Here is a 72,089-nt window from a genome sequence, read left to right as displayed (position 1 = left end):
TGCAGAAACCAAAAACTCCTAACCCAAAATGTCCAGGAGATCCAGGACACAATGAGAAGACCAAACCTAAGGATAATAGGAATAGAAGAGGGCGATGAATATCAACTAAGAGGCACAGTAAATATCTTCAACCAAATTGTAGAAGAAAACTTCCCTAACCTTAAGAATGAGATGACCATGAGCATAAAAGAAGCATAAAGAACTCTGAATAGAGTAAACCAGAAAAGAAATTCCACCTGACACATAATAGTCAAAACACCAAGTGCCCAAAGCAAAGAAAGAATAGTAAAAGCAATAAGGGAAAAAGGCCATGTAACATAAAAAGGCAGACCAATCAGAATCACACCTGACTTCTCAACAGAGACTATGAAAGCTAGAAGAGCCTGGATAGACATCATGCAGACCATAAGGGAACACAAGGGTCAGCCCAGGCTGCTATATCCAGCAAAATACTCAATCACCATAGATTGAAAGACCAAGATATTCCAAAACAAACTAAATTTACACAATATCTGACCACAAACTCAGCACTACAGTGAATTATAGGTGGAAAACCCAATACAATGAGGGAAACTACATCCTAGTAAAAACAAGAAAATGCCTAAGCAAGAAAACCAAAAGAAGAAAGACACACAGGCACAATTTTACCTCTAAAAGCAAAAAAGCAGGAAACAGCAATCTCTATTCCTTGATATATGTTAACATAAATGGACTCAATCCCCCAAGAAGAGGATATAGGCTATCAGACTGGATACATAAACAGAATCCAACATTTTGCTGCATATAGGAAACTCATCTCAGAGACAAAGACAGACACTATCTCAGAGTAAAAGGTTGGGAAAACCTTCCAAACAAACGGCCCCAAGAAGCAAGCTGGAGTGGCCATTCTAATATTGAATAAAGGAGATTTCCAACCAAAAGTTATCAAAAAAGATAAGGAAGGAAACTTTTTACTCATTACAGGGAAAATTTGTAAGGAGGAACTTGAGATCATTAACAAATATGTTCCAAATACAAAAGCACCCATATTCATAAAAGAAAACCTACTATAGAACAAAAAATACACAATAATAATAGGAGAGCTCAACACCCCACTCTCACCATGACAGAACATGGAAACAGAAACAGACAAGGACACAGTGAAACTAGCAGAGATTATGAACCAATTGGAATTAATAGACATCTACAGAATATACCATCCTAAAACAAAAGAATACACCTTCTTCTCTGCACCTAATGGCACCTTCTCCAAAACCGAACATATACTCGGTCAAAAAACAAGCTTCAACAGATATAACAAGATTGAAATACTTTTATGCATCTGATCAGATTACCATGGTCTCAGGCTGGACTTCAATACAAACAAAGACAACAAAAACCCCATATACACATGGAAACTAAACAATGCTGTATTAAACGATAGCATGGTCAAAGTAGAAATAAAGAAAGAAATTAAGGATTTTCTAGAATTTAATGAAAATGAAAACACAACATACCCAAACCTATGGGATGTAATGAAAGCAGTACAGAGAGTAAAACTCATAGCTCTGAGTGCTTCCAAAAACAAACTGGAGAGAGCATACACTAGCAACTTGACAGCACAGTTGAAAGCTCTAGAACAAAAGTAAGCAGATAAACCCAAGAGGAGGAGATGTCAAGAAATAATCAAGCTCAGAGCACAAATTGACCAAATAGAAACAAAAGGAACTATTCAAAGAATCAACAAAACCAGGAGCTGGTTCTTTGAGAAAATTAACAAAATTGATAAACCGGTAGCTAGACTAACTAGAAGGCAAAGAGAGAGTATCCAGAATAACAAAATCAGAATGGAAATTGGAGACATAACAACTGAAACTGAACAAATTCAAGAAATCACCAGATCCTAATATAAAAGCTTATACTCAACAAAGCTGGAAAATCTGCAGGAAATGAGTTACCAGATACTAAATTTAAACCAGGACAAGGTAAACCATCTAAATAATCCCATAACACCTAAAGAAATAAAAGCAGTCATCAAAAGCACCCCCCCCCCAAAAAAAAAACCCAGGTCCAGATGGGTTCAGTGCAGAATTCTATCAGATATTTATTGACAACTTAATACCAATACTCTCCAAACTAGTAGACAAAATAGGGACAGATGTAACACTACATAATTCATTTTTTGAGGCTACAATACCCCTCGTCCCTAAACCACACAAAGACCCTATGAGGAAAGCAAACTTCAGACCAATATCACTTACAAACATTGATTAAAAAACCAGGTATACTGAAATTAAACCAGGTATACTGAAATTATTAGAAGAGAAAGTAGGGAAAACCTTAGAACACATAGGTACAGGTGAAAATTTCCTGAATAGAACACCAATGGCTCGTGCTCTAAGGTCAAATATTGACAAATGGGACTTAATGAGATTGCAAAGTTTATGTAAGGCTAAGGATACTGTCAAGAAAACAAAATGGCAGTCAACAGATTGGGAAAAGATCTTTACCAACCCCACATCTGATAGAGGCCTAATATCCAAGGTGTACAAGGAACTCAAAAAGCTAGACACCAGAGAATCAAATAACCCTATTAAAAATGGTGTATAGAGGTAAAGAAAAGTTCTCAATTGAGGAATATCGAGTGGCTGAGAAGTATCTAAGGAAGTGCTGAACATCATTAGCCATCAGGGAAATGCAAATCAAAACAACCCTGAGATTCCACCTCACACCAGTAAGTATGACTAAGTTCAAAAACTCAGATGACAGCAGATGCTGGTGAGGATGCGGAGAAAGAGGAACACTTCTCCACTGTTGGTGGGGTTGTAAACTGGTACAACCACTCTGGAAATCAGTCTTGTGATTCCTCAGAAAGTTGGACATAGTACTACCTGAAGACCCAGCTATTCCACTTCTGGTCATATACCCCAGAGAAGCTCCAACATACAACAAAGACACATGAACCACAATGTTCATAGCAGCTCTATTTATAATAGACAGAAGCTGGAAAGAACCCAGATGTCCTTCAGTAGAAGAATGGATAAAAAATCATAGTATATTTACACAAAGGTGTACTACTCAGCTATCAGAAACAATGACTTTATGAAATTCTTAAAAAATGGACGCATCTAGAGAATATCATCCTGAGTGAGATAACCCAGTCATAAAAGGACAGACATAATATGCAGTCACTGATAATTGGATACTAACCCCAGAAAGCACTGAACACCTCAGAAACAACTCACGGACTACATGATGCTCTAGTAAAAAAAGAAAATGAAAAACCATTATGCTTAATCTTTACACACCAAGGAAACTTTGACTATTTACAGGTTACATCTTGTTTTACATGTACTTTATTCTCATTGTAACTAGTAAGATGTTGATGCACACTATTGAACCTTTAAAAATTCAAGTACTGACAAAATGTATTCATATACTTTTATTCAAGAATGCTTAAAATCTGTACATTTATCTTTGTGTTTTTAAAATAAAGTTTTTCAATTTATAAAAAATGCCTACACTAAACAAAATTGTAAAATCTGGACCAAATGGACAATTTTCTAGACAGAGACAAGGTACCAAAATAAAATTAGGATCAGCTAAAGTATTTAAACAGTCCCATAACCCCTAATGTAATAGAAGCAGTCAATAATAGTCTCTCAAACAAAAGAAGTCCAGTACTAGATGGGTTTAATGCAGAATTCTATTAGGCCTTCATGGAAGACCTAATACCTCTACTCTACAAACTATTCAACAAATTAGTAACCAAAGGGACCCTATGCAATTCATTATCTGAAACCCCAATTACTCTTATACCTAAACCTTGGAAAAACCCAAGAAAGAATGAAAACTTCAGACAAATCTCTTTTATCCAATATTTGCAAAAATATTCAATAAAACTCTTGATTACCAAATTCTACAACACATCAAAATGCTCATCCATTATGATCACATAGGCTTCATCCCAGGGAGGCAGGAGTGGGGTTCAGTATACAGAAATCAATCAATGGAATCCATTATATAAACAAACTCAAATAAAAAATACATTAGATGCTGAGAAAAAATTTTCCAAAATTCAACATTCCTTTCTGCTAAAAGTCTTGGAAAGAACAGGAATTCAAGGCCCATGCCTAAACATAGTAAAAGCAATATAAAGCAAACCACTAGCCAACATCCAGCTAAATGGAGACAAACCTGAAGCAATCTCACTAATATCTTGGACTAGACAAAGATGCCCACTCTCTTCCTACCTATTCAATATAGTACTGGAAGTAATAGCCTAAGCAATTAGACAACAGAAAGAGGTCAAAGATATACAAATTGGAGAGAAGAAGTAAAAAATATCACTATTTGCAGGTGATATGATAGTATACTTAAGTGATCCTAAAAACTCTACCAGAGAACTCCTAGAGTTAATAAACAACTTCAACAAAGTGCCTGGATATAAAATTAAGTCAAATTAATCAGTATCCTTCTACTCAAAGCATAAAGAGGATGAAAACAAATTTAGGGAAATGACACTCTTTACAATAGTCACAAACAATATAAAATACCTAGCTCTGGCTTTAACCAAGCAACTGAAATGTTTGTATGAAAAAAACTTCAAGTCTCTTAAGAAAGAAATTGAAGAAGATCACAGAATATAAAAAGATCTCCCATGCTCATGAATTATAGTAAAAATGGCCATCTTGCCAAAATGCAATCTACAGATTCAGTGTAATCCTCAACAAATTCTTACTCAATTCTTTATAGAGTTGGAAAGAGACATTTGCATATTCATTTGGAAAAAAAAGCAGGATAGTGAAAACTATTCACAACAATAAAAGATCTTCTGGGGGAATTACAACCCCCAACCTGATTCTGTATTACAGATGAATCATGATAAAAACTGCACAGTATTGATATAGAGACAGGCAAGTAGATCGATAAAATAGAATTGAAGATCCAGAAATGAACCCAAAAATGAACCCAAAAAGATTGCTATTGGTAAGATGGCCATTTTTATTATGTTAATTCTACTGATCCATGAGATAGGTAAAAGTTGCACCAACATATTTTATACTACTTGGGGCTATTGGATAGGGTGTAGTTTCCCTAATTTCTTTCTCAGCAGGTTTATCATTTACATAAAAAGGCTACTGATTTGTTTGTGCTAATTTTCTATTCTGCAACTTTGCTTAAGTTGTTTATCAGCTAAAGTATTTCTCTGGTGGAATAGTGATGTTGCTTAAGTAAAATATCACATCATCTCCAAATAATGATACTTTAGTTTCTTCAATTCTAGTTTTTATCTCCTTGATATCCTCTTATTGTCTAATAGTTCTAGCTAGAACTTTGAGTACTGCATTGGATAGGGAGAGAGTAGGCAACCTTAAATTGTTCTTTGTTTTTGTTGAATTACTTCTAATTTCTTCATATTTAATTTGAAGTTGAAAGATCGCTATATAATGCTTGTATTATGTCTAGGTGTGTGTCATGAATTTTTAATCTCTTCACGACCTTTTATTTTTATTTATATTATCTTTAATCTTATTTTGTAGTCCAGTCATTATTCCCCTCCCAGTGAGCCCCCGTGTTCCTCATTCAATTCACCTCTTCCATCTCCAACTGTGTGTCCCCATCTCCACCACACCTTACCCACCTCACACCACCAGACCTCTCAAATCCCTGGAACCTCAAGTCTCTCAATGAGTAGGTGTGTCTCTTTTCCTGAGACCAGACCAGGAAGTCCTTTGGTGTATTAGTGTTGGGGGCCTCCTACCAGCTGCCTGGTTCATGGTTCAGTGTGTGAAGATATTGGGTGTCCATGTTACTTAAGACTGCTTGTCTTCCTATGGGGTCACCCTTATCTGTATCCTTGGTCATTGAGGACTTCCTGGGAAGCATGAAGGCTTCAGCATTTGGGTAAATATTGGCTGGGCTACTGATCTGGCCTCTTTTAATCTCTCATCTAATTGCCTAGATTACTTCTTAAGACAAGTTTTTTCTAGCTAAAGGTTCACTGCAGGCTACAGAAAAAGAAACATGGACACCACACAATTCAGAAAACCATCAATCTACAATCTTTCTTGCCTGCAAGACATTCTGAAGTAATGGTGGCAGGGAACTTGTAGAAGTAGCCAAAAATGTCTGGTTTATCTTGAGATTCTTGCCATGGGAAGGGACCCATGACTTATACTTCATGGATAATCAGAAACTGGAGACCAAGTAGCTGAGATACTTTGAGTAAAACCATAGATGACTGACATAAAAATTTATGAACTTCCACCAAATGATATTCTGCTCTACTTATAGATCAGAAATGTGCCTATTCATTATTAGAAGGGTTTCTTCCTGGAAGAGATGTGAAGAGATGCAATGTCACACCCAAACTTTAGCCTGAAAGAAAGTCAAAATTAAAGATGTCCATCATGCACCTACACTAGCAGCTTGGGGACGATTTTGGACTTAAAGTGGACAGAGGACACCAGACAGACGTGATTCACAGAATAATAATCAGGGTGCATATGGTCTCCCCAAAACTGAAGGAGCCTCAAGAGTCTGCATGAGCTCATCTGCACATATGTAATGATGGTTAGATTGGTGTTTTGTGGAGCTACTAACAGTGGAGTAAACATGTCTCTGGATCTTTTGCCTGCTCTTGAGATTCTTCCTTCTATTTGATCGTATGTGAAGCTTTAATACAAGGACTATTGCCTTGATTTATTTCATCTTGTGTTGTCATGATTGGTCGTTGTCCTTTGGAAGCCTGCTCTTTTGGGAAGGGAAACAGAGGGTGAGAGAAAATTTTATGTTAGATTTTCACAAAGCTGTGAAAAGAATCTTCCGCAGTAGTTATTAGACTCATTATAGAAAATCCAATATGCCCAGTCGATGCTTGATATGCCCATTGCCTCGTAGGCTTCATATACATGTAAAGGCCAAGTTCTGTACTTGCTTTGCTGGCTGTATGTTTCTTATCCTCAGTTTTATGAGAATTTTACATGAATGTGGTTTTGCTACTGATACCTTGGTATTTATTCTTCTTTGGTTGTTTCTTGATACATACATTCTATGTTGATAGCATATAGTTTATTTATCATAAGTTTATTTCTGATAATGAGAAACAAAACTTGTGAATGGATGAATGGTAGTTTCTCTCCCTCTTCCAAGCATGTTGTGGGTGTGTATTGAAGAATACAGTGTATTTAGTTGGGGCGGTATCATAGAGCTTTGATTGCAGAATATCTGCAGTTCACAAGAATATCATAATGCTATGGTCCTTTAGCTGTAGTTGTCCTAAAAGTTTCAGATCGTCAATAGGAGAATGGAGATCTTAACTGCAAGTACACAAAAAGAGAATTATTAAAACCTATACAGTTTTGTTTCTTGTTTTGACATTTGCATGATTTATTAGGGACTTAAATTTTTGAAAACTAGCAATACATCTGTATTGCTTTTTTAGCTTTTAGTCAGAAAGAGTCACTCATAGACTAAAACAGACAAATATATGAGATATAAATCATATCATAGGTGAAATTTTAATGCACATTGAAAGCATTCATAGTATGCATGCACAAAAAGGTACCACACGATGTATATTATTTTGCATTTTTCCTAGTGCATGAACTCTTGTTTTGAAGATAAAGAGCATTTGAATCACTTCACCAATTCTTTAAGACAATTTTTATATTCTCTGTGAATTATAAATACATTTTATGTATATTAACCCAGATATATGTGAACTTAAGTGTATATTAAAGCATATATCTCTATTTATATTCTTGCATGCACAGACATACAGACACAGAGACCACTTAAACATATCATATAAACTATATTTGTTTTAACATGTTCTGCCTACTTATCCTCAATGAAGTCTACCCCTGGTCTCTTGTACTTTCTAATAAATATCGACAATATTTCATCTCACCTGTTTACAATTTTCACTTACAATTATATTAATTGGTGGTGGCACAAAAATAAGCTCATCTTGTGGTATTTCAATCTGTTGAAAATTTGATAGACATTGTTAGACTTAAACAGTTCTTGGATTTGTTTAGAAAATAAAAAAATGTGAGGAAGATTTTCATCAAACATTTCCTTTACTGTTCTTTCTATTGAGAAGTTGAAACACCTGAGCAGACGGCCTTTACTGTTTGTGCCACAATAACTCTGTGTATCTCTTTCCTAGTCTACTTGGATTGAAAACTGAGCTAATCAAATTGCCACTGTGCAAATATTTGATGAATAATATGGTAATTGCAGTATTTATCGAAAGGTTGTGTACTCCTTGTTTATCCTGACCTCTTCATTATTATAGTAGAGCATGTTCTTTTGCTTGATTCTTTTGAAATAAATACTTAACATTTGTAATGGTATACTATTGAGATTTCTGTTTAAATTCTATTATTGGATACTCTCTATATTAAATTTCAAATGTTATCCCCTTCCCATCCCCATTTCCCCTAAACTTGTCTACTCAGAGGTTCACCCTCTTCAAATCCCCATCTCTACCTCAGTGCCTTGAAATTTCCCTACATTGGGAAAACGCACCCTCACTGGGCCATTGATGCCAGATACTGATATCTCCTGCTACATATACAACTTGAGTCATGGCTCTTTCCATATGTGTTCAATGGTTGGTGTTTTACTCCATGGGAGTTGAGGAGAGTTTGGTTGGTTGTTAATGTTGTTCTTACCAGGAAGTTGCAAACCCTTTATGCTCCTCCAGTCCATTCTCTAGAACCTTCATTGGGGTTCCCATGTTCAGTCTGATGGTTAGGTGCAAGTATACTCAGCTATCTATGTATGACTCTGGCAGAGCCTCTGAGGAGGCATCCATATATGGTTCCTGCCAGTAAGTACTTCTTGGCATCAGCAATAGTGCTTGGGATTATTGGGTGCATATGGGCTGATTTCTGGGTTAGGCAGTCTCTGGATTATCTTTTCCCCAATACGTTCCTCTACTTGTCTCTTTATTTCCTCTGAGAGCTTTGGGCGCTAGTATTCACTTATAAGTGAGTACATACTATAAGTGTTCTTTTGTGACTGGGTTAACTCACTCAGGATGATAGCTTTAAGTTTCATCCATTTGCCTAGGAACTTCATAAACTTGTTGTTTTTAATAGCCGAGTGGTACTCCATTGTGTATATGTACCACAATTTTTATATCCATTTCTCTGCTGAAGGACACACCTAGGTTCTTTCCATCTTTTGGCTATTATAAATAAGGCTGCTATGAACATAGTCATGCCTATGTCCATGTTAGATGGTGAAGCTTCTTTGGGTATATGCTCAGGAGTGTTATAGCTGGGTCCTCAGGTAGTATTATGTCCAATTTTCTGAGGAACCACCAGACTGATTTCCAGAGTGGTTGTATGAGTTTAACCCCACCAACAGTGGAGAACTTTCCTCTTTCTCTACATCCTCACCAGTATCTGCTGTCACCTGAGTTTTCTATCTTACCCATTCTGACTGGTGTGAGGTGGAATCTCAGTGTTCTTTTGATTTGCATTTCCCTCATGACTAAGGATGTTGAGCATTTCTTTAGATGCTTCTCATCCATTTGACACCCCTTAATTGAGAATTCTTCATTTAGCTTTGTACCCCATTTTTAAGTAGATTATTTGATTCTCTAATGTCTAACTTCTTGAGTTATTTGTATATATTGGATACTAGCCCTCTATTAGATGTAGAATTGGTAAAGATCCTTTCCCAATCTGTATGCTGCCGTTTTGTCTTCTTAAAAGTGTCCTTAGCCTTACAGAAGTTTTGCAATTTCATGAGGTCTTATTTTTCGATTTTTAATCTTAGAGCATAAGCCAGTGGTGTTCTGCTCAGGAAAATTTCCCCTGTGCCTATGTGTTCTAAGAACACTTTCTGTTCTATTAATTTTATTGTACCTGGTTTTATTTAGAGAGATTTGTTCCACTTCTACTTGAGCTTTATACAAGGAGATAAGAAAGAATCTATTTGCATTCTTCTGCATGCTGACTGCTAGGTGAAAGAGCACCTTTTGTTGATGAGACTGTCCTTTTTCCATTAAAATTTTTGCTCTTTTGTCAAAGATCCAATGTGTGTGGGTTCATCTCTGGGACTTCCATTCTATTCAATTGATCTACCTACCTGTCTCTGTACAAATACCATGCAGTTTTTATCACAATTGATCTTTAATACACCTGGAGGTCAGGGATGGTGATTCTCCCACAGGTATTTTTTTTTTATTGTTCAAAATGATGTTTGCTATCCTGGGTTTTTTATTATTCCAAATAAATTTTCAAGTTGCTCTTTCAAATTCTATGAAGAATTGAGTTGGAATTTTGATGGGGATTGCTTGATCTGTACATTGTTTTTGGCAAGATGGCCATTTTTACTATGTTGATACTTCCAATCCATGAGCCTGGGAGATCTTTCCATCTTCTGAAATCTTCAATTTCTTTCTTTAGAGACTTGAAGTGCTTGTCATAGTGGTCCTTCACTTTCTTGGTTATGGTCACCCCAAGGTATTTTGTAGTTTTTGTGACTATTGTTAAAGGTGTTGATGGCTAATTTCTTTCTCAGTCTGTTAGTTTTATTTTAGTGGAGAAAGGTTACTGATTTGTGTAAGTGAATTTTATATCTGGCCACTTTGCTGAAGGTACTCATAATCTGTAAAAGTTTTCTGGTGGAATTTTTAAAGTCACTTAAGTATACTATTATATTATCTGCAAAAAGTGATATTTTAACTTTTGCCTTTTTAATTTGTATTCCTTTGACCTCTTTTTTGCTGTTTAATTGCTTTGGCTACTATTTCCAGTACTATATTGAATAGGTAGGGAGAGAGTGGGCAGCCTTGTCTAGTTCCTGATTATAATAGAATTACTTCAAGTTTCTCACCATTTAGTTTGATATTTACTACTGATTTGCTGTATAATATTTTTTACTATGTTTATGTATGATCCCTGAATTTCTGACCTTTCCAAGACCTTTAACATGAAGGGGTGTGTTGAATTTAGTCAAATGGTTTCTCAGTATCTATAGAGATGATCATGTGGTTTTTTCTTAATATTTTATATAGTGAATGACATTGATGGATTTATGTATATTGAACCATCCTTACATCCCTAGGATGCAGCCTATTTGATCATGGTGGATGATCGTTTTGACGTGTTCTTGGATTTGGTTTGCAAGAATTTTATTGAGTATTTTTGAATTAATGTTCATGAGGGCAATTGGTCTAAAGTTCTATTTCTTTGTAGGGTCTACATGTGGTTTAGAAATAAGCGTAATTGTAGCTTCAAAGAATAAATTGGATAGCATTTTCCTATGTTTCTATTTTATGCAATAGATTGGGGAGTATTGGTATTAGGTGCTCTATGCAGGTCCAATAGAATTCAGCACTAAACCCATTAAGTTCTGTGCATGTTTTGGTTGTAAGACTTTTGATGAGTTCTTCTATTACTTTAGGGTTATGGGGTTGTTTAGATGATTTATCTGATCATGATTTAACATTGGCACCTAGTATCTGTCTAGAAAATTGCCTATTTCCTCAATATTTTTTAATTTTGTTGAATATAGGCTTTTGTAGTAGGATCTGATGATTTCTTGAATTTCCTCCATTTCTGTTGTTATTTCTTCCCTTTCATTTCTTATTTTGTCAATTTGGATACTCTCTCTGCGCCCTCTAGTTAGTCTGGCTAAAGGTTTATCAATCTTAATGATTTTCTCAAAGAACTAGATCTTAGTTTTGTTGATTTTTTTGTATAGTTTTTTTTTGTTGTTGTTTCTACTTGGTTGATTTCAGCTCTGAGTTTGCTTATTTCCTGAGGTCTACTCCTCTTGGGTGTATCTGATTATTATTGTTCTAGTGATTTCAGGTGTGCTGTCAAGCTGTTATTGTATGCTCTCTCCAGTTTATTTTTAGAGGTGCTCATAGCTATGAGATCTCTTTCAGCACTGCATTCATTGTATCATGTAAATTCTAAGAAGTTTTTGATTTCTTTCTTTATTTCTTCTTTGACCAAGCAATCATTGAGTAGAGTATTGTTTAGCTTTCATGTGTATGTGGGCTTTTGGTTCTTTTTGTTTTTATTGAAGATCAGCCTTAGTCCATGGTGATCCGAATGGATGCATGGGATTATGCTGATATTCTTGTATTTGTTGAGGCCTGATTGTCACTGAGTCTATGATCACTTTTGGAGAAGGTGCTATGAGGTTCTGAGAAGGTATATTCTTTTGTTTTAGAATAAAATATTTTATAGATGTCTGTTAAATCCATTTTGTTCATAACTTCTGTTACTTTAACTGTGTCTCTGTTCAATTTCTGCTCCATGATTTGTCCATTAATGAAAGTAGGGTGTTGAAATCTCCCACTATTATTGTGAGTGGTGCAGTATATGCTTTGAGCTTTAGTAGAGTTTCTTTTATGAATGTGAGTACTCTTGTATTTGGAGCACAGACTTTTAGGATTGAGAGTTCATCTTGATTGATTTTTTTACTTTAATAAGTAAAAAGTGTCCTTCCTTGTCTTTTTTATGACTTTTGGTTGAAAATCTATTTTATTCAATATTAGGATGGCTACTCCAGCTTGTTTCTTGGGACCATTTGCTTGAAAAGTTTTTTTTCCAACCTTTTACTCTGAGGTTGTGCCTGCCTTTGTTAGTTAGATGAGTTTCTTAAGTGCAGCAAAATGCTGGATCCTGTTTACGAATCCAGTCTGATAGTCTATGTCTTTTTATTGGGGAATTGAGTCCATTGATGTTAAGAGATACGAAGGAATAATGATTGTTGTTTCCTGCTATTTTTTTGTTAGAGGTAGAGTTATGTTTGCGTGCTTTTCTCCTGTCATGTTTGTTGCAAGAGGATTAATTTCTTAAATTTTCTAGGGTGAAGTTTTCCTCTTTATCATGGAGTTTTCCATTTATTATCTGTTGTAGGGATGGATTTGTAGACAGATATTGTGTAAATTTTTTTTCCTGGAATATCTTGGTTTCTCCATCTATAGTGATTGAGAATTTTGCTGGATATTGTAACCTTGGCTGGAACTTGTGTTCCCTTAGTGTCTGTATAATGTCTGTCCAGGATTTTCTAGCATTCATAGTCTCTGTTGAAAAGTCTGGTGTAATTCTGATTGGTCTGCCTTTATATGTCTTTTCCTTTTCTCTTACAGGTTTTAGGATTCTTTTTTTGTTTCGAATATTTGGTGTTTTGACTATTATGTGTTGGGAGAAGTTTCTTTTCTGGTCCAATTTATTTGGAGTTCTGTAGGCTTCTTGTATGTTCACCATTATCTTTTTCTTTAGGTTAGAAAAGTTTTTTCTATAATTTTGTTGAAGATATTTACTGAGCCTTTTAGTTGGGAGTCATTGTTGTCTTCTACACCTATTCTTAGGTTTGGTCTTAGGATTTTCTGGATGTTTTGAGTTAGAATCTTTTTGATTTTTGCATTTCCTCTGACTGTTATGTCAATGATTTCTTTGGTATCTTTTGTTCCTGAATTTTTTTCTTCCATCTTTTGTATTCTGTTGGTGATGCTTGCATCTATGTCTCCCAATGTATTTCCTAGGTATTCCACCTTCAGGGATTTTTTCTTTTGTGATTTCTTCATTGTTTTTATTTCTGTTTTCAGTTTCTTCACTTGTTTGTTTGTGCTTTTCTTTAGCTCTTTAAGTGATTTTTGGGCTTGTGTGTGTGTGTGTGTGTGTGTGTGTGTGTGTGTGTGTGTGTGTGTGTTTGTGTGTTCTTTTCAAGAACTTCAACTTCTTTGCTTGTGTTTTTCTGGCTTTCCTGTACTTCCTTAAGTGTGTTATTTATGTACTTCTTGAGGATCTCCATCATCATCATGAAGTATGATTTTAAGTCTAAATATTGCTTTTCTGGTGAATTTGGATATTCAGCATTTGCAGTGTTGGAAGAATTGGGTTCTGATGAGGCCAGATTGTCTTGTTTTTTCTTTCTTAGATACTTGTGCTTGCCTCTTGTCAACTTCTTATCGGTGATGCTAGGTGATCTTGTTGTCTCTTACTGGAGCTTGTCTCTCCTGTAGATCTGTGGTCTCAAAGTCTCCAGAGGTAGATTGTCCCTGGGTGTTCAGTTCTCTGGGTAGGCTGTGAGTTGCCATTTCAGTGTGCAGTTCGATTACAACTGGGCTGGCGCCAAACTTGTGATGGAAGTGTCTGTTTCCAGCAATCACTGCCACCTACACCCTGAGGGTTCTGGGCAGCTTCTCCTGGAATAGACAGTAGATAGTGTATGTGGACTTGCCTCTGTGCTCAGGAGTAAGAGCCCTCCTGCAGCTCCTCCAAGTGCCAGGCAATCTGTGGGCAGGCTGCCAGTTCTGATGTAACTGACAGGGTCAGGCCTTGGTCTGGAAGTGTGAGCTCTCAGGCAGCACTGCCACCTGTGCTGTTATAGTTAAGGGTGACCCGAAACACATTTATGAAGCTAGGAGTCACACATTTAATTGAACGAATTGAAAATAATTCCTTAATTATTCTAAAAATGACCTCAATTTTTATTTAGCAGTAGGATAATAATGAGACACTTCAAGTATAACATGGTCAGTAGGGAGTACTTCATTAAATCTAAAATTATTTTATTCATATTTCTGATTAGCAGTACTATATGCATTAAATATGTAGGAATGTAAAAATAGACAACTTTGTTCTGTGATGCTTTAAAGAACTTTAAAGTATTCAGACTCACCAAGCCAAATTTATTCTTGAGAATTAAGAAAGAATTGGTTTCTAAAAAAGAAGAAAAATTAGTTTTGTAGCATAGCACATTCTAAAATCATTAGGAGAAAGAATTTAGGAACTATTTTCTATAACTTACCCCCAACTTTCTCACTCATTCACAGCAGGAATAAAAGGTAGTCACAGAAAATAAAACTTAGTTGTTTAATGTTTATAATCATGGTAAATTCTCTTATATTGTGAAATTAAGTGCATTTTCTGTTCATAAGTTATTAGGTTGAAGAAAAGTTATTTATTCTGACACTTTGTATTTACTTCTGTGAATAATTTTTGCCCTCTTCTAAGAAGAACTGAAGCATCCACACTTTTGTTTCCCAACTTCTTGTGCTTCAATTGGTCTGTGAATTATATCTTGGGTATTTTAGCCTTTTTGGATTAATAACCACTTATCAGTGAGTACATACTGTGTGTGTTCTTTTGTTATTGGATTACTTCACTCAGAATGATATTTTCTAGTTCCATCTATTTGCCTAAGACATTCATGAAGTCATTGTTTTTAATAGCTGAGTATTACTCCATTGTTTAAATGTACCAAGGTCTTCACTCTTACATTTCTTTCATCTATAAAGAAGGTCTATATTCAGTAAATCATTTCTCCTTCTCCTCCATATATGATTTGAATTTCTCAGCATAAAATTCTCAGAATTGTACAAAAGTTAGGTTTTTGAAGTTGATACTATTTATTCAGGGATTAAGGAAATTTCTTGATTTTATCTTCTGGTAGATAGAATAATAGCGAAAGCTAGCTTCATCATTAATTTCTTTTACAATACCATTAATATAGTTGATTTGAATGTAAAAGATTTTATTTTTTTAGGAAAATCAGCACTCACATAGAACATCCTGAAGCCCAGGGTACAAAGTCTTCTAACACTGTTATATGAGTTTTGATATTATGCTCCACTCCAACAACAGGAATGTTCACATATATCCCATCAGAACCATTTTTAAGTGTTAGGTGAAAATTACCATTCCATTACATGTCAATAAAAAAGCAATAATGTATTTTGATTGTGTCTATTTTATATTTTCAAGTTGTGGCTTACAAGGAACAGCCATCTCAATGTCTTCTTTGCCTTTCCTCTGCCATTGTCATATATTAAAGGAAACACACACCCAGGAGGAGATACTAGATAGGTAGACTATAGATGATAGATAGGCATACAGAAAGATAGATAAATGACAGATTGATAGATAGTTAAATATATAGGGGTAAGACAGTAGATTAGATAATTGACTGAGCCTTGGAAAATTCTAAACAGAGGAAAAAGACACTGTGCATTTTGCATTAAATTCTTTTTCCTAGTTTTTTTGTGATTAAGTCTTGTAAAGGAAGCTTAGACTATCCAGAAACTTGGTATATATCCTAGGTTACCCTCAAACTGCTTTTTCATGACTCCATATTGAAGTATTTGTCATAAAAATAAATACCTTTGTCCTGTGTTCCTCAGGGATTTTTCAACTGAAGCTTCATTTTACATAATAGAAAGATTTTAGTCTGTTACATGAGTAAACATTATTTGATGTGAGCAGTTTGGATTTCTTTGAGATTCACTTTCTGACATCTGTACAATAGAATTGTTGGGTACCAAGTAGAGGTAACCATCTAGGAAAGGCTAAAGCCTAATAGGTAATCATCCTGTGATGCCTTCTCCACAGACTGTGGACCACAACAAATGAGCCCTTGAGGAAAGGCCAAAGGGATGACATTCATAGACTAATTCCTGCTATTGATATACCTTTCCTGTCCTTATCAAATTAACATAATTTCAGTGTTTAGCCCACCATACCATGTCAATTTTCTGAAAATTAATGAAGGTGTTTTGTTCTACAATTGTGCTATCCCCCAAAATAGATGATTTCTCAATTTATAATGATAATTCTATAAAAATTCCTAAAATTATACTAATAATTATAAAGCCATTTATAGTAGGACTGCAATTAAAAACCTCTGTGATATGAATGCTTTAATTAGAATTTGGACAGTCTTCATGTCATGATTTAATTGCTTCTGAGTTAGAAAGCAGGCATTCATAACTAAGAATTCATTCCTTAGGCTTGTAAAACACCCAAAGGTCGCAAAAGGGAAATAAATCACTTATTGTAGGAGCAAGAACAAAAGAGAAGCCATTGTCTGGGCTTATCTATACAAAACTCTAATGATTACTTAGATGCAAAAATTATAGTTTTAAGCCCTCAATAAAATTGTGGAGCTACCAGTTTACAACCCCACCAGCAGTGGAGGATTGTTCCTCTTTCTCTGCATCCTCGCCAGTATCTGTGGCATCTGAATTTTTGATCTTAGCCATTCTGACTGGTGTGAGGTGGAATCTCAGGATTGTTTTGATTTGCATTTCCCTGATGACTAAGGATGTCGATCACTTCCTTAGATGCTTCTTAGACATTCGATATTCCTCAATTTCGAACTTCATAATCTAAGACCTAAGATAAGAGCCTTGTGGCAATTTTTGGTATTCACAAATCATTATGCTTAATCTATACTCAACAAGAAATCTGTTTCCATGTTATGTTCTGTCCTCCATGTACTTCATGCTGATGGTAACTAGTGGGATTTCTATGCATGCTATCAAACCTCTAAAAGAACTAGTACTGACAAAAATATTCATATAATATTATGCCAAAGTGGCTTTAAAAATCTGTAAATGTATCCTTCTTATTTTTTAAATAAAGCGGTAAAAAATTGTGGAGCTAGTGACAGGTAATGAATGTCTAACTAGATAATTAGTCACAATGAATACACATGCAAATATCTCTGTTGTAAACCTCTTATTTAATTTATGATTTAAATCATCCTGTTTTACATGTACTTTATGCTCATTGTAACTAGGAAGATCTTAATGCACACTACCAAACCTTAAAAAAAGCCAAGCACTCACAAAAATATATTCATATACTTTTATGCAAAAATGCTTATAATTTGTAATTTATCTTTGCTTTTTAAAATAAAGTTGTTCAATATAAAATTATGTTTTATCTTTTAGAGAACTTTTTAATTAGAAATGCTTGGAGAACCATTTGTCTATTCTCATAAAAAAGGGGTACAAAAACTTCGAACTATGACATTCGAAGTCAGTAGAAGAAGAGAGCAAAATCAGGAGAATGAAGGAGAAGAGCAGCAGCTGGAGTAACTTAGAAACTATAGAGTAACATAAATTAAGAGAGCATATAGTCAGGACCACAGTCTGATAGATTTCCCCCTTTTACTTTAATATTAAAAACGAGGATTAGAATCTTTATAAATGTGTCTGTTTGATTCCTGAGAGCTTCTTTTTTCTATTTGATAAGGACTGAAATGAACTCTCAGTCTTTGGATCTGGAAGGAAGGACCTGTGGAGCAAAGAACAAACCTCTTTACTTAATCCACCCTCAGCCACCTCCCACACACTCCCGTTTCCACTGTAAAGCATTAGGTGATAATTTTCCCAGAGGCCTGCAACTTCTGAATTTTGTGTAACTCAAAATTAAGATAAGTAAAGCAGTTTCTGTCCTCAGAGAAATTTAGAGTCAAGACTGAATAGCTATTCAGTCATTGTATAAAGTAACCTCATTCTCTCAGAAGACCAAATTTTACCCGCCCCCCAGCCCTGAGACACTCCTAATCCTCAGCTACCTTCAAGAGAACCAGAGCTCTGAAGCTGATTTATAGCAGGTCAATATATGGACTCATCTACATTTGAATGGATTATTTAAAAGCACAGTAGTAGTTTTGTATCCCATAACTTATAATTTGCTGAACACAGATTTTAGTCAAGTGGCTTTTCTTTGGGACCATTTTACCATATGCTAGTGTAGCATGTTTTTGTGGATCCCTATGTCAGCGTTTCTCACTTCAGATGAAGCTTTTGAATTCACACATATAAAACACTAATGCTGGTTTCATCCCAGGATTCTCTTTATAATCAGATTTCTAGAATAAAATGCAAAATGTACACCTTATAGGCCAGAGCCAAAATTTCATTAATTTTTCAGTGCTAAAATTAGCCCATCCATATGGTGAAAGAAGCAATTTTTGTCATGATCCTGGTTGCCAGTATTCCAGTATTCTACCACTAAATTAATGCCATTGTGAGCTAATGAATGGTCATTTAAAAATATTAATACAATCTTTTCTATGTCATCAAATACTCAATTCTCTGATTTCTCATAGATCTCAAGACAACAGTGACAATATGTAAATAATTTTACTATTATGAAACATGATATGAACAAAAGGCCAACAAACACAAACTCAGACATACCAACTGTGTATGTGTTCCCAGAAGTGAAGGTTGTATCCTTCAGAGTGAATGAAGGCATTAAAGTAAGTTCTCTGTATAAGAACTCATCTACCATATACCTCCCATATTGAAAAGTCATCCAATTCTCTTTAAAAGTAGAAAGACAATATTTTAGCCAGGTAGTGCTAAACATAATTTTGTTTTAATAATGCAATAGTCAAAGAACTAACTTTATAGTTAGATAACAAACACAGGATAATGAAACAAGTTAGCATTGATAATGACAAATGATATTTATGAAAAGTCAATGTTATTTTAGACAATGTTTTAATTCTAGTAAAATAAGTAGTAAACTTAACTTTTGTGCTAGCTTTGCCAATATGTACAGTAGAGAATTTTAAGAACAGTGAGGCTTTTCAGCATAAAATCATGATTTTTTTCCAGCCTTTATAATTACTGAGTAATAATTACCCGAGTCTAGACCCAGGGTAAGGGTGATTTTACCATCCTCTAATTAAAAGTTATTGCTAATGCCTTGTTTTGTAGATAAATGACTTACTGCTAGACTTGATGAGGCTGGATAGAACAGCTGGGATGAACACAACCGAGGTCATTGCGTCCAATGGCAAAACTATTGCATGGAAAAAGCTGGGTCAGTCAGACTCTGGACCCATTGTTTGGAAATCTACATGTGACCTATTACATCAGACTGTGTTCTAATCGAACATTTTTTACAAGTACAATTTGCGGGATTAGAAAACATAATGTAGGTAACAGATCATCAAAATGAAGAAAGGCACAGAATCTGGGGCCACATTGTGAAGGTGTTTATTTCAAAGCACATAGAATTTTTTTTAAAAAAGGCAGAGATATCAAAAGAATAAACTACCTACAAGAGACTTTCCATTCCAGTTATCATACTGACAATTTTTTGATATGTCTGAAAAGTTACTTGTTTCCAAATTGAGAATTATTTTCTAGCATCAATTCATATAATTTACATTTTCATGTTTTGAAATATTAAATTATATTTCATCATTAAAGTGATTGAACACTGGAAACATTCTGGTGCAATCCTGGTGAGACAAGATATCATATATCTTGAACTGAAGGAAAGGTTAAAAGAGAGATGCACTTCACTGAAGTGTAATAAAATGCATTGTATTCACATTTGGTAAGGCTAAAGCCAAAGAAACTGCACCATAGACCCAAAAGAGTAGAGAAGATTATTACCCGAGAAACCACTTTAAAAGAATAATGTATCCATATTAATGATTTAGAAGATGTATTAGTAAATGCAAGAATTGTAATGAGTTCCTATGTGTTTATCTTTAAGGATTCATTGTTCACAGAAAACAATGCCCCAGACTCAAATAGCATGCAGAAGGAAAGAGCATTTTATTCTGGAGAAGTCCAGCATCCCAGGTTCTCTCATTCCAAGATGGAGAAAACAATGTGATCTCACAGGACTGATTTAAAGCACATTAGAGAAATTCTGGAGCAGGTGACCTTTATCTTGCTCCCTCTCTATGGACATTCCAGAACCATTATGTGGGGGCAGGAAATGATGGAGCTGGAAACTGTTGTTGGGGAGATATGGGAACTGTTGCTGACCCATTGCTCTTGCTTCATGCCAGGTGGCTTGGCAGCTTCTGCTGGCATGGCAATTTCTCACTAGCTGCATGAAGCCTGTTTTTTTCTCCTATAACTGACTTGTCTGTACTTGTCCAATTCTTAGGCCTAGTCTCCTGGACTGCCGACTTGAAGCCTGTCTTGGAGTCAGCCTTTTTCAGATCTTCTTAAGAAATGGTTAAGAATTTATCATTGAAGTTTAGATATACTAATATGGGAAAAGAAATCTGGGCTTGGGCAGTTCCTGCACATGTTCAGTTTAAAAACTCATTTCTCAGACTTCCCAATTATGGTAATAGTTCCAGAAGAGAAATGTGGCAGAAACAATGTTTGATCTTACACTTACAGGTATTTTATATCTGACACAAAGATGTAAAATGACAGCTAATAGGGGGCTAGCTAGTTCAAGAGCAGCCGCATGTTCAATGTATAGAAGAATTCACCAGCTCTCGGAATTCTGTATTTGTCAGTAAGGAAACTAGAGGATGTTGATAGATCCCAGAGCAATTAATTTAAGTTAACGGGTTCTTTGCAGCATGAAATCCCATTGCATTTGTTGTTGCCTAAGTAATGTCCTATAATATTGATATCATTTCATATCATATCACAATTATCTAAACCATTGATTTTTGTCACAATTCTTTACATGACTATGATAAGGAAAGGTTTGCGTTCTTAGTATCTAAATTTAATACAAGTTTTACAATAATGAGACATCGTTGGAAAGTCTTACAAGGGATTTTAAAGAGTCCTACATTTTGCCAATATTTTGTACAACAGCCTTCAGAGATATTTTGTAAACATTTTTCTCAATTTATAATTTAAAATAACATGGATGGTATCTGATTGACTGATTCTGATACAAATAGCTTGGAAAGAATATTTGATGAAATGAAGAAAGCTTTTTCTTGTTTGTGACTACAAATTGCCTCTGAACAATACAAAGAAAAGATTTAATTGATAATATAGGTATAAAATAAGTCTGCCAAAGTTTAGACCACAAAAGTTATTTAAATATTTGTGAAAGTGAACCATCAAAATTATCCAGTATTTTTATTTATTTATTTAAAAAATTTTTATTAAAAACTTTTTATTAAAAATTTTTTAAAATTTAATTTAAAAACAAGCCTTATATTTTCTCTTGAAGAAGTTAAAAAATCTCCCAACTATGTGCTTCTGCAATATTAAAAGTAAAGTACCTTTTTTAATGTCAAGAGGAAAGGGATAAAGTGAAATCATAATCTGAACAAGACTAAACCATGATCCTGCAGTGCAAACAATGGAATGGTCCACATCTGGGGTTCATTCTTAACTTTTGGGGCTCAGGTTACTTCTATGGTTCCACCCTTGGCAGCATACATAGCATGCCTTCTAGATCCCAGCCTGCTCCATGTCTTTAAAACCAATGTTCACTGGTGATTCTTATGTCACCACACTTGATTTCTTGCAATTTTTATGTTCCTATATATGAATGTATGGCAGTGTGCTTCAGTATTTTATTAAAAAAGATATAAAGCCGTTTAAAAAAAAAGAGAAGGATCTCTGTGCTGTAAACTAAAACAAATTGTGCATCCCGCCCCCCAGGGCCATTGACTTTGTTCTTTTTTTTTGTTTCTGTTTTGTTTTGTCTTGGTTAAAATTTAAAAGGAAATACTACAATAAAAATGTTAACCAGAAAAAAAAAAGATTTTAATTCTTATTGTCATGGGGTCTACTAAGTTCTAACAAAATTCAAACACTGGGTCAATGCAGATGACAAAAACTTACTGTAATCCAGCCACTACTGATTAATAAGGACATACTAACATTTCAAATCTTATAGACACATTATTTTGTTGATTTTTAATGGCTTAGTCTTGGTATCTTTCTGAATAGATAGTCTTCAAGAGGAAATATTCACCCCAGAAAGACAAGCCTTTATTAAGTTTCTCCAGCCAGAGGGAATAAAACATCTGCTGAAATAGAATCAACTTGAGACAAGGGAAAAGGAACAGTTGGCCTGTATTGAACACAAATCTGTTTGAGATCAGTAGAACTCTTTTTCTTCTTTTAAAAATTCACTGTACATCCGGATTATAGTCCTCCAACCCTCTCTCCTCCTAGATCTACCCCCTACAAACCCCTCTTTCATTGTCCCCGCCCTTCTCCTCAGAAAAGGGAAGCCCCACTGGTACCATGCTACTGTGGCATGTATAGTCCCAGAAGGATTAGGTATATTGTCTTTCACTGAGACCTAACTGGGCAGTCCAGGTAGCATATAAAGGATTCATTTATTTCTAGACAAATATTCAAAGCATATCCAAGGCATTCAAATATTTGTGGGTTCCTGAAATTGGTTTCCATGTAATCTGAGCATTGGCTATATGTTTGATCCACAACTCAAGCTGTTGATACCTTTGTGTTTGTGTTTACTATATTGATGACTTTATTTTTCTTTGGAGAAAGAGTCTCACCTTAAAACCTGCCTTATTCTTATACACATTTATTTTGAGCTTCATATAGTCTTTGAGTTGTTTTCTTGGGTATTCAGAGCTTTCTGAGGCTAGTATTAAATTATCAATTTTTGCGTATTATGTCTGTTCTATTGTGACTGGGTTACTTAACTCAGGATGATATTCTCTAGGTACATTAATTTTCCTAAAAAATTAATATAGTCATTGTTTCTAATAGCTGAGTAGTACTCCATTGTGTAAATATACCACAATTTCTGTATCCATTCATCTACTGAAGTACATCTGTTTTTTTCCCCCAGCTTTTGGCTATTATAAATAAGGCTGCTATGAACATGGTGGAGCATGTGTCCTTATTGTATGTTGGAGCATCTCATTAAGTCCCATTTATTGATTCTTGATCTCAGAGCATAAGCTATTGGTGTTTTGTTCAGGAAAATTTCCCCTGTGCCTATGTATTCTAAGGTTTTCCCCACTTTCTCTTCTAATAGTGTCAGTGTAACTGGTTTAATGTGGAGATCTTTGATCCACTTGTACTTGAGCTTTGTACAAGAAGATAAGAAAGGGTCTATTTTTATTCTTCTGCATGCTGACTGCCAGTTGAACCAACACCATTTGCTGAAGAGGCTGTCCTTTATCCATTGAATGTTTTCAGCTCCTTTGTCAAAAATCAAGTGACCATATGTGTAAAGGTTCATTTCTGGATCTTCTATTCTGTTCCATTGATCTACCTGCCTATCTCTGTACCAGTACCATGGGGATTTTAACACAAATGCTTTGTAATATAGCTTGAGGTCAGAGATGGTGAGTTCCACTGAAGATTTCTTGTTGTTGAGAATAGATTTCACTATTCTAGGTTTTTTTGTTATTCCAGATGAATCTGAAAATTGCTCTTTCCAACTCTACGATGAATTGAGTTGGAATTTTGATGGTGATTGCATTGAATCTGTATATTGCTTTTGGTAAGATGACCATTTTTACAGTGTTGATCCTTTTGATCCATGAACATGGGAGCTCTTTCAATCTTCTGAGATCTTCAATTTCCTTCTTCAGAGATTCGAAGTTCTTGTCATGTAGGTCCTTCACTTGCTTAGTTAGAGTCACACCAAGATATTTCCTGCTGTTTGTGGCTATTGTGAAGGGTATCTTTTCCTTACTTTCTTTCTCAGCATGTTTGTCCTTTGAGAAGAGAAAGGCTACTGATTTGTTTGATTTAATTTTATATCCAGCCACTTTGCTGAAGTTGTTTATCAGTTATAAGTGTTCCCTTGTGGAATTTTTGGGTTCACCTAACGATACTATCATGTCATCTGCAAATATTGATATTTTTACTTCTTCCTTTCCAATTTGTATCCCTTTGATTTCCTTTTGCTGTCTAATTGTGCCAGCCAGGACTTCCAATACTATGTTGAATAATTAGGGGGAGAGTGGGCAGCCTTGTTCAGTCCCTGATTTTAGTGGGATTGCTTCAAGTTTTTCACTGTTTAGTTTGATGTTGGCTGTTGGTTTGACGTATATTGCTTTTATTATGTTTAGGTTTGAGCCTTGGAATCATCTTCTTTTCAAGACTTTTAACATGAAGGGGTGTTGAATTTTGTCAAATGCTTTCTCAGCATCTAGTAAGATGACCATGTGGTTTTTCTCTTGAGTTTGTTTATATGGTGGATTAAGTTGATGGATTTATGTATATTAAACCATTCCTGCATCCCAGGGAGGTGGGAGGCCTACTTAATCATGGTGAATGATCATTTTATTATGTTCTTGAATTTGGTTTGCAAGAATTTTATTGAGTATTTTTGCATCAGTGTTCATATGTGAGATTGGTTGGAAGTTCTTTTTCCTTGTAGGGTCTATCTGTGGTTTAGGAATGAGAGTTATTGTGGCTTTGAAGAATGAGTTGGGTAGTGTTCCATCTGACTCTATTTTGTGGAATAGTTTGTAAAGTATTGGTATAAGGTCATCAATAAATGACAGATTTCTGCACTGAATTCATTTTGTCCTGGGCTTTTTTTGTTTGAGAGGCCTTTGATGGCTGCTTCTATTTCTTTAAGTGTTATGGATTGTTTAGAATGTTTATATGGTCCTGATTTAAGTTTAATATCTGGTATCTTTCTAGAGATTTATCCATTTCCCCCAGATTTTACAGTTTTGTTGAGTATAGCCTTTAGCAGTAAGGTCTGATGATTTCTTGAATTTCCTCATTTTCTGATGTTATGTCTCCCCTTTCATTTCAGATTTTGTTAATTTGAAAAATTTCTCCTTGCCATCTAGTTAGTCTGGCTAAGGGTTTATCAATCTTGTTAATTTTCTCAAAGACCCAGCTCCTGGTTTTGTTGATTAGTTGTATGTTTTTTTTTTTTTTTTTTTTTTTGTTTCTTCTTGGTTGCCTTCTGCTCTGAGTTTGTTCATTTCCTGCCATCTACTCCTCTTGGGTGTATCTACTTCTTTTTCTCTAGAGCTTTCAACTGTGCAGTCAGGTTGCTAGTGTAGGTTCTCTCCAGTTTCTTTTTGGAAGTACTCAGAGCTATCTGTTTTCCTTTCGGTACTGCTTTCATTGCATCCCATAGGTGTGGGTATGTTGTGCTTTCCTTTTCATTAAATTCTACAAAAATTTTAATTTCTTTCTTTATTTCTTCTTTGACCAGGCTATCATTGAGTAGAGCATTGTTCAGTTTCCATGTGTATGTGGCCCTTTTTGTTTTCTTTGTTGTTATTAAAGACCAGCCTGAGACCATGGTGATCTGATAGTATGCATGGGAGTATTTCAATCTTCTTATATCTATTGAGCCTTGCTTTGTGACCAACTATATGATCAATTTTGAAAAAGGTGCCATGAGGTGCTGACAAAATGTGTATTTTGTTGTTTTAGGATAAAATATTCTGTAGATGTCTGTTAATTCCAGTTTGTTCATAACCTCTGCTCATTTCACTGTGTCCTTGTTCAGATTCTGCTTCCATGTTCTGTCCATTGATGAGAGTGGGGTGTTGAAGTCTCCCACAATTATTGCGTGTGGTGCAGCGTATGTTTTGAGCTTTAGTAGGATTTCTTTTATGAATATTGGTGCTCTTGAATTTGAAGCATATATGTTTAGGATTGAGAATTCATCCTGATAGATTTTCTCTGTATCGAGTAAAAAGTGTCCTTGCTTATCTTTTTTGATAACTTTTGGTTGAAAGTCTACTTTATTCGATATTAGAATGGCTACTCCAGCTTGTTTCTTGGGGCCATTTGCTTGAAAGTTTTTTTCCCAGCCGTTAACTCTGAGGTAGTGTCTGTCTTCATCTATGAGATTAGCTTCCTGTAAGCAGTAAAATGCTCAATTCTCTTTATGTATCCAGTATAATAGTCTATGTCTCTTTATTGTCGAATTGAGTCCATATATGTTAACAAATACTAAGGAGTAGTGATTGTTGTTTTCTGCTATTTTTGCTGTTAGAGTTAGAATTATGTCTGTGTGTCTTTCTTTTTTTTGTTTTCTTGCTTAGTTTTTTTTTTTTTGCATTTTTAGGGTGTAGTTTCTTTCCTTTTTTGGGTTTTCCATCCATTATTCTTGGTAAGGCTGAATTTGTGTTCAGATATTGTGTAAATTTATTTTTGTCCTGGAATATCTTGGTCTCTCCATCTATGGTGATTGAGAGTTTTGTGGGATATAGTAACCTGGGCTGACATTTGTGTTCCTTTAGAGTCTGTATTATGTCTCTTCAGGATCTTTAACTTTCATAGTCTCTGTTGAGAGGTTGGGTGTTATTCTGATTGGTCTGCCTTTATATGTTACATGTCCTTTTTCCCTTACTACTTTGAGTATCCTTTTTTATTTTTTTTTGTTTTGAAAACTTGGCATTTTGACTATTATGTGTCAGGGAAAATTACTTTTCTGGTCCACTCTATTTGGAGTTCTGTAGGCTTCTTTTAGGCTCATTTTTTTTCTCATTCTTAAGGATAGGGATGTTTTATTCTAGGATTTCATTGAAGATATTTACTGTGCCTTTTAGTTGACATTCTTCTCCCTATTCTATTCCTATTATCCTTAGGTTTGATCTTCTCATTGTGTCCTGGATCTCCTGGAAATTTTGGAGTAGGAGCTTTTTGGGTTTTGTATCTTCTCTGAATGTTTTTATCTATGTTTTCAATGTTGTCTTCAGCCCCCGAGATTCTTTCTTTCATCTTTGTAGTCTGTTGGAGATGCTTGCATCTGTGACTCCTGAGTTCTTTTTTAGGTTTTCCATCTTCAGGGTTGTATCTTTTTGTGTTTTCTTTATTGTTTCTATTTCCATTTTTAATTCTTTCATCTCTTTGGTTGTATTTTCCTGTAGTTCTTGGAGTGATTTTTGTGTTTTATCTTTAAAAGCTTCTATTTGTTTGTGTGTGTTCTGTAATTGTTTAAGGGAGTTATTCATACTCTTCTCCAAGATTTCCTTCATCATAGTGTAGTATGATTTCAAGTCTGAGTCTTGTTTTTCTGGTGTGTTTTACAATCCACTACTTGCTGTGGTGGGATGGCTTGGTTCTGATGTTGCCAGAATTTCATGGTTTCCATTGCTAAAGTTTTTTGGCTTTTCTCTTGCCATTTTGTTATCTGTGGTTATATGTGGTCTTGCTGTCAGTGACTGGCACCTGTTTCTCCCATGGATCTGAGGGCCTATGGGTTCTTCAAGAAAATTGCTTCTCAGTGTTTGGCTTTTTGTGGGTGAGCAGTGGCTTTTGGTGGCAGGCACTCAGTTGTCTTTGTGGGCTCAGGTGTAGCTCTTGTGACATTGCTCTGGGAGCTTGGCCCTTTGCCCACTGGTTCTGAATATTAGTGTTGGGGATCTGGCTCTTTCTCCTGGTCATAATGGACTCTTTTCCAGTGACTACAGCACTCTCTGCTCACTGAGAACTCATGGTGTGCCCTCCCTGGGTCTTTGTGTCAGGTTCACCTCTGGTTCATGGGTAAAAGCTCCCCTGGAGTTGATATTTCAGAACCACCTCTCCCAGGCAGATCAGGATTGTTTCTGAACCAGTCCAGAGCACTGCCTCCCAGCACACTGTGCTCTGGTTACTCAATGCACAACCTCATTAGGTCAGTGCCCCACTTTACATGCTGGTCAAGTGGAAGAGATCCTGATTGTCAGGTCCACCACACAGCCTTTCTAGGCAGGTGGATCTGGATTCCTCTTATACACATTCTTATATACATCCTGTGCGTCTCAGCACAATAGGCATGTCTCACATGCTGGCCTTACCTGAGTAGTGCTGATCATTTTCACCACGTTACTTTCTTCTTCCCATTAAGAAATGCTGCCACTCTACTGTAGGGTGAAAGCAGGGGGTTCTCATTCATCATAGTCACCTGACTGGCTTACTGCCCGTTCCTTTACCAGCTCAGATGATAACCACATACTTGTACTCTCCAGCATCCTCACTTCTGACATTATCTATTCTGAGTCCACACTTTGATGGAGACAGCTTTATCCTATCTGTGAGTTGTAAACTGCAGTTATTTAAGAACCAACAAATGGATATTCCAATGTCATGTGAAACATAAGAGAAGGTCACAGGTCTGTGTGTTTGACTGTGGTGTCAGTGATTTGAATATAGGACTGTGTCACAGGCTCTGTGTTAAAACAATAGAGAACCAAATGACAATAGTTCTACTGAGAGCTCCAGTATCCCCTTTTTACTGAATACATTAAAAAGCCTCCAAGGGGAGAAGTTAAAGCTGTGACTGTAGAAATATTCTTGTGCTTTTGATCAAACACCCAAGGCTTGTGTGTCCCTGATTCACTCACTGTGTTTCTTATGCTCAGTTTCTGTAACAAAATGTGATAAATGGTCACTGCCATGCCGGGGAGTTATGATTAGGTGTGAGCAATGGCCTGACCCTGGGATTGAGGAGCTGATCAAACCAAAAGTATATATTACTGTTTAACAGAAGAATATAATTGTTTATGCTGGACCCATGAGGACAAGGAGATGCCTGTAGAATGGTCACCTACCTCCCTCCCTAGGGAAACCTGACTTCTGTAAGTCACCTAAGCCCATCAAACAGTCGAGTTATGTCCTGGCACCTGTCCACTGAGACTCAGGAGAAGGAGAGGCACAGGTGACCTACAAAACTGCAACTATTGTGAACATTTGCAACTATTCCCATACCCTATGAGACTTGGACATTCAGCAAAACATTGTTTCCTGTCAGCTCTAAAAGGACATCAAAATCACAAATTGACAAAGAACTCCCCAGTGTTACCTAGAGTCCAACCAGCGGTAAAATTTTGGAGCAGTAGCTTCCTGGTGCTCTCTGTGATGATTCTAGAGCTCTAACCCAGTGCCTGGCTGACTCCACCAAGGTCTCTCTCGGTGCCTGTGTGCATGGTGAGAACCCCAAGAGTCTGCACTGAGGCTGAATTCCTCATGCTGAGTTATTCCACACATGTTCTTCTCTGTGGAGGTAAAGACTGGTGAGACATTCTGATTGACTGCAGTTTTTCTACCAATGTGTGTCCTACAGTTAGTGCCCAAACTCCAGTATGGAGACAGAATTCGGCAGGAGAGAGAACAAGCATAATCCTCTGTTTTCTTTAAAATTCAAAAACATTTTTTGATACTCTCTGTCTTTACATTTTAGGTGTTATCCCTTTCCCTTTGCTCCCATTCCCCTTTCACTTCCTCTTGTCTCCAAGAAGTTTCATCTTCTCCCAATCACCTTCTCCACCTCAGTGCTTTGTCATTCCCATATATTGGGAAAACATACCCTTTATGGACCAAAGGCCTCTTCTCACGTTAATGCCAGTCACTGCTGTATTCTGCTACATATGCATTTGGAGCCATCGTTCTCTCTATGTGTGGTCAATGGTTTGTGTTTCAGTCCCTGGGAGCTCTGGAGCATTTGGTTGGTTGATAATGTTGTTCTTCTTGTGTGGTTGCATACTCTTTCAGCTCCTTCATTAGAACAGGAATAATTCAACCCTGATAATCCAGTGTATGAAGTAGGAAAAGTCATATCCAGCAGCCAGAGGTCATTGAGAGTCACTTACTGTTTACATAAAACCGCACATGTGCTCTTTCAACTGGGTGGTTTAGACTTAAAGTTTCTAGTGTGTACATTCTTGCATCTTCCTCAGTAATGTCTTGGAGCATCAGGGATTCACCTGCATACACCACCCCTCTTCCTCCATATGCATTCCCCAATGGTGATATACCAGATTACATGGTAGTGTACAATTTTAAAATTTGGGACCATATACAGTGAGTAGTAACATGAGAATCTCTGCTCTTCTGTTGGATTATGAATGAGGCTGGAGCAGCATACCAGGGCATAGGTTCGACACTGAATTTGGCAGAAGTCAGAGAGTTACAGCACTGAAAAACAAGACTTGGAAGGGAAAAGGCCATCACATGTAGCTCACTGATCTTGGTATAATGATGATGACCTCACTCTTAAGCAGATGGATTATTAACTTAGACTGGCCATCATAAGAACAATGATTTTTTTATATTGAAAATGCTATTTAGAAAAAAACTCAGACATAAGTGGAGAATGAATAAATGAAAGGTGTTACAGGACTTTTCCTTAAAATCCTAAGTTCAGGGACACAGTAATGAATCATTACACTGACTTTGATTTTTTTACACTCACAAATTAAATTTGTGTGTGACTTTGAACATATATAAGGACCAGGTCTGTCTGAGCGTGGATGGGTGCAGGATACACTACTTATGTGGAGGTCAGAAGACTTCTGTTTATTGCTCTCAGCTTATCAGAATATGAAGCAAATGCACATCTTAATTCAATCATGTCACTGATCAATACCACGTTGATTTCTTACTTGTGATGTCATAGCTGAGGACAACAGCCTTCAGAATACTCTGGTAATGCTGACTAATTTTGGGTTAAAACAATCTCACTATCAACTTCTTATTCACCAGGAGCCTCCTGTTGCTGCCTTTGTCATGCCCCTATATACACCAGGACTCCACTCATGTCTGTATGCCTCTTAAGAGACTCCAGATAGTAGGTGAGTCTTCTCTAATATTTCATAAAGTGTGGTCTCCTCCCTTGTGTGCATTGTGCCTGAAGGTGTTTACCCTTTGCAGAGGGTACAGAAGATGCTCCCTGCACTGTTCTATGTGGCCTGATGTGTCCTTCTTGTGTGTCACGCATGCCCTGGCACTGCTCCCTGTTCCCTTGTTCCTCCACTCTCTGAGTTGAGCCTCAGGCAGGATCATCTCCAAGAGTCACATGGTCTGGGGGTGTTTCTCTATAAAAACACTGCTCTGTCCCCTCTACACTTGGTGCTGTGCCATGTCTCTCTCCCCTCCCTTTATTTCCCTTTTCTAGAATGCAGAGAGAGCACCAAGGCTGATGACATTCTCTGTGGTCCGAGATAATGGAAATGACACTTGTGTTGATCATTACTGTGCACTGGACTTAGTCAGTTAGCATCCAAAAGGGAAACTCTTTACAACAGAGTGACGCAGAAACTCAGATGTGTACCTGGTCTACCCTGTGTTTTCATTGCACTGGGAAGATGGAATGTGACAGGGATGTCTGTGAGGTTCCAAAAGGACCATCCGAATAATGTTTGGAAAAATGTGACACATCTATTCTCACTGGAGTCACCAGTCAGATTTATGTCCCAGGACAAAGCCCAAGCTGTATCAGAATCTCATACCCTTGTTCTCAGGTGGAGGCAACCTGATTTCTGAAAAAAGGCTGAGCTCTTTTATCCTATGAAAGATTTCAAGAAAATGATTCCAATCTCTCTACTTACTGAACTGTGTATAGGGTCAGCCCATGAGCTCCCTGGTCTTTCTGAGATGCCTTGAACCTCTGTCTAATGGATTCTCCTAGGCTATCATATATTTTGCAAAGGACATACATCAAAGGGTAATGGAACATGATCCTTTGGCAGTGTAGCAGACAAATTAAGCAGACAGTGGGTCTGAGAACTCCATGTTCATGATTTTCATGATGCTAGAAATATGGATGGAAACTGGCTGCTAGATGAATCCTGGTTAAGGCAAATAATTTTTTGAGTGTTGACTGTGTGTTCTGATGCTGTCCCCTGGTGACAACTCAGAAAACTACAGCTTATATTTGGGGACCAGTCCACATTTGCCTGCAAAAGAGAATTCCCTGAGATGGATCCGGACAAACCCTTCTCAGGAGGACCTGTGTCTTCTGTCCTTCTGTTTGGAGACCCTGATTTCCTGCAAGTCTCATAAGAGCAACAGGCTTGTTAGTTAATGACACCTGTCCAGCTCTGCTCTCCCTGCCGAGTCACTGGGGAAAATGTCCAGGGGACCTAGCCTCATAGTGGCTCTAATGGCAGCACACAAGCCTTGTGCAAGGTAAAGTGGAAGAGTTTGACTACCTAAAAGCCCTGTTCCTTGCCAACAGGAAGTCAAAACTCAACCTTTGTAAAATGCTTCTCAGGGCCATTAGAAGTTGAGTCTGGGGCAGAGTCTTGAGATAGGGCTTTCTGGCATGCACTTCTGCGAGGATCCTACTTTTCCTCAAACATGGCCAACCCTGATTCCCTCAAGGTCTTTCTCAAGGATACATTCCTCTTAAGAACCCTAAGAGTCTAGACTGAGACTGATATTTTTGGAGTAGTTATCAATCATGTATCTACTTTTCTGGAAGCCGAAGTAAAATGAAAGATTCTGATATATTGTTTTGTCCTGAACTAAATAATCAAACCCTAGCATGAGGCACTATGTAGAGGTAAGAGAGGCACAGTCCAGGCCAGAGACATTTGTGTATGATTAGTGGAATGAAAACCACCCAGTACCCAGAGTTCACAAAGGATTTCTTACCGTTCACATGGAGGAACGTGCATCTTAACACAGTCTCTCCACATCTATTTAAGGTTCGTAGGCTGTAGAATCCTGTGTCCTGGGTGACATTGTGGAGCACCAGGGACTCATCTCTGTACAAGGGTCTCTTTAGCACTGTACATGAGTCCCTTCACACTTACTTTAGTGTTCGTTGCATACAGTACAATTTTGTGCTTTATAACTGTCATCCCTTTTATCCGGCTTAAGGACATAAGATTCCTTAAGGCAGTTTGTGGATAAGGAATAGGACATCTTTGTCTTCAGCCACTTGGGATGGCACTAATTCAGTGGTGACTTGGGAAGTGGTAGACAGGTGCCAGCAGGTAAAAAGGAGGCTAAAGAGGAAAGAGAGAGAAACCAGCCATGATGAGCAGCTGTGACCCTCACTTTACTTATGTGTTGGGGAGGGGTGTGTCGACCTTTCTTAATGGAGGTGAGAAACATGACCTCCATTCCGTCGCAGTCTCTCACTGTGTTGGTAACTCTCTATGCAATTTTCTGCTCATTTGTCTGCCTGGCTCCCCATATGGTACTTTCATATTTCATGGGAGGATGTCTCTCTGATTTACTCCTTTGGAGGGTCCTCACTTCCTGAATTTTGTTCTTTGTTCCCTTTGTGTAACAAGTCAACCCCTTACACCATCTTCCAGATACCCTAACTATTGGTCCACTAAAACCAGGGTTTTCTGAAGACAGGGCTTAGTATATTTTTTTGGAAACTTCAATTCAAGAAAAAGACTCAAATACCAGTGGATAAAGCAAAGAAAAAAGAAGGAAGGAACTAAGTGTGTCTCCCTGGTTTACCTACATAGCTCCCAGGTTTGAAGCTAATGACAGTAAATATATTCAAGTGAAAAGATCCATTTTCCTTTGCTTATGAATTGTATGTGTGTGTTTCTGAAGGGAGGTGTCTCAGTGTGGCTGTGTGAAGGTGTATGTTGCAAACCTGTGTGGAGGCATGTGTCTTAAGTGTCAGTGTGTGCCTGTGCATGTGCCTGTGACAATATTTGTGATGAGGGCAAAGAGCCAGCAGAAGTTTGTTCTTGCTATCTACCATGTGGGAGCTAAAGACTGAATTCAGCTTGCATATCTCTACACACTGAGCTTTCTTGCTGACCCACCCCTGTTTGATTTCTAGTTGGAGGGTAACCCTGTCATGATTGAGAACAGCAGCCTACAGAACTTTGAGAGCCAAAGTAACTGACTGAATATGGAGCATTTGAGGCTTTTCTCCAGTTCTCAGCACCTCCTGTCTGTTGAAAGCTTCTGCCTGCTGAGCCTCTGTCCCACACAGTACCTTCTGCCTCATGAAGACAATCAGCATCCCTGAGTCTCATTTTTGGGTTCTGGCCTCCTTAGGAGACTCCATAATACCTCTGAGTTCCTTTCCACAAACCACAGTCGGAATGGGCACTCTTACCTGTCAGCAGAACCCACTCCCACGGGGCACACCCCTGGCAGAGAAGCACAAAATATAACTCCATCTCTCTTCTCACTGTGACATTTTGTCTCTAAGGAGAAGAGCTTAATGTACACAGTCTCTGTTATCCTTTATCCTTGTAAGCTCTCAGGCAGGAGCACTTCCCAGAATATAATAGGCTGTGTGTGGTGGGGTCTGTATCCAAGGTACTGCTCTGTCCCCTCTACTCTGAGTCCAGCCCCACATCCCTCTCAATTTCCCTTTATGTTTCTCCTTCAGACAACACATTGAGCAATGAGGCTGATTAGTGTCCCCATGCCCTCAGTAATAACAGCTCATCCCAGGGTGGAAAATGGCTCTGTGATGGGCTTGGGTTGGTCAGAACAGTATTACAGCATAAGAGGAGAGACAGATGCTAAAGTTGTTAGAATTCAGTGACACCCAGAGCAGAGAGAACAAGCCCTCTGATAGATGCAAAATCTATTGAGAGGAGGGTGTCCATTGCGTTCCAGGAAGTGAAAACAAAACACCAGAAAACACATGATTTCCTGTCCAGGATATGGGTTGTTATGGAGCCCTGACGTTCTTCAGAAATTCTCCAGAAGCAGATGGCTTAGTTTTGGAGTCAAATCTAATAGTCTTTTTTTTCACTTCCTGTATAAGACATCCCCTCAAGCAGCTGATTACCAAGATTAACATCAGCTCTTCCTTGCTTCACTGAGAAGGCCTCCAGTATTGAGAAAATGGGTGCCTGTCTGGAGACAAATAGCTAGTGCTTCCCAACAGTCACCTGTGTCCTGTGCGAGCCTAGTGTGGCCAGTGTGATTTCTATGCCTAATTTTCCCAGTTATAGCACACATGGGGAATGAATGCCACAGTGTCCATAAGGTAGCCTTAAATATGAACAAGGACATGACATTGGGGCAGAACAGCTGTCCAGATCAGAAGTGTCTGTTACTATTTGCCTGCAGGTGAGAATAATTGACTTAATCCCCAAGGATGTGAGTCATCAGGAGGACATAGAACCTCCGTCTCTCCTTGGGGACTTTGACATTAATGTGACGTCTCATAAGTTCATCAGAACAGTTGGCTGTTGGCCTGTGCACTTGTGTTCTCCATGCTGAGACTCAGAAGGAGATGCCCAGATGACCTAGCCTAACTGCTCATGGTAGTGCACTGACCAACTTTATGAGCTAGGAAATTCATATAGCTAACAAATCATTCTACTCTGTTATCTCTAACAGGTCAGATTTCAACAGTGCCCACACTCCCCAGGTAATAAGGAATCAGGAGACTGGGACAACGATCTGGTCTAGGGGTATCTGTTGGGTACCTCTCTCATTCAATTCCACAGTTTCCCCAGCCAGACATGCCTGCATCAGAGGGATCTCTCTTTATCATGATATCTACATAATGTGGGCTTATTATGATCTGTTGACTTGCTTACCCAAACACATTCATTTTTCAATCAGATAAATTCAGATAAAAGGTTCCGATATTGTAATTTCTTTACACTGGTTGTGACTTGCACTAAATATTCAAACCACAAAATAAGCATAAAATACTGACAGTAAGTAGAAATATTCCAGCCTAGTCAGTGTGGGTAAGAGAAAACAACCCTACCTAGTAACTAGAGGTCACAAAGAACAACAAATTTTTAACACAGATACACATGTGTCTCTTCTGCTTCAACCTTAGCACTTCAGATTAGTGGATCATAAAAGCTTTTGTTCATATGGATGCTGTTCCAGAACAGCATAGTTCTATTGCTTGCTTAAGCACCAGGCAAGATTTTCTTCTTATGGAGCATGTCTTATTATCCAATGCAACTCTATCAGTATTTAACCTGTGGGTCAAGTCAAAGTCCTTTTGTGGACAAACAATCCTTTCATAAGGGCCTACCAAGGATATTCTAAACATTTTACATCATGATTCATATCAGTAGCAAAAATTGCCATTATGAAGTAGTAAAATATTAATTTTGTTGGTGCAATTCCCATGGCATGAGAAACTGTATTAAAGTCTCACAGCATTAGTAATGTTGAGATCTGCTAAATTAAATAGCTTTTGGTTTCCTCTACTAAGTAAATGTTATTTTTGCACCATTAGGAATGTCTTGCTATGCTGGTCTCTACTTTGGTTTACAGGCATCACAACTGGGTAGGACCAGTGAGTGTTTTTCATCGTTGTCAGCTTGCATATAACCTTTTTTTCTTACCACTTTATTTAAAAAAAGAGGGATATATGGAATATATATATATATATATATATATATATATATATATATATATATACATATTTTAAAAACATTTTGGCATATTTATATATGAATATTTTTGTCAGTACTTAATTCTTTTAGAGGTTCGATAGCATGCATTGAAATCCCATTACTTACTATAAGCATGAAGTACATGTAGGACAGAATGTAACATGGAAACAGATTTCTTGTTGAGTATAGATTAAGCATAATGATCTGGGAATACCAAAAATTGACACAAGGATATTATCTTAGCTCTTGGATTATTAATGATTTAAGGTCTAGTTGTACCACACTCTGAGAGGGTGCTATATATTTATTTTTTCTTAAAAAGAACTGAGGCTTTCACTTTTTTATTGGCCTTTGTTTTTCTTGAGCTTCATATAGCCTGTGAGTTGTTTCTGGGGTCTTCAGATTTCTGGGGTTAGTATCCAATTATCAGTGACTGCAAATTATATCTGTTCTTTTGTTACTTGGTTACCTCACTCAGGATGAAAATCTCTAGATGCATCCATTTTCTTAGGAATTCCATAAAGTCATTGTTTCTGATATCTGAGTAGTACTCCATTTTGTAAATGTACCACAATTTTTGTATACATTCATCTACTGAAGGGCATCTGGGTTCTTTCTAGCTTCTGGCTATTATAAATAGGGCTGCTATGAACATTGTGGTGCATGTGTCTTCTTTGTTGTATGTTGGAACTTCTCTGGGGTATATGCCCAGAAATGGAATAACTGGGTCTTCAGGTAGTGCTGTGTCCAATTTTCTGAGGAATTACCAGACTGATTTCCAGAGTGGTTGTACCAGTTTACAACCCCGCCAACAGTGGAGAAGTGTTCCTCTTTCTCCACATACTCACCAGCATCTGACATCATCTGAGTTTTTGATCTGAGTCATTTTTACTGGTGTGAGGTGGAATCTCAGGGTTGTTTTGATTTGCATTTCCCTGATGACTAAGTATGTCAACACTCCCTTAGATGCTTCTCAGCCATTTGATATTCCTCAATTGAAAACTTTTTGTTTAGATTTCTACTCCATTTTTTAATAGGATTGTTTGGTTCGCTAGTGTCTAACTTCTTGAGTTCTTTGTATACTTTGGATATTAGGCCTCTATCTGATGTGTGGTTGGTAAAGATCTTTTCCCACTCTGTTGGCTGCCATTTTGTTTTCTTCAGATTGTCATTAGTTTTACAGAAACTTTGCAATCTAATTAAGTCCCTTTTGTCGATATTTGACCTTAGAGCATGAGCCATTGGTGTTCTGGTCAGGAAAATTTCCCCTCTGTCTATGTGTTCTAAGGTTTTTCCTACTTTCTCTTCTAATAATTTCAGTGTACCTGGTTTAATGTGTAGATCTTTGATTCATCTGCACTTGAGCTTTGTACAAGGAGATAAGAAAGGGTCTATTTTCATTCTTCATGCTGAGTGCCAGCTGGACCAACACCATTTGTTGAGTAGGCTGTCCTTTTTCCATTGAATGTTTACAGCTCTTTGGCAAAATTCAGGTGACCATATATGTGAGGGCTCATTTCTGGATCTTCTATTCTATTCCATTGATCCACTTGCCTATCTCTGTACCAATACCATGCAGTTTTAAGCACAATTGCCTTGAAATATAGCTTGAGGCCAGGGATGGTGATTCCCCCAGATGTTTTCTTGTTGTTGAGGATTGATTTTGCTATTCTAGGTTTTTTGTTATTCCAGATGAAATTGTATATTGCTCTTTTCAACTCTATGAAGAATTGGGTTTGAATTTTGATGAGGATTGAATTGAATCTGTAGATTGTTTTTGGTAAGATGGTCATTTTTACAATATTTATCCTTCCAATCCATGAGCATGGTAGCTCTTTCCATCTTCTGAGATATTCCTCAATTTCCTTCTTCAGAGATTTGAAGTTCTTGTCATACAGGTCCTTCAGTTGTTTAGTTAGAGTCACACCAAGTTATTTCATATTGTTTGTGACTATTTTGAAGGGCATCTCTTCCCTAATTTTTTTCTTGGCATGTTTTCCCATTGAGTTGTGGAAGGATACTGATTTGTTTGATTTAATTTTATATGCAGCCACTTTGCTGAAGTTGTTTATCAGCTTTAAGTGTTCTCTCTTGGAATTTTTGGGGTTACTTATATACACTATCATGTCATCTGCCAATAGTGATGTTTTCCTTTTTTCCTTTTCAATTTGAATCTTTTTCATTTCCTTTTGTTTTCTAATTGTTCTGGCCAGGACTTCTAGTACTATTTTAAATAGGTAGGGGGCGAGTGGGCAGCCTTTTCAAGTTCCTGATTTTAGTGGGATTGCTTCAAGTTTCTCTCTGTTAAGTTTGATTTTGGCTATTGGTTTGCTGTATATTGCTTTTATTTTGTTTAGGTATGGGCCATGGATTCCTGTTCTTTCCAAAACTTTTAACATGAAGGGGTGTTGAATTTTTCAAATGCTTTCTCAGCATCTAGCGAGATGATCATGTGGTTTCTTTGGGTTTGTTTATATTGTGGATTAAGTTGACGGATTTCCGTATATTAAACCATCCCTCTATCCCTGGGATGAATCTTACTTGATCATGGTGAATGAGGGTTTTGATGTTTTAGTGGATTACGTTTGCAAGGATTTTGTTGAATATTTTTGCATCAATGTTCATAAGTGAGATTGGTCTAAAGTTCTCTTTCCTTGTAGGGTCTTTCTTTGGTTTAGGAATGAGAGGTATTGTGGCTTTAAAGAATGAGTTAGGTACTCTTCCATCTTACTCTATTTTGTGGAATAGTTTGGAGATTATTGATATTATGTCATCAATAAATGTCTGATAGAATTCTACACAAAACCCATCTGGACCTGGGCTTTTTTTGGTTGGGAGGCTTTTGATGACTTCTTCTATTTCTTTAGGTGTTATGGGATTATTTAGATGATTTACCTGGTCCTGGTTTAACTTTGGTATCTGGTATCTGTCTAGGAATTCATCCATTTTCTCCAGATTTTCCAGCTTTGTTGAGTGTAGGCCTTTGTAGTAGGAGCTAATGATTTCTTGAATTTCCTCAGTTCCAGTTGTTATGTCTCCACATTCCTTTCTGACTTTGTTAATTTGAATACTGTCTCTTTGCCTTTTAATTAGTCTGGCTAAGGGTTTATCAATCTTGTTAATTTTCTCAAAGAACCATCTCTTGGCTTTGTTGATCCTTTGAATGGTTCTTTTTGTTTCTATTTGGTCAATTTCTGCTCTGAGTTTGACTATTTCTTGCTATCTACTCCTTCTGGGTGTATCTGCTACTTTTTGTTCTAGAGCTTTCAACTGTGCTGTCAAGTTGCTTGTTTATGCTCTCTCCAGTTTCTTTTTGGAAGCACTCAAAGCTATGAGTTTTCCTCTTAGTACTGCTTTCATTGCATCCCATAGGTCTTTTCCGGCGGATTCTGAGTCTCTATGCCAGAATTCTGGCTCCACTGAACTAGAGGGCTGTGTTTTTTTAGTGCTCTGCCTAGACCTCTCTGCACTTTGGCTACTCACAGTGCAGTCTTACCAGGCCTGTGTCCCTGGATCTCCACTCTTCCTGGTGGCAAGTGGCCTGAGCATTTGGTCCCAGCACACTGGCTTTCCAGGTGGATACCAAGTCCCTATGGGAGAGTTCTTGCTCCCCTGGACCCACCTGAGGGCTGTGGTTTTTGTGGTTTTGGCCTAGACCTCTCTGCACTTTGGCTACTCAAGGTGTAGTCTCACCAGGCCTATGTCCCTGGATCTCCGCTGTTCTACATATAACCTTTAAGTAATATAAGGTCCTCCTCACTGAGGAGGTTTCTAAGTCATATCTAGTCAGAGTCTTTTTAGCATTGATTCCTATAATTGTTGTCTTCAAAAAAAAAAAAAAAAACTATGTACAAATTCTTTGAGGCAACTGTCTTAATTAGGGTTTTATAGTTGTGAAGAGACACCTTGACTAGGTCAATTCTTAGAAATAAAAAGTTAGTTGATGTTGGTTTATATCTTCATAAGTTCAATCCATTTTTATCATGACTGAAAGCATGAAAACATCCAGACAGACATATTGCGGCAGGAGCTAAGAGTTCTACATCTTGATCCACAAGCAGCCGGATCTGTAAGGTCGAGGACACTGTCAAAATGGAAAAATGGCAACCAACAGATTGGGAATAGATATTTACCAATCCTACATGTGATAAATGTTATTAACCAATGTATATACAAAGAACTCAAGTTGTTAGACTCTAGTAAACCAAATAATCCTATTACAAATGGGGCACAGAGCTAAACAAAAAAATTCTCATCTGAGGAATGTAGAATGTCTGAAAAGCACCTAAAAAAATGCTCAACATCCATAGCCATCAGGGAAATGCAAATCAAAACAACTCTGAGATTTTAGCTCACTTGCTAAGATCAGAAACTCAGGTGATAGCAGATGCTGGCGAGGATGTGGAGAAAGGAATACTTCTCTGCTGATGGGACTGTAAGCTGGTACAACCACTCTGGAAATCAGTCTGGTTGTTTCTCAGAAAACTGGACATAGTACTACCTGAGGACCCAGCTATATCCCTCTTGGGCATATACCCGAAAGAATCTCCAACATCTAACAAGGACACATATACAATCATGTTCATAGCAGCCTTATTTATAATAGCCAGAAACTTGAAAGAACCCAGATGTTTTTAAACAGAGAAATCAATACAGAAATTGTGGTGCATTTACACAATGGAGTACTACTCATCTATTAAAAGAGTGACTTCATGAGATTCCTAGGCAAATGGATGGAAGTTGAAACTATTATTCTGAGTGAGGTAAATTAGTCACAAAAAAACCCTCAGTATGTGTTCACTTTTAAGTGGATTCTAGCCCCCAAAGCTTGGAATACCCAAGAAACCCTCCACAGAACTTATGAAGCTGAAAGAGAAGGAAAGCCAAAATGTGGATGCCCCACTTCTTCTTAGAATGGAGAACAAAAAACTCTTGGGAGGAAATATAGGGACAAATAGAAGAGCAGAGATTGGAGAAAAGATCATCCTGAGACTGCCTCACCTAGGGATACAACACATATATGTCTAATAAACCCAGGCACTATTGCTGATGCCAAGCAATGCTTACTGGCAAGAACCTGCTATGAATGCCTTCCCAGAGGGTCTGTCAGAGCCATACTAATACAGGAGGATGCTTGCAGCTAACCATCAGACTGTACACAAGAGCCACAATAAAGGAGCCAGAGAAGGGACTGAAGGAGCTGAAACGGTCTGCAACCTCATGGAAAGAACAAAATTATCAATCAATCAAACTAAGCTCCCAGGGACTAAAACACAACCAATAAGTTCACATGGAGAGACCCATGGCCCCAGGTGCATATGCAGCAGAGGATGGCATTTTCTGGCATCAATGGGAGGAGAGGTTTTTGGTCCAGCAAAGGCTTGTTTTTGCACTGTAGGGGAATGCCAAGGTGTTGAGGTGGGAGAGAGTGGTTGGGAGATGGAGTACCTTCATGGAGGCAATTGGAGGCACAGGGGGATGGGACTCGGGCAAAGGGGGTAACATCTGAAATGTAAATGCAGAGAATTTCCAATAAAAATAATTAAGTAAGAAAAAGATGATGATATATTTAAAAACTTAGCCTCTCTGGGCTTCCATTCACGGACACCTCTTTCATATACCTGTCCTCTGTGGCTTTCTCTGATCAAAAGGTAGACATATTACCCTTTTATTCTTGACTCTAAAGGTAGAATCACACGTCCAATCTACCAAATTCTGCTGCTTGCTGGGACTGGACTATGGCTCCCTTGTTTAATCACTCCTTCAGTAGCTTTTTTTGGGGGGGTGTTGATTTTCTTCATTACCTATGCTTGGCTGTTCTGGAACTTGCTCTTTAGACTGATCTTGAACTCTGAGATCTGCATGACTATATTTCCTGAGTGCTGAGATTAAAGGTGTGTGCTGCTATACCTGGACCTAAGCTTTTCTTTAATTCTGTCTTACAAGATTGAAAATTAGCCAGGTGGGATCCGGTTCAAACATCACCACCCCATTTATGACAGTTAATATGTTTAATTTGTTTTTCTCATTGAACACTGGCTTTAGCACCAGCCCATGTCCTGGAGCACAATTTATAACTGAACCAAACATCTTGTATTTTTCCTTGCTAAGCTTTCTCCATTTCATCAAAAAACTCTTCATAAAGGTAAACCAAAGGACAATATATATGCTGGGCTCCTTCTTTAAAATGATGCACTGTATAAATGATGTTATCAATAAGGCTTTCCATAACACACAGTTCTGTCATATTTGGTAATTTTTATAGAAAGTTTCCTTAATTTCGTGCTGTAAATTATAAATAATTTGAGAGGAATAAGATTACCTTATTCCTAGTCATACTTAATATCATTAAACCTTAAGGTATAATAGAAAAAGGTGTTACAGTCTAATCTGTTGTCAATTTTGTTTGTTCAGTATTTCTAGCTGATCTCTCATTAGTATTATATCTTGTCTCAAACCAGCCATTTATTCATCTATATCACTGTGTATTTTATTTGGTTTAGGCTAAAGTTCTTTTGAATGCTTCACAAAATCAGCAGTTTGAATAATTTATTAGGCCCTTTACAAATAATGCAATGGACACATGTTACAAAGAGGTGATTCTCACTAAAGCTGAAGGACGAAGTGGACTCACCTTCATTAACATTTAATCTTCCTCTCCACGCTTTAAGAATTTTCCTCTTAGTACTGCTTTCATTGCATCCCAAAGGTTTGGGTATGTTGTGCTTTCGTTTTCATTAAATTCTAGAAAATCTTTAATTTCTTTCTTTATTTCTTCTTTGACCATGCTATCGTTGAGTAGAGTATTTTTCAGCTTCTATGTGTATGTGGGTTTTTTTGTCTTTGTTGTTATTAAAAATCACCCTTAGTCCATAGTTATTTGATAGGATGCATGGGAGTATTTCAATCTTCTTATATCTATTGAGGCTAGTTTTCTGACAGACTACATGGTTAATTTTGTAAAAGGTGCCATGAAGTACTGAGAAGAAGGTGTATTCTTTTGTTTTAGCTTCACTTTAAATCTAATTTTAAGGAGTGTTTAGGGATTTATTTTTTTTAGATTTGAGGTTTGTATGCATGTTTTTCTGTGTGCTAAGTGCACGTGTTGTCATCAGAGCCTGGAAAGGGTTCAGATTCCCCCAAACAGGAGTTGTAGGCAGTGGTAACCTGCGCTGTGGGTAGTGGGAAATTGAACCCAAGTCTAAAAGAGCAGCCAGGGCTCTCAACCACTAAGGTATCTCTTCAGTTCCTAGCCTTATTTTCAATGGTACCCCTCCACATACTGTTCAGATCACTACTGGATCATTGTTGTACAATGTAGACAAGGTGGGTGTTCTATTTGTTCTTGATGTGCCAGGCAATGTTCGAATCTTTTATTAATGCAAAGAGGCAAGTGTGGCTGACAGCCACAGACTCACACAATTTGTAATTGCCAGGCATAAAACTGTGCTTGGTCCTTCATACAGTGACAGAGACACAGTGTACACCAGTGAATCTCTGCTGTTTCAGAACATCTTCCAGATGGACACTGAGTTTTTCTCCTACAAATCTGAAGTGTTGAGGTTTAAATGGAAGAAACACATGTGAACCACCATATAAATAGTTATTTTTGCATGTTAGGTGTGGTGTTTCTACTTTACACAGACAAGAGTATCACATTTGGACTGTGCCTACTCCCTGTGAGTATTTTGTATCCAAATTAGGTTTTAGCCTTTAGTGTAGGGCACATGGAGTGCAGACAGACTACAATACCAGATTTTTGTTTTTATCTAAATTTACCCTGCTGAGAGGAGAATGCATATAGGATAACTCAGCCAAAAAATTAGAATAAGCCATTGTTTCTCAGCTTTTTGCTACTTTATTTCTTCCCCACTCTTATCTCTTCCAACCCCTCAACATTAGGCAGAAGAGAATAATAGCTAGAAGAGAAAGAGGGAATAAATATTGTTAGACTAATTTCTGCTTATTAGGGGGTGTCAAGATCCTTGAGGCAATCTTGATCTTGGCTGTCAGTATATACAATTTCTTCTTATTATCTCTTTGAACATGACTTCTTTACAAACTACTACAAATCACATCCAACCACCATCCAGCCAAACAGCCCCTTCTACCATTCTTCCAGCATTTGTATATTCTCTGAAAATTCTTTAAAGTTTCAAACACCATAAACTTGTCAAAACTATTTGTAGCTGGGAAAATCACACACCTGCTAGAGCATGAGGCTGCTGTGGACAATCTGAAGCAGTCCCATATCCTACACCTGGGATTAAAATAAAAACATATTCTTATAACAGTTCTTTGTTTTTAAAGAAGCCAAATTTCCTACTACATAATTCACTTTAAATTTGATCTTAAAAAGAATTTTGGGCTTTAGGAAGTATCTGGCTGAGGGAACTGTGGAATCTTATTAAAAGGAAGACCACTAGAAAGTCCTGGATTCAGATAATTTTCCCTTGTCTCCTGAGTACTGTCAAGTTGGAGAAGTGTGATTGGAGTTGGAACATACCTGTTAGAGCTAACAGACAAGAATGATTTATTAGCTGTCGGAATCTCATAGCTTATAGAACCAGTTATTGCACTGCCATGAGAACCATAGATAGGATTGGTGACTGGACATATTTTTCTCCTGAGTATCAGCAGGAAAGCACAGCTGCACAGATGTACAGGCTATTAGCCTCATTTTCTGATGGACTCACAAGGCTTCACATGACAGAGGTCATAAGTTCTCCTTATGATTCCATGTTCCCAGGGATGAAGTCTAGAGAAATCTTTCCTGCAGATGAATAGTACCAGATAAATGACCTGTTCAAATGTTATGTTCCTGTCCATATTTGAAGCTACATTGCAGTATTCATTAATCATGTGTCCCATCACAGGGAATCTGAGAGACACATGGTCACATCAGGCTTACACAGGCAGATTTGAAGCACAAGCTGTCTTAGCCATGTATCCGGTGTCTCCACTTTGGAGCCATCTCCGGTGTCTGTTTAGAAGGGAGGAAATGCTTTTGAGAGATAGTAATCTCAGCCTTTTGCAGCTTGAGAGAACATCTGATCCCGGAACTAAAAACATATAGACAGTTAAGGTTGACTCTAGGACTAAGTCACTTGCCTATGTTAAATTTCTGTAGAAACCTACAACAGCTGTGACACTCTTCCACATCTTAACAATCTTAGTCCTTACAGGGATGATGGAAAAGAGGCACTCAAATTCTACACCAACCCTTTGTATTTCTTTGAACTTTAGAAGAAGAAGAAGAAGCTGCAGACACTAAGTATATCATGAAAGAAAAGAGAAAGCATAGGAAGAAAAGAAAGATAATCCAAACAGAGGAAATGTTAACTCCTCATAAAATCAAGACCTGCAAGGAAGAGTGGGAGAAGATAAAGATGGGATGGGAGTTTATAGAGTTCAAGGAGAAACTTGGGCCTTCTGGGTATTTATCCATCTTGGTGTACTAGAATGGCAGCATTGGCTCTGTTGAAAATGTAGATGCGGCCACCACCATCACCTTTTTCTGATGCCACCAAGCCCAAGTTTTGTGAGTGATGCACACAGTGTCCTGCTTTCTGCCATCCACCAAGGCTTTCAGCTTTCAGAGTTGAAGTACAATGGTGCAAGAGAAGCATGATGTGGTGGGTAATGATGTGGCCACCATCCTGTCCCGGCGAATTGCTGTTGAGTAAAGCAACTTGGGAGATGACTTCTCTGTTCCTGGCTGTGGGCTCCTGAGGGTCCATAGCTGTGATGATCTATCTTCCCCCAAAGTGACTGTTTTATATAGTCAGGAAGGAAAAACCCTACAGCAGATCCCTTTGGTTGGGTTGCAACTGGAGAGAGTGTCTTCCCCTGATAACCATTTTGACCCATGGCCTTCCTCAAAACTCTTGCAGTTAGCTACTTTAAATAATGCTGTCTACCTACTGGTCTTACAGCAGTGTGTACAGCCTGTGTCCACTGAGTTCATCCCTTTTCTGTGGCCTGAAACTACAAAGCAGGCCAAGTGCCTTGGCAAGTAGGTAGGGTGTCTTCTGTTCAGCTTTGTTCCAGAAGGCATCAGGCTCTAAAGACTATCACTCCTCTGCACAGAGGTGATACCCTTCTAAGGCTGAGGTTGTGGACTTCCTCCCACGTTTCCTCTTGGTGAGTGTGGTGTTTGGGTGTCCTTTGCATGCCCCTCCTTATCCCATGTGCTATAAGACTGCACAGCTCAGTTTTAATCCCTCATATTCATTACACAACTAGTCCTGACACACAGGGACCTGGGTCCCTGATGACTGTCAGGAGCAAAGCTTGAAGGTGTGGCACTGCAGGACCAGAAGAGAATGGAACACCTTGGGTCCTCCCTGCTCAGAATGCTGAATCTATTATGATACTCCTGCTGTGGCTACTCCAGAGTGGTCTCCATGTGTTTGTACCCTCCTCCATCCCATCCCCTTAAATTTATTGTCTGACACAGAGTTTGGAACTCAACTACATGCTACATCAGAACCTTAAAATGGCTGTCGATGGTACCCTGGCTGCAGCCCAGGGAGAGGCTAGAGAGGATGGGGAGGGCATCGGTCCTTCCAAATGGAAGTCCTGGAGCCTGGCCAGGCCAGGGTTTGGGTCTAATGGTTTTTACTAAATTACTCCCCTGCTCTTGGAGAAAGGGGAGCCAGAGCTGCTCACTGTGGTTCTTCTCTGACCTTGAATGGAAGGTATTGGTCTTGCTTTTGGAATGAACAGAGTCCACCAGAAAATACTGGGGTGGGGCATAGATGGGGAGGGTCCTTGTTTGTGGAAGGAAAGTTTAGTAGGTCCTCTAGGTTCTACTTAGTTATATGTGCACCAAAAACTTGTTTTTAAAGCATACTTCTTTAAATCCAGAGCCTTTTAAAATAATAAAGGACCTAGTGCAGGTGTGTGTTTGTGGAATTCTACAAGCGTAGAACACAAAGTTTAGTGATTATTTAAACTGGGACAAGGCTGGTAAGAGTATAAAGCAGTGGCCCATAAGACTCTCTTTTAAAATGGGATATTCTCTGTATTTAAATTTCAAATGTTATCCCCCTTTCCCCCCTTTCCATACTCCCTCTCCCAACCACCCTCTCCCACCCACCTCAGTGCCTTGACATTCCCCTACACTGGAAAAACAAGCCTTCACTGGTTCAAAGGCCTCTCCTCCCATTGATGCCAGACAATGTTATCCTCTGCTACATATGCAACTTGAGAGCCATGGGTCTCTCCATGTGTGCTCATTGGTTTGTGTTTTAGTCCCTTAGAGCTCTGGAGGGTTAGGTTGGTTGATATTGCTGTTCTTCCCATGAGGTTGCAAACCCTTTGTGCTCCTTCAGTTCTTTCTCTAGCTCCTTTATTGGGGTCCCTGTGTTTAGTCCAAATGTTAGCTGCAAGCATCCTTCTCTGTATCAGTATGACTCCAACAGAGCCTCTGAGGAGGCTGAAGCCATGAAACCACTTCCCTTCCCAGTCTGCCTAGCCCAGGGCTCCTGCCCCCATTTCTGTAGCACAGGAGCCCAGCTTGAAATTGGTAGTGTTGGAAGTGACTTGTATGTTTGCCTTAGTTGTGAGATGATTTCATTCCAGGGGAGGGGTTGGGGAGAACCCCTTAGAGGCTCACAGCAGCTGGCCCAAGCTCCAGTTCACCTCCAGTGGAAGCTCGAACACCCTCAGAAATGGCCCTGGCCAATGTCACCACAGAGCTGAGGCAGTGTTGTCAGGGCTAATGTGAAACTTCTTCTGGTGGCACAGATCCTCTGACTCTATAGGGCCAGTTTGGACAGACTGAGGTCTCTGTGGTTTTGGTGACCCTGCTCTGCACTAGGACTTCCTCTTGCTTTAGCCTCTTACTTAACCTCAGGGCCTGGGAAAGGAAGCACTGGGCCAGGGTCAGAAGCTCCAACTCAGGAGATATATCATTCTTTGGGGGGAAGAAAGAATTATGCTTTGAGCTTGGCTGGTGCCCATCTTACCTGGGACTAGGTGTGCACAGAGAAATGCTTCCTGCCTCATTCACTTTAGTAAGGTCTCAGTAAAGGCTAAGAACAATTCTGTTCCTCTATTAACTTTATTCAGTTAACTAACCAATTTTTACTTTCTACCTGGAATGATGTACCAGTAGGAGAGAAAGCTGTCATGTTCCCAAAGTGTCTTGTTTTCTCGAATATAAACATATTTAAAAGGACACATTTCAATAGGTTCTTGTTGTTTCCCATATCACAATTTCTGCAAGCTAATGCATAGTGGGAATACTGTATAAAATAGGTCATTTTCTCCCAGAGGTTGGGAGGGGGAATCTGAGCAGTGGAATGAAGCCACACTCCATGGTGCCCTGTCTGCTCTTGTTATACAGGTAAAAGAACATCAAGGCACCAAAATATATTTTTGAGGTAGAGTTTTAGGTAGAAATCTTCAGGTATGTGCCTTGACCTTGCTATGTAGCTGAAGATGGCCTTAAACACCTGAATCCCTGCCTCAGCCATGCCTGGCTGTGACATCTTAATTTTTTCTGTTTCCAGTCTGGTTTCATTTGTTTTATTGCCAGGCTTATTGTTTGTACCATATTTGTACTCCAGTAACCTGAAGGTTCCATGTAACTCTTATGTATGTGCATGAATACTTTGAATGACAATGTTTTCAATAATTTGATAAAGTTTTTGTAGCCACTCAATCAAAAAATGGAGATTTTTTTGTGGAGTGTCTCTGTGGAGGACTTAACAGTTTGAAACATTGCCTAAACATGAACCAGTGAGCTTGACATAGCCCAAAATTATCTAGGTCTTAACTGAAAAAGTTTTCTCAACTGAGTAAGAAATTTTTCTTATCAAATTCCATGGTAGACATATCTGTGGGGAATTATCCTAAGAGATGCAGTTGGACCCAGGCCACTGTGGACTAGTTAGATATTCCTAGTTTGTGCAAGAAAACTAGGCAACTATGAGCCAGAATGTGAAACAGAGAATGAGTCAGCAAGCAGCATATTTTCTGCCTTGAGTTCCTTCAATGCAACTCTGATCCCGAAGGGATCAGGGAAGATCACATTTGACTTGTTGACTATGATGCAGAGTTTGAAGGCAAAGTCTCCCAAACTGCTTCTGTTCAGGGCAGGTTTATCACAGCAAGAGAAGGAGACCTAGAATATTGTATATGTAAGAGAGTCTGACACATACATTTGAATCAGTGTTCTCTGTACTCTACAGCAGAACCCTTCTGCACACTTTGGGCAGACAAAGGAAGACCAGAAAGTGCAGGTGGAGCTCCTACTTTTATGTCTTTTCCTTTGAACAAGAGAAACTACTAAGGATTTACCTTTAAAAATTTGTTGACAATCCTCTCCTTGAGAGAATGCCCATCCTTTGGAGGAACACAACTTTCAACTTTAGTCCAGGTCTTCCTAGGAAAAAAATCTAAAACCTTGTCTAGTCAAGCCCTATACTAGATGGAATTAGGAATTCCCCAGAGCACAGTGAGCAGGATGACAGGCACTGGATCCCGCTTGTGCTGAAGTAAGTGATCAATGGAGGTCACATTTGCCTTGTTGACCACCCCTGCTGTATTCCTAGACGTGAGATTGCAGTTCTCCCAGTGATATCCAGGGGGTAATATCAGGACACATAATCAATACTCAGAAAAGTGCTATAGAGCTATGTCTTTCCCTTGTAGACTGGTTTTCACCCCTAAGTCTATTAACCCAGAGATCCCCTTCTAGACCCAGCTCTGATCTACTGCCTTCTTCCTGCAGCTTGAGAAAACCTGAGTAACCTAGAACCCTCCACCCCCTTCATCCTGGCTTCTTTCATAAGGGTAATTGATACTTCTGAGGAATCACCTAGACGATGGGCATAGGTTACCAAAGATCAGAAAGAACATGGGCTCATCCAGCACAGCTCACACAGCACATGAAGCTGGAAAGATTCATTGAAACCCTCTGTAAGAAAAAGAAGCACAAAGTTCTTTCTAGGACACACATGTCACCTCTTCTTCAACACAAAATTTCACACACAATTGATATAGAACATTTCTCCTGAATCAGAAATTTGACTGGTAATAACACTGATAAATGATGGCTATTCACCTCTCAGCTGGTCCCTTTATGGCCCCCAGAGACATCTTTGTCACTCTTATGCTGGAAGGAAACCTCACCTTCCCAGAGCACCCAGGACACAGGGAAAACTGGGTGCTCAGATGAATCTCTGTGTCCAAAGGACACACAAGTATGCCAGAGACTCCCTCTTTGATGCCGACAGACTCAAGGCTGACAGGATTCAGCAGATGTCTGGGATCAGCTATTATTCTCTGAGGGCATGAGGATGTTTATCAGCTTTATTGCTCAGTGTGTTTCTTGGCGGTGAAACATAAAGGGAGAAAAGTTGAGAGGGATTCAGGACAGCACTGAGAGGGAAAGAAACAGAGCAGTGCTTCGGACAGACCCCACTACCCATAGTCCATTGAATTCTGAAAAGTGGTTCTTCCTTGGGAGATTTTCAGCTAAGAAGAAGGAAATTCAGAAGAACCTGGATGCTGTGCTGGAGCTGAAGTTCTTCTCCACAGAGGGAGAACAGCACAGCTAGAAGAAAGATGGACGTATCCTCTATGCTTCCCTGCAAGTGGTGTACCCACTGGCTCCTGCTCACAGGTAAAGGTAACCACTCTCTGATTGTGGAGGTGGGGAAACTAAGAAGTCATCTGGGATCTCCTAAAGAGGACAGGAACCTAATATGAGATTTAGGATTTTTGTTTGCAGCCATAGGGCAGAAGGTAAAGTGAGGGACAGAGGCTCAGCAGTCAGAAGCTCTCAGGAGACAGGAAGCGATGAGAAAAGTGAAAAACCCCAAACACTCACTATTCATAAGTCATGAGTCAGTCATAATGGCTGCCATATTCTGAAGATTGATATTCCCAATCATGACAGTGGGACTCTGCAAGTAGAAATAAAAAAGAATGGAGCAGTGAGATGGTTCAGTGTCTCTATATGTGACAACTGGATTCACTCTGTAACTCCTACATGGTAAATGGAGAAAACAGACTCCTAAAACCTCAACCCTGCCCTTCACACAGGTTCTGATAAATGTGCTTGTACATGTTACCACCATTAGATACGTTCTCCCACACATCACTGTTTCATAAACTAGCACATGTGCACAGTAAGACAGGTACCATCACAAAACACATATAAGAAAATGTAAAAAATAAATCAGATCAAACTTGAGTACAATTATTGCTGTTAATACCAAACCTGAAAACTACGTAACTGCCCATGAGCAGTTTCTTATTTCTTTCCCTCCCTCCTTCCCCCTCCCTCCCTCCCACCATCTCTCCATCTCCCCCTCCCTTCATCCCTTCCTCTTTTCTTGATTTCTTCCTTTCTTCCCTCCCTCCTTCTTTCTTAGATTTTTTTCTCCCCTTCATTCCCCCTCCATCCCTTCCACCCTTTTTTTCTTCCTTTTCCCCTCCCTTACTCCCTCCCCTCCCACCCCTTCTTCTTTCTTGTTTTCCTGTCTCCTTCCCTTCCTTTCCCTCCCTCCCTCCCTCCCTTTCCCTCTCTCCCTTTCATTGGTTTTGACTGGTGTCTGATACTTTTACAGGAATTGAACCTTCCAAAAATATTAGACTAATAGATCATTGCAGCTCCTTACAAAACTCTGAATACAGTGGACAAGAAACCTGACTGTCTTGGAGACGAGGTCACAGTTTCTATAGAACCACAAAGGGAACATAGAAAAAAGGTCAGAAAGTGAGGACGTTCCAAAGGACTAGGTCAGGGAAGCATGGACCCTTACACCAAGTGCTCTTTTAATGAGGAGGGATGTGGGGATACTACACAGCGAATCAGGCAGCACTTGAGCAAAGAATCCCAGAGAGAGTAAAGGGCATAGATGCTCTGAGGGAGTAAAGGTTATGGTATTGACCTTAATCAAGGAGGATGGTCACACCTCTACTCATATACACAAGCTAATTAATAAATATTGATTCAATATTGATTGTTTTTCTCTCTTCCTGTCTAGCCTCCCTTTTAACCTGCTGGCACCTGCCTACCACTGCCCAAATATCCATTGAATTAGTTCCTCCCCAAGTGGTTGAAGGAGAAAATGTTCTCATACGTATTAACAATCTACCAGAAAATCATACAACCTTAGCCTGGTTCAGAGGAATGAGGATTAAGAGCCCTCAAATTGGACAATATATATTGGCCACTAATGTTACTGTGCTGGGGCCTGGTCACAGTGGTAGAGAGATTTTGTACAGCAATGGATCTCTGCAGATCTACAATGTCACCCAGGATGATATAGGATTCTACAGCCTACGAATCATAAATAGACATGCCGAAATTCTATCAATAATATCCATATACCTCAACGTGTACTGTAAGTAATTCTTTGTAAATTCTGGGTGCTGGGTGGAGTCCATTTCATTAGACATACAAAGAAATATCAGACCTGCCTGTGGCTACCCCCTTCTTCATTCTGTCCTTATGTTGGAGATTAAAAAATTATTGCAGGACACACATGGTGTAGAATAAAGGCAATAGATCAGAATCATTCATGTGACTTCATCTTGCAGACAGGTAGACACATGGTGGTTAAATCAGCCAGGGATGTCATCATCTCTTCAGAAGTGCATAGTTGAGAAAGACCCATAATCAAAAAAGTTGGGTCTTTTTGTGAAAATCCTAGGGTTCTCACCAGAAATATGTCCTTGAGAAAGACCTCAGAGTGCGGTACACCTAGACCTTACATCTTTAATAATTCAAGAACTAAGAATGCAACCTTGTGGCAATTCATGATATTTAAAAATCATTATGTTTAATCTTTACACACCAAGAAAACATTGACTATCTCAATGTTACATTTTGTTTTAAGTGTATTTTATGCTCATTGTAACTAGGAAGTTTTCAATACATACTATCAAACCTTAAAAAAAGCAAGTACTAACAAAAATATATTCCTATAGTTTCATGCAAAAATGCTTATAAAATCTGTACATTTATCTCTGTTCATTATCATCATCTATGCATGATCAAAACAAAGGTATTCTTTTCATTTTTATAATTTAGGTTTGACTGAATGTCTACTGCCTCTCCTTTGTCAGGAGATCTCTCTTGTTCAAATCGATCTCTATTAATTTTGATGGTACCCCATTTTTAAATAGGATTGTTTGATTTTCTGGAGTCTAACTTCTTGTGTTCTTTGTATATATTGAATATTAGACCTTTATTAGATGTGAGATTAGGAAAAATCCTTTTCCAGTCTGTTGGTTGCCATTTTGTTTTGTTGATAATGTCCTTAGCCTTACAGAAAGTCTGCAATTTCATGAGGTGTCATTTATCAATTATCTTAGAGCATAGGCTATTGGTGTTCTGTTCAGGAAAATTTCCTCTCTGCCTATGTGTTCTAAGATTTTCCCCATTTTCTCTTCGAATAATTTCAGTGTACATGGTTTTATGTGAAGATCTTTGACCTACTTGCACTTGAGCTTTGTACAAGAAAATAAGAAAGAATCTATTTTCATTCTTCTGCATGCTGACTGCCAGTTGAGACAATACCATTTGTTGAAGAAGCTGTCCTTTTTTTACTGAATGTTTTTAGCTGTTTTTTGTCAAGTATCAAGTAACCATAGGTGTGAGGGTTCATTTCTGGGTCTTCAATTCTGTTGCCTATTTCTGTACTAAAACTAGACAGTTTTTAAACACAATTGCTTTGTAATATAGCTTGAGATCAGGAAGGTTGAGTCCCGCAGAAGATTTTTTGTTGTTGAGAATAGATTTCACTATTATAGTTTTTTGTTATTATAGATAAAGTTGAAAATTGCTCTTTTGAACTCTATGAAGAATTGAGTTGAAATTTTGATGGAGATTGCATTAAATCTGTATATTGCTTTTGGTAAGATAGCCATTTTTATAATGTTGATCCTTCCAATCCTTGAGCCTGGGAGATATTTACATCTTCTGAGAACTTCTCAAATTTCTTTCTTCAGAGATTTAAAGTTTTTGTCATACAGATCTTTCACTTGCTTAGTTAGGGTCACACTAAGGCATTTGATATTGTTTGTGATTATTGTGAAGGGCATGTTTCCCCTAATTACTTTTGCAGAATGTTTATTCTTTGAGTAGAGGAAGGCTACTAATTTGAGTTAATTTTATATCCAGCCATGTTGCTGAAGTTGTTTATCAGCTGTAAAAGTTCTCTGGTGAAATTTTTGGGGTCACTTAATATACTATCATATTATTTGCAAATGTGATATTTGACTTCTTCTTTGCTGATCTGTATCCCTTTGACTTCCTTTGTTGTCTAATTGCTCTGGCCAGGACTTCCAGTACTTTATTGAAAAGGTAGGAAGATAGTGAAAAGCCTTGTCTAGTTTCTGATTTTAGTGGGATTGCTTCGAGTTTCTCACCATTTAGTTTGATGTTGGCTACTGGGTTGCTGTATATTGCTTTTACTATTTTTAGGTATAGGCCTTGGATTCCTGCTCCTTCCAAGACTTTTAACATGAAGGGGTGTTGAATTTTGTCAAATGCTTTCTCAGTATCTAGTGAGATGATCATGTTTTTTTTTTCCTTTGAGTTTGTTTATATGGTGGATTATGTTGATGGATTTCTGTATATTAAACCATCCCTTAATTCCAGGGTTAAAGCCTACTTGATCATGGTGAATGATCATTTTTTTTTTAAGGTTGTAATTAAGTATTGTGGGTACATATACATACACATATGTATATATGTAACAATAATATAGGAAAAGAGGCTATTAATTTGAGGGGATAGGAGAGAAACTGGGCTGGGCTGTAGGGAGGAAAGCAGGATGTGATACAGTTCTATTTTAATTAAAATATATTCTTTTTATTCTTGAACTTTACACAGTCTGTTCACACAGGGTGTTTAGAGCTTTCTGGGGTTAGTATCCTATTATCAGTGACTGCATAGTATGCCTGTTCTTTTGTGACTGGGTTACCTCACTCAGGATGATATTCTCTAAATGCATCCATTTTCTTAAGAATTTCATAAAGTCATTGTTTCCCGATTTCTTTTTAGGTTTTCTATCTCCAGGGTTGTCTCTCTTTTGTGATTTCTTTATTGTATCTATCTCAAAATTTCAATTCCTTCACTTGTTTGGTTGTGTTTTCCTGTAGTTCATTGAGTGATTTCTCCTGGTTCTCCTGTAGTTGTTTAAGGGAGTTATACATGTGTTTCTGTGAGATCTCCATCATCACCATGAAGTATGCTCTTAAGTCTAAATCTTGTTTTTTCTGGTGTGTTGGTATATCCACTACTTGCCCTGGTGGGAGAACTGGATTCTGATGTTGCCAGGTTGTCTTGGTTTCCATTGCTTGTGTTCTTGTGCTTTTCACTTGCCATCTTGTTGTTAGTGACTGTAGGTGACCTCTTTGTTTCTGACTGGTGCTTGTCTCTCTTATGGGTCTGAAGGCTCTTGGCTCAGGAAGGAGATTGCTCCTGGGTGCTTGGCTTTTTGTGGGTAGGAAGTGAGTTCTGATGGCAGTGCCTCAGTTTTGTCTTTGTGGGCTCAGGTGTGAGAGCTTTACTGAGGCTGTTATGGGAGCTCAACCCTCTGGCCACATGTCCTCAGTCCTAATGGCAGAGACCCGGCTCTTTCTCTCGGCCCAAAAGGATCCTTTTCCAGAGAGCACCATTCTTCCTGCACTCTGAGAATTCCCGGTGCAATCTCCCCAGGCCTGTGGTCTAGGTGGAAGTATGCCTGTGCAGCTGTTTTGGGAGCTCAGCCTTCCACAGGCAGATTCTGAGTTTCTATGATAGAGCCTCAGCACTCTCTGTGGGCTGGAAAGGACCCTTTTCCCAAAAGCTCTGTGCTTCAAGAGAATTTCCGTTGTTCTCTTCCCGGATCCGTGCCTCAGGCTCACCATTGGTCCAGGTGAAAAATTGCCTGTGCAGCTGATCTGAGACCTCAGCCTTCCGAGGCCAGATCCTGAGTCCCAATGGCAGAAACCCGGCCTTCTCTGTCTGTTACTGTTCTTGATAACTCTTTTTAACATTTTCCTCTAAAGAATTATTTATCTTTTGGTTTGTTTCTGAGATTAGAGGAATGTTAATTTGTGTGTTTTTTTAATTGCTCTGGCAAATCCTGGCCCCATAAATGCATGGAACTATTAACCACACATGACTTTAATTTTTCTATTTGACCTCCTGTTTCTATCCCTAGAATCTGAATAGGCACCATTTCATTGTTCTATGTTCCTTGCTTCCTTTTTCCAATGTGTTAATCTTTGTAATTGAGGACCAATTTATAATATTGTTGTTGCCACGTGTTTCCAGCTTTGGGGAATAATTATGTTATGAGTTGCCCATGAATTTACTATCTGCTTCACATAAGGTGACTGTGTATCATATAATATAACTTATTTGAATATCCCCAAATGTAATGTTTATAGGATTCCATTTAATTTTTTTCATAAACATGGTGGTGTGCATTGTCTGCTGGTAGCTCTAAACAAGAACTGTACAAGTAACAGAATTAACTAAGTTTGTTTTTCCAATAACGTAGGGCCTCCCTCTTCAGTTTCACCATGAGGTGGTATGGTTGATTCTTGTCTAAATTTCTATATGTTTGAGTATTTTTTTTTATTTTTAACTTATAAATCATTGGCTATCAGGGATAAACTATGAATTAACAGACTAATAATAATTTGCCACTATGTCAATCTCAATTATTTTTCATTATCTATTTATATTTTTAAGGCATCTAAGGCAGTACTACATACAGTGTTGTAGAGCTTTGCATTTTGGTATTTTCTATCCTTAACTCTCTCCTTGAGAACTTTTCATGTGGTTTACCAAATTTGATGGCTTCTCAGTTTGTGTGCATCTGGTGGTTGTGGCATGCACTGGTGTGCCAAATGGTGCATTTTGACAAAGTCTCAAACATTCAATTTTACCAAAAAAGCCTCAGGATCCAGATGTGTGGGTGAAAGCCTGCTAACTAAGAGAAGAAGAGAAAGCACCTAGTTGACCTTCCTCCTCAGTTGACATTCCCCCAGTAGATAGTTATCTATACCTTCACAAAACCCTTTCAAACCAAATATGTCTCCCCTCTCCCTGTGAGTATGTATATCCATTTTCCTGACTCCTTCTTATTTTCTACATCTTTTTTTTAATGTTTACTCCTTGTCAACTGATTGCTTGTTCTGACTCTTAGCCTATGGTGGACTATACTTAGTCCTGTTTAAGATGAACAGAGAGCTGTTGGATTAAAGGTGAGGTTGAGCAGTACAACTAGAAAGAGGTTTTTCTAGTAAATAACAAGATCTCAGTGTTCACAGTATGCTCAAAATCCTACCACAGTGCATCAGTTTTCAGAAGCTCACTCTCATAAGTGAGGATGATCATGAGAATAAATCACTCGACTGTCTGAATTCTCCTAAGTAAGTCACAGACATGGGAGAAGTATCAGTGATTTTAGGAGAGAATTCACAGAACCAGACAGAGGCTCAGCATCAGGAAGCTCACAATAAAAAAGAAATGGTAAGATTGGGTGTGAGATTTTTCTTACACAAATTCGAACATTATCAAAAATCTCTGGAAACTGGTATTCTCCTCTCTGATTTACCAAACCAAAAATCAAGCAGGTGTTAGTCAGCTACATTGTTCAATGGACATAGGCATTTGCATTGTCTAATAATATGAGAATCAATGAAACAAAATGTCCTCTGATCTCAACATAGATACTATGTCCTGTACCTACCTACACACATTATGACACACCAATGCACATCTTCACACACAATGTAAATTGTAAATAAGTGTAAAAAGTCAAAACAGCTGAAAAAATGTAGCATGGTGTGCCTAAACTTACTAATATTTTAAATAAAACTAATAGCATACAGTATCCTATAACAAAATGGATTTATTCAGAGGTATATGATTATTTTCTAGGCTGAATTTACTTAAAAATTATACGTTAAATCACAGTTCACATGTGCCACTGTAATAGTTGACTAGCACAACAACAGGTAAAAAAGCTTGAAGTTGAAATCAGGTTTTGACTAGAATCACAAGAGAAAGAGAAGAACAGGAACAGAGTTAGAGAGTAAGATACAAGGTGGGTAGGGGAAAAGTTATGGGAGGCATCAACCCAATACAAATGTACACTGAATATTATAAGGTATATCAAGGGGGAGTGAGTCAAAGCCATGCTGACAGCTGAGTAGATAGTACATGCAGAGAAAAATAGAAGTGCAGAGACATATAGTAGAACAGAGAGACCCCCACACAATTAGTCTTAAAAAAGTGCATACCTGCTGAAGAAATAGGATCTCATCTTACCAAAGCCCATTCTGATTTATATGGATCTTTCTGTTTTCTTCTAGCATCTCTTTGGATATGTGAGCACTCTTCTCCCTATGACAAGCTCACAATTGAATCACTGCCACCCAACATTGCTGAAGGGGGAAGTGTTCTTCTGCAGGTTCACAATCTTCCAAAAAATCTTCTATCCCTTTTCTGGTACAAAGGGGTGATTGCAGTGAAGAAATTTGAGCTCATGAAATACATAAAAGCCACAAATTCAAGCATTCCAGGGCCTGCTCACAGTGGTCGAGAAACAATGTACAGCAATGGATCCCTGCTGCTCCAGGAATTCACACAGAATGATAGTGGATTCTACACTCTACGGACTATGAGTACAGATCTGACAGATGATGTAGCATATGTGCAACTCTACCCAGATGGTAGTATCTTTTCTGTGACTGTTTGGTGCAATGTGGAGCTTAGATACACAAAATTGTCATGCCTGCAATGTGCCTCCTTCCCCCATTACATTGTATTTCCATGTTTGGGTTTGGGTACTTAGTGCAGGACACTCATGGTGGAGATAAATAACCATTGATCAGAATTGCTTGTCTGACTCTTCCCTGTACCAAAGAAGTTATTGAAGGACAACAACTCAAGATGTCAGACTTTGACAAGCATCAGAGTTGTAGCCATATATATGAGGAAACGTACTACATTTTCAGAGAGAACTGAGTACTAGAAATCCCTGACCACAGTCATCTAACCCATGCTTGACCACAGTTGACCATATGGATCATTTTCCATGACATTACCCTTACTTTTCACACTGCTTAGAGATAATCAGGGTTTTAAGCCTTTCATGTCAAACTGGGGTATTTATTAGCTCCAAACAGCTGACTTCTTTAAATATAACCTAGGATCTCATGCAAGTAAATTTAGGAGTGCTGCATGCAGGCTTGCCCCTTAATGCTTGATGGGTGTTCTCTTTATCATCTTCCCAGTGGTGGATTGCCATCAACATTTCTTTAAACATTGTATACTACAGGTGAACCTTGTGGCATACTAAACTAAGGCTTTCACTTTCCAAACACACTAGCATGTCAAGATGAGTTAAGTCAGCCATTCTAGTAACTGAACTTTTGCTAATACCTGAACCTGGGAAGAAAATCAAACTACTCTTTGTCCACATTCATCCCAAATTCTGTGGGCTGCAGGGAAGATCAATCAGCAAATCTATTAGTTGCAATTAGTGGTTTGCTTTGGCTATAAAACACATTGAAACAAGTCAGAAAGAGTTTAGGTGAGGCATCATCTTAAACTTTAGCATGTATGAAGGTGACCAGTATCTGAGTTAAGTCAGACAGGAGGCAATCTTGTAAATAACAAGAGAGAGAGAGAGTAGGAGAGATGGAGATAGAGATGGAGTTAGATATAGAAATAGAGTGAGAGAGAAAGAGAGACATAGAGACACACACAGAGACAAAGAGACACAGAGAGACACACAGAGAGATGCACAGAGAGATTGTTCTAGAGAAATGATATGCTCAACATTCCTGAGAGAATGGAAGTCAAGTTGCTGACATCCAGCAAGTAGAATAGATATAAGTACACATGCAACTTTAGGATGAGTGACAATTCTATTTGCTGATGACACAGATTATCAACAATCATGCCCAATGATAATTTTTCTTTCTCTCTTTTTTGTCTAGCCTCCCTTTCTACTTGCTGTAAATCTTTCAAAGTCAACATTGAGCCAGTCCCTCAGAATGTTGCTGTTGGGAAAAGTGTTTTTTTCCAAGTTCATAATTTGCCGGAAGACTTTCAGGCATTTTCCTGGTACAAATCAGCATATAGGACAGATACACTCAAAATTGCAGATTACAGCAGAGCCTTGGATTCCACCATCTTGGGGACTGCATATAGAGGAAGAGAATTGGTATACACCAATGGATCCATGCTGATACTTGATGTCACCGAGAAGGATGCAGGACTGTACATGCTAGAAATTTTAGGCAAAGACTTCAAAATTTCAAGAGCCCATGTTCAACTCCATATAAATAGTAAGTGACTCTTGATGGCCTCCAGGTTCTGTACATGGCTTATCCTACATTCTACACTGAACTGTCTAGAAGGAGCTGGATTTACTCACTTTCCATAACATTTTTATACACAATGGAGTTTTTGCACTTATTTCAAGACACGATTAAATAAACTCTCTTTGATTTATGTCCCTGTTGGGGTTTGGACATTTAGTGTAAGTAAGATTCCCATGGTATAGAATAACTGCAAGTGACCAAAATGCTTCATTTGACTTCACCCTGCAGGTACCTAAATTCATGGTAGGTAATCATGAATATCACTACGATATTAGCCCCTGTCTACACTCTTGGGATTCTGTCCAGGAACCTGTAGTTGAGAAAGATCCTGACAGACAATGAGAACACCTATTTGATAAGACAATAGGATATTCCCCAGTTACTGAGCAAGTATAGCATAGGTATATTGCCCCAGCCCATTAACTAGCTCTCCTGATGAGCTTGCGTGGCTTAAACGAAAAGCATGTTTGCCATGGAGAGGGAAAAGTCATTAGACATCCTAACAAATGTTTGTTTTCTGGTGTTTAGATCAGGGAATTCTTTTCTGCAGATAAATGTCAACAAACAGGATATGGTGATCTCAATAGATTTCTAGGCATGAGCTGTAGTTTGTCCTGTCATCAACATGTGCACTGTCATGATACACAATCTTATTCCGAATAGGTTTCGTCTGATCCAAGAACTTACCTTTTAGCCATTTAGGATAGAATGTAAAGAGAAATGAGAAAAGGACCCTGGGCTGTACTGAGAGTAGACAGGCAGAGTTTTGAACTCAGATACATCCACAGTTCATGGGACTCTGAGAGATGTCTTGACCTGGGAGAAAGCTATGCTTAGAGAAAGAAAGTACAACACTACTCAGGAGCTGTAATGGAGCTGAAGTTTTACATAAGGAGGACACCATTTTGGCCTTCTTCAAAGGGTACAGCATCTGTCAGGAGCTCTGCTCACAGATGAGCAGGAGCATGGAAGTAGATCACTATACTCTGTACATTCTCCTAAGAGGCAAAAGGACCAGAGTCTTGGGGTTTTAGAAGAGAAAAAAAAAAGGGTCAGTCATCATCAGGAAGCTCAAAGTGATCATAAATTTTAAGGACTGGCATAAGATTTTTTAAATGCAAAGTTAATTACCATGGCAAGAATATTATGAAGACTAATGTTTTCAGGTTTGCCTTTTGTAACTAAATTTTTCTTGGTGTTGATTAGTGACATGTAATAATGGATATAGGCACTTGCTTCATTGACTTATGACATAAGAACTTATAAACACATTGTATCCTCTGATCTCCATTTATGTTCTTTGTCCTTCATCCATTCACACAGACTGAGATACAGCCTTGCCCAGGATTCACACACAAATATAATTTTTAAATAAGTTTAAAATGTAAATGCAATTGGAAAAATTTAGCATTGCATGCCCAAACCAGGAATCATGTAAATGTATGTGTGTGTGTACATATATATTTATGTATCTTTTATATATGTACATACACACATATGGATATAAAAGACCCTTCAACTTTATTCATTAATTCAGCCATTTTTATCCAGAGGTATTTAATTTTTCTTCTAGGTTGTATTTCCTTACAAAGTGTACAACATTTCCAAATTTTCATAATGTTCCAGACCCAATTGACTGGAAAAATGTTCACTAAAGAAAGGTTTAAACTGAGGTCAGGTGATTGGAACTAAACAGAAGACAACAACAACAACAACAACAACAACAAATTGTCAGGGTGTTAAGATACAGGGCATGTAGGAACAAAGGTTTGGGTACATCACCCCAACACCAATATTTGCTGAATGTTTGTATTGATCTGAGAATAGTGAGACAGACTGTGTTGACACTTGAGCAGGGAATACCATGCAGAGAAAATCACAAGCCATGGGACTAAAATACTAGAGAAAGATACTCACCTACACAGTTGGGCTTTACAATGAGCACTCTTCAGGACATGGACTCATCTTACCAAACAACAAAGGTAACGATTAATATGGTTCTCTCTTTGCATCTAGCCTCTCTTTCAAACTCCAAGGATTCAACTTCCACTGCCCATCTCAGTATTGAATCAGTGCCACCCAGCATTGCTGAAGGGGGAAGTGTTCTTCTGCAGGTTCACAATCTCCCCCAAAATCTTCTATCCATTTTCTGGTACAAAGGGGTGATTGCAGTGAAGAAATTTGAGCTCATGCAATACATAAAAGCCACAAGTTCAAGCATTCCCGGGCCTGCTCACAGTGGTCGAGAAACAGTGTTCAGCAATGGATCCCTGCTTCTCCAGGAAGTCACACAGAATGACAGTGGATTCTACACTCTACGGACTATGAGTACAGATCTGAAAGATGACATAGCACATGTGCAACTCTACCTGGACAGTAAGTGGTTCTCCGTGAGTATTTGGTGCTGGATTGAGCTTATACACACAGGGTTGTCATGCCTGTACTATGCCTCTTTTCCTCATTGTACTGTGTCCCCATGTTGGGATTTGAGCGCTTAGTGAAGAGCATACCTGGTGGAGTCAAATGGCCATTGATGGAAAGCAACTCATGCTTAAGATATTAAGATGTCAGAGTCTGCCAAGAATCAGAGCTGTAGCCATGTATGTGGGGAAACCATTGCATTCTCACAGAGAAGTGAGAACCACGAATCCATGACCCCAGTTGACCACTGAGTACCCAGGGGGTCACTTGCCAGGACACTACCATCACTTCTCTCAGTGCTTTCATGGAACTAGGGTTTTAGGCTGGAAATATCAACCTGGGTTATTTATGTACTTCAAGCATCAGATATCTGAAAATACAACATAGGATCTCATTCAAATATAATGAGTATTGCTTCATACTGGCTTGTTTCTTATGGATTGCTCAATGTGCTATGTTTCCTTTTTTGACCCTAGGACTGATAGCAAACGTGCATTGTCCTTTGTGCAGTGGTCTTCATCATGCAATATCAACATCCCATTAAACATTGTCTGCTACAGGGTTTCCCAGGCCAATTATGTTTTGGCATATTAAACTGAGGCTTCCATTTTTTCAAACGATTCTAGTTTGTTTCAACTTGACATAAAGCCAACCATTCAAATGTATAAACCTTTTATAATACCTGAGCTTGCCAATAAATCAGATTTCTTCTGCCCACTTTCAACCCATTTCATGGGCTGCAGGGCAGAGCAGTAAGAATTTGTAGTAGGGAAAGTTAGTTGTTTGTAACTATAAAGCAGATTGGAAGAAAAGTTACAAGTGTTCAGGGGAGGCATCATTTCAAACTTCAGTGGGTGAGAGTGGTCAGTGTTTGACTGAGGGCAGTGAGGAGGCAGTCATAGAGAAAACAAGAGAGAGAGAGATGGGGGAGGGAGAGAGAGAGGGAGAGGGAGAGGAGAGAGGAGATGGGAGAGGGGAGAGGGTAGAGGGGAGAGGGGAGAGGGAGAGGGAGAGGGAGAGGGGTAAGGAGGGAGGGGCATCGAGACAGTGACAGAGAGTCAGAGATTCTTGTAGAGGAGATGATACATTCAGTACCCCCGAGACAATTGATGTTATATTGCTGACCTCCATCAGGTAGGAGAGACCACCTATGCCTCCATATTTAGGCTGAGTGATCAATTCATCTGCTCAGGACACAGCTTGCTACATTTAATTCCAGACCAATGTTTTTCAACTGATAAATTTTTTTCTTTTCTTGTAGCCTCTACTTGCTGTAACCTTCTCACCTCCGACCAACTCAGAATTGAACCAGTGCCTCGCAATGTCGCTGTAGGAAAATGTGTTCTTCTCTTAGTTTATAATGTTCCAGAAGACTTCCAGACACTTTCCTGGTACAAGTCGGTGTACAGGACAGATAAATTTAAAATTGCAGAATATAGCAAAGCCACAGAATCCACTCTCTGGGGGCTTGCACGCAGCAGAAAAGAGATGGTGTACATGAATGGTTCCCTGCTGATCCAGAATGTCACTGAGAATGATGCCGGATTGTATATGTTAGAAATTTTACACAAGGACTTAAAAATGGAGAAAGCCTACGTGCAAGTCCATGTAAATAGTAAGTTACTCTCACTGGCCTCTAACTGTTTTGCATGGCTTATTCTGCTTTATATGCTGGACTGACTGGAAAGTGCTGGACCCACTTTCCCATTACATTTTCTCCCCACATTGGGGTTTAGGCACTTACTCTGGACACACATTCATTAGACAAACTACAGTAGACCAAAAATCTCTCACCAGTATCTTCTTGCAGAGAGAAGAACATGTGCTGGATAACTCATTACTAGTATATCAGACCCAACACAGATTCTTGGGGTTCTCACCATATACCTGGCTCTAAGACAGACTATGTGGGGCTTGGCCAGACCCTGGTTGAAAAAGACATTGGCTCCTCACAAAGCCCACCAGGATGATCTTGCTCCAAGCTCTGTTCATGCTTCATCTCCAGGTGCCACTCAGAAACTTTTTGTCAACACTTTGTTGGATTTTCTGTTAGAGCTTACAGAAAACATGTTTATACTGATTGCCTGAGTTTCATAGATCATAAAACCAGATACATACTGCAGGTCATCTGGACCATCTCCTTCTTCTGAATCACATTGTACATGTTCCTGGAACATTAACCATTTATTGTGTTGTGCTTATGAGACTTCTCAGGAAGGTCAGTGTCCCCAAGGGCAGAAGCAATGGAGACAGTTAAGCCACACTGCTACTAGTTCTTAGGATTCCAGCATAGGAAATATTTTTCTGTAGGTATTATATACTTCTGGTTTGAGCAGCTACTTCATTTTAAGATCTAGAAATTGATCATAACTAAGCTCGGTGTGTGAATCAGGGACACACAGCCCACGGATGATAAATTCAAAACACAAAGTATGTCTATAGTAACAGCCCCAATTTTTCCTCCCTGGAAGCTTTACTACATGTGAGCTATAGAAGGAATTGTTGAGCTTTCTGAAGGACTACTGTCATTTTGTTTCCACTTCTGTTTCTTCACAGGTCCTGTTTCATGGCCCTTCATGCGAGTGACTGACACCACAGTCAGAGTACAGGGCTCAGTGGTCTTCACTTGCTTCTCAGCTGACCCTGGAATCTCCATCCGTTGGCTCTTCAAAAAGCAGAGTCTGCGGCTCACAGAGAGGATGACCCTTTCCCCGTCAAAGTGCCGACTCAGCATAGATCCCGTCAGGAGGGAGGATGCTGGGGAGTATCAATGTGAGGTCTCCAACCCAGTCAGTTCAAAGACCAGTCTCCCAGTCAGTCTGGCTGTGATGGAAGAGTGACCTCTCTCCTCTTGTCCTATAGCAGTGTGGAGTAATATTCTTATTAATGGGGTGCAAAATGGAGATAAATTATGTGGTAAAATTGTCAGTTACCACTCATGTACTGCTTTCACAGTTACTCTTACCTATAGTCCTGTCACAACCATGTGTAGAACAGGCCATGATTTAATGTAACTCTGTTTTCCAAAGCAAATTAAAGACACCAATATAATAAACACAACCAAATTGAGTTTAAGAGCTTATGTTGTGGATCAAATATATAGCTTTTTTAATTTTAATTTTTAATTTTTATGTTTTTAGAATCCAGGAAGACTAATTTTAGGAGCCTCAAGCTTTCAAATGTTCTGGATTCCCTGTTAAATGGTGCAGTGTTATCATGGAGACAGACATCTCTTCATATGCTCAAATAGTTTCCTCTAATATCAATTCTACCTGAACATGTCTTCCATGGGAAATGAGGAAGAGTACCAGGGGAAGGGATTGCCCATAGTTCACTGTACACATAGGTGGTTTCTAAATAATTTCAACCAACAATTTGTATGATAGCCAGATGTAAAATCTTTAGTATAATGGCCCACTTACTGTTTTAATCCTGAAACCGACTTTCATAATCATATCTCATAATGATATATCAATTATATATCATCTCTTATCTTACATATCATATCTCATATCATATATCACATATTATATATCATATATATGTTGCAAAGCTTGCCCAATTCACATTGCTACTTCATTCTTAGATTCATGATTCATCCTTAGGTGGCCAGTGGCTTATCATGAATCAACTAGGCTCAGTGACCCAAGTTGTGGCTTAACTATTCCACTGAGCTGAAAGTCATGGCTCACTGGGATTCTGTTTTTGTTCAACCATTGAGTCTTGAGGACCATCTATGAGTCTTCCTAGAGAAGCACAATTGGAACTCCCATCACCACCTATCTGTAGGGTAGCCTTAGACAGCAAAGCCTTAGAGGGAACTTACATATGCTGAGCAGAGGAGGTTAGTACAACTAGAGGAACACAGAACTCTGGGCTGCATGGCCATCTTAGGTATGTCTACCATCAAGCCCTGTAGCTCCACTCACATGTAAGAATGACTTGGTTTTGTTGTTGTTGTTGTTGTTTTATATAACACACCATCTCTGAGCACTCAGATATGCCTGCATCTTTCAGAGATTCACCTTCCCAGTGATATGACAATACTAGTGGAAAGTCACTTGCAAGGATCAAAGGTCCAACGCCTTTTGTGTTGTCTGCACAGCACTGCTACACACAACCAAAGGCAAAAAAAAAATCCAGCTCCAAGGTGGATGGGAATTTGTGGAACTAAAACACAAACCCAAGACTCACTTTATAACCTAGTCTATGGTGGATAAGTGGTTAGAGTCTCTCAGAAGTTGTCAGGGTGAAATTGTCTAAAGTCAACAGGAATATCCCTTAATCAATGTTATGAGAGTTCACACAGTATCCTTTTAGCATTATATATGGAACTTCATGAGAATAAAACAATGTGAAACAGTTACATGTTTCTGAGGGTTACATGTAAATAACTTGTATTCCATAGATATCCAGATACAGATTACTTAGTTCCTTTTTGTTTTGTAACACAGAACCACCAATATAAACATCCAGGTTGGCCATGTTTTCCTGTGTTAGTCCCAGAATATCTAGTCAGATACAGTCTGGAGCAAAAAATGGCACAGAGCGTCTTCTGTCTAATGAATCTTAGGGTTACTACATGTGATAAAGAAAAATAGCATCCCAGACTCAGGCTCAGTTAACACATATGAGTTTACTTGAAAGTTTTTAAAACATATAATATGCTGGCATTGGGCTTGGCACACAGGTACCTTACAAATTCACTATACTTCTAGCCTTGATTAGGTAGTAATTAGTGGAAAACTACATGGCTCTCAGAACTACTATGGCCTTCTAAAGACTTGGAAACCATCTCTCCCAATCTTCATCCAGACAACTTTTAGTTACTTTTTGGTTGCTATAATAAAACACCATGACTAAGGCAACTTATAGAGAAAGCAACTTATTTGGGTTTATGGTCCTTCATGGCATTGAATCATGACATCAAGGTGTCAGTATTGTGGTAGGAGCAAGAAGCTGAGAACAAAGCAAAGAGATAGAATAGGAAATGATTCACAGCTTGCCTCAACAATGATCTGACTGCAGAGGCTCTGAAATCTCATTCAAGGCCACCTGTTCATATGCTTGGGACTATGAGAGATGTTTTTCATTGAAACCATCATAAGGAAAAAACTTCTGACTATTTCTATGCAGCTTCTAGCTGACTTGCCCACTATAGCTGCATCATCAAAGGGAAATCTCATCTAGACCCTCCAAAATTTCTATCTCCAATGCCATTTCTTTTTTTCTTGGTTATTTTATTATTTTACATTTCAAATGTTGTCCCCTTTCAAGGTTTCCAATCCATAAACTCTGCATACCATGCCTCTTTGCCTGTATGAGGATGCTCCTCCACCCACATGCTCACTTCTGCTTCACCCCTCTAGTATCCCCCTACACTGGGACATCACGCTTCCACAGGACCAAGGGGCTCCCCTTCCACTCAAACAAAATGAAGCAATCAAATGCTACATGTGTAGATGGATTCAAGGTTTCCTCCATGTATATACTCGTTGGTTGGTAGTTTAGTCCCTGGGAGCTCTGGGTGTTCAGGTTGGTTGATATTCTTGTTCTTCCTATGGAGTTGCAAACACCTTCAGCTCCTTCAGTCCTTGCCCTATCTCTTACATTAGGGTCCCTGGGCTTATTCTGATGGCTACCTGTGAGTATTTGCATCTGTATTAGACAAGTGCCAGCAGAGCCTCTCAGGGGATAGCTATACCAAACTCTGGTCAGCAAGTGCTTCTTGGCATTAGCAACAGTGCTTGGGTTTGGTGTCTGCAAAGGGGATTGATCCCTAGGTGGGACATTCTCTGGATGGCCTTTCTTTTATCTCTGCTCTTTGTCCCTGCATTTAGTTTAGACAGGAAAAAATTCTGGATTAACAATTTGAGATAGGTAGGTAATCTCTTTCTTCAAATGGGGGCCATGCCTATCTACTAGAGGTAGTATATACAGGTTTTATATCACCTTTGTTGGTTATTTCAGCTAATTTAATTCCTGTTGGGTTTTGGGAACCTCTCACTTTCTTGGCATCTTGGACTTTCTAGTGGCTACCACTGTTATTCATTCTCTACTGCTACATATTTTTATTCGATTTTCTGACTCTCTTTACTTCTCTTCTGTTTCTTGCTTCCCTGGCATCTGGGACTTGCTGGTAGCTACCCCAGCTTGCCATTCCCCATTGCTACACGCCAGTTTGAATTCCAGATTCTCTGTATATCATCTCCATCTCTTCCCATACCTGATCCTGCCCTTTTCTATCCATCTCCTATCTCTTTTCATTTCTGAATCTGTTAATTTGGATACTGTCACCACTGTCACTGTGCCTTCTAGTTAGTTTGGCTGTTTATCTTTTTGATTTTCGTAAAGAATCAGCTCTTAGTTTTGCCAATTCATTTTATAATTCTTTTTGTTTCTACTTGGTTGATTTCAGCCCCGAGTTTTATTATTTCCTGCTGTCTACTGCTCTTGGGTATATTTTGTTCTTTTTATTCTAGAGCTTCCAGGTGTGCTACCAAACTTCTAGTGTGTGATCTCTCTAATTTTTTATGAAGGCACTCAGAGCTATGAGTTTTCCTCTTATCATGGCTTTCACTGTGTTCTGTAAGTTTGGGTATGCTGTGTCCTCATTTTCAGCAAATTCTAAATGTCTTTTATTTCTTTCTTTGTTTCTTTCTTTGTTTCTCTTTCTTTCTTTCTTTGTTTCTTTGTTTCTCTCTCTCTCTTTCTTTGTTTCTTTCTTTGTTTCTTTGTTTCTTTCTTTTCTTTCTTTTCTTTCTTTCTTTCTTTCTTTCTTTCTTTCCTTCTTTCTTTCTTTCTTTTTTCTTTCTTCTCTTACCAGCTTATCACTCAGTAGAGAGTTGTTCAGCTTCCACCTTCCATGTGTAATTGAATTTTCTTTGTTTCTTTTTGTTATATAAGACCAGCCTTTGTCTGTGGTGGTATGATAGAATGCATGGGATTAATTTAGTCTTCTTGTGCCCGCTAAGGCCTGTTTTGTGTCCAATTATATAGTCAATTTTGAAAAAGGTAACGTAAGTTGCTGAGTAAAAGGTATATTCTTTTGTTTTGGTGTGAAATGTTCTGTAGATATCTGCTAAGTACATTTGGTTCATAACTTCTGTTAATCTCACTGTGTCTCTGTTTAGGTTCTTTTCCCCATGATATGTCCATTCATAAGAATGGGATGTTGCACTCTCCCACTATTACTGTGTAAAATTTAATATATGTTTTGAGCTTCAGTAAAGTTTCTTTATGAATGGGGTGCCTTTCATTTGGGGCATGTTCAGAATTGAGAGTCCATCTTGGTGGATTTTTCTCTTTGATGAGTATTATGTGCCTTTTCCCATGTTATTTGATAACTTTTGGTTGAAAGTCTATTTTATTGATTACTAGAATGACTACTCCAGCTTGTTTCTTGAGACCATTTGCTTAGAAAAAATTTTCCAGCCTTTTACTCTGAAGTAGTGTTTCTTTGTCACTGAGATACATTTCCTGTATGAAACAAAATGCTGCATCCTATTTACTTATACACTGTTTCCCTATGTCTTTTTATTGGGGAATTGAGTTCATTGATGTTGAGAGATATTAAGGCCAAAATTGTTGATTCCTGTTATTTTTTTGTTGTTAAATGTGTAATTATGTTTGTGTGGTTCTCTTCTCTTGGGTTTGTTGTGAGAAGTTTAATTAGTTGCTTCTTCTTGGCTACAGTTTCTATCCCTATTTTGGAATTTTCCTTTATTATCCCTTTTAAGGCTGGATTAGAGGAAGGATATTTCTCAAATTTTGTTTTTTTCATAGAATATCTTTGCATCTCTATCTATGTTAATTGAGAGTTTTGCTGGGTATAATAGCCTGGAATGGCATTTTTCTTCTCTTAGAGTCTGTATGACATCTTCTTCAGATCTTCTGCTATTTAGAATCTCTAGAAATCTGGTGTAATTTTGATATATTCGCCTTTAAATGTTACTTGACCTTTTCAATATTACTGTTTTTAATATTCTTTCTCTGTTTTGTGCATTGGTGTTTTGATTTTTATGTGAGCAATTTCTTTTCTGGCCCAATCTATTTGACTTTTTGTAGGCTTCTTGTACATTTATAAAGGTCATCTCTGTCTTCAAGTCGGGGAAGTTTTCTTTATAATTTTGTTGAAGATGTTTACTGACTTTTTGAGTTGAGAATCTTCTATTTCTTCTATAGCTGTTATTCTTAGATGTGGTCATTTCATTGTGTCTTGGATTTCTTAGATGTTTTGGGTTAGGAGATTTTTATGCTTTGTGTTTTCTTTGATTGTTATGAAATATCTTCTAAGATTTCTTCTATGCCTGGGTTCCTCTCTTCTATCTCTTGTATTCTGTTGGTGATGCTTGCATCTGTGACTCCTGATCTCTTTCCTATGGTTTCTATCTCCAAGTTTGTCTTTCTTTGTGATATATTTATTGTCTCTATTTCTATTTTAGATCCTGGATGGCTTTGTTCAATTCCTTCACCTGTTTGATTGTACTTTTTCCTGTATTTCTTTAATTTGTGTGTTTCCTCTTTAAGATTTTTTTTTTACTCATTTACCTGTGTTCTCCTTTATTATTTTAGGGGTATTTTGAAATGTCATTATTAAAGTCCTCTATTATCTTCATGAGATTTGATTTTAATTCAGAGTTTTGCTTTTCAGATGTGTTGGGGGCTATTCAGGGCTTGCTGTGATGAGAGAACTGGGTTTTGATGTTGCCAAGTAGTTGGTTTCTGTTGCTTATGTTCTTGTTCTTGCCTTTCACCATCTGGTTACTTTTTCTGTTAACTGGCTT

At 38.3% G+C, this 72,089-nt stretch overlaps 1 protein-coding gene across 1 annotated transcript; it reads left to right on the top strand.

The window, feature by feature from the left end:
* Positions 1–51,102: 51,102 nt before the first annotated feature.
* Positions 51,103–66,143, top strand: LOC308413841 (cell adhesion molecule CEACAM5-like; the record flags this gene model as incomplete). Its single annotated transcript, XM_080908950.1, has 7 exons — positions 51,103–51,160; positions 52,530–52,889; positions 58,864–59,223; positions 60,496–60,846; positions 62,899–63,258; positions 64,565–64,918; positions 65,860–66,143. 7 exons carry the CDS (start codon positions 51,103–51,105, stop codon positions 66,141–66,143), a joined length of 2,127 nt encoding a protein of 708 aa, XP_080765076.1.
* Positions 66,144–72,089: the final 5,946 nt, after the last annotated feature.

The sequence above is a fragment of the Micromys minutus genome (genome assembly GCF_963924665.1).
Source record: "Micromys minutus genome assembly, chromosome: 32".
Lineage (NCBI taxonomy): Eukaryota > Metazoa > Chordata > Mammalia > Rodentia > Muridae > Micromys > Micromys minutus.
This window is presented reverse-complemented; position numbering and strand designations above follow the sequence as displayed.